At 30.0% G+C, this 72,089-nt stretch overlaps 6 protein-coding genes across 8 annotated transcripts; 2 read left to right on the top strand and 4 right to left on the bottom strand.

Annotated features, from left to right (window-relative positions):
* Window positions 1-10,618: 10,618 nt before the first annotated feature.
* Window positions 10,619-14,433, top strand: LOC113872045 (multiple organellar RNA editing factor 2, chloroplastic-like). 2 transcript variants are annotated; one of them, XM_027509245.1, is made up of 4 exons: window positions 10,622-11,072; window positions 11,167-11,264; window positions 11,357-11,422; window positions 13,571-14,433. In XM_027509245.1, exons 1-4 carry the CDS (start codon window positions 10,693-10,695, stop codon window positions 13,711-13,713), a joined length of 687 nt encoding a protein of 228 aa, XP_027365046.1. In that variant the 5' UTR covers window positions 10,622-10,692; the 3' UTR covers window positions 13,714-14,433. The 2 variants fall into 2 exon arrangements, with proteins under 2 accessions (XP_027365045.1, XP_027365046.1); XM_027509244.1 differs by lacking the exon at window positions 13,571-14,433 and having other exon boundaries at window positions 10,619-11,072; window positions 11,357-13,169.
* Window positions 14,434-32,529: 18,096 nt separating this feature from the next.
* On the bottom strand, window positions 32,530-36,428 carry LOC113871698 (protein NPGR2-like; the record flags this gene model as incomplete). Its single annotated transcript, XM_027508798.1, has 5 exons — window positions 32,530-32,846; window positions 33,128-33,275; window positions 33,433-34,649; window positions 34,779-35,031; window positions 36,129-36,428. Coding segments are annotated over 5 exons (2,235 nt in total), but the record flags the coding sequence as incomplete, so codon positions are not given.
* A 2,350-nt stretch (window positions 36,429-38,778) lies between these two features.
* Window positions 38,779-40,004, bottom strand: LOC113873615 (glycine-rich cell wall structural protein). The gene has a single exon (XM_027511817.1). The coding sequence runs from the start codon at window positions 39,976-39,978 to the stop codon at window positions 38,779-38,781; it is 1,200 nt and encodes a 399-aa protein (XP_027367618.1). The 5' UTR covers window positions 39,979-40,004.
* Window positions 40,005-57,106: 17,102 nt separating this feature from the next.
* LOC113871697 lies at window positions 57,107-57,481 on the top strand. The gene has a single exon (XM_027508797.1). The coding sequence runs from the start codon at window positions 57,107-57,109 to the stop codon at window positions 57,479-57,481; it is 375 nt and encodes a 124-aa protein (XP_027364598.1).
* A 2,366-nt stretch (window positions 57,482-59,847) lies between these two features.
* On the bottom strand, window positions 59,848-65,749 carry LOC113873117 (peroxisomal membrane protein PMP22). Of its 2 annotated transcripts, none has more exons than XM_027511101.1 (8): window positions 64,375-64,633; window positions 64,199-64,304; window positions 63,923-64,021; window positions 63,494-63,595; window positions 63,267-63,342; window positions 61,832-61,902; window positions 61,658-61,743; window positions 59,848-60,142 (listed from the first exon to the last, which is right to left on the bottom strand). In XM_027511101.1, exons 2-8 carry the CDS (start codon window positions 64,268-64,270, stop codon window positions 60,088-60,090), a joined length of 561 nt encoding a protein of 186 aa, XP_027366902.1. In that variant the 5' UTR covers window positions 64,271-64,304; window positions 64,375-64,633; the 3' UTR covers window positions 59,848-60,087. The 2 variants fall into 2 exon arrangements, with proteins under 2 accessions (XP_027366902.1, XP_027366903.1); XM_027511102.1 differs by lacking the exon at window positions 64,375-64,633 and adding an exon at window positions 65,731-65,749 and having other exon boundaries at window positions 59,923-60,142; window positions 63,923-64,008; window positions 64,199-64,228.
* Window positions 65,750-68,753: 3,004 nt separating this feature from the next.
* On the bottom strand, window positions 68,754-70,574 carry LOC113871696 (serine/threonine-protein phosphatase 7 long form homolog). The gene is made up of 7 exons (XM_027508795.1): window positions 70,381-70,574; window positions 70,181-70,296; window positions 69,963-70,135; window positions 69,736-69,875; window positions 69,558-69,639; window positions 69,368-69,472; window positions 68,754-68,915 (listed from the first exon to the last, which is right to left on the bottom strand). Exons 1-7 carry the CDS (start codon window positions 70,572-70,574, stop codon window positions 68,754-68,756), a joined length of 972 nt encoding a protein of 323 aa, XP_027364596.1.
* Window positions 70,575-72,089: the final 1,515 nt, after the last annotated feature.

Raw genomic sequence — 72,089 nt, 5'->3', positions numbered from 1 at the left:
GACACTATCCAATTCAATATAATCTAGGAATACCTTGATAATAACATAAGTTTAACTTTAAAATTTTGTATTCCAACTTGATCTGTTCAGTTTTTTGTTTTTTTTTTACAATTTTCATTTTTTAAAAATTTATTTTAAATTTTAAAGGTTAGAGTTTAATTTTAGTGTGCAAATTTTTTTTAAAAAAATTACACTGTGAACTAATTAAAATATTCATGAATATAATATTTATATTATTTATTATAAAAATAAATTATTATTGTTAAATATGATAATCTCTGATTAGGTGATTGTATAAAAAAAAAGCATGTTACAAATTTGTTTAAAATAAAAATTTTCGTTGAACAATTTTAATTAAAAAATTGACGGGTAGAACTTTCAAAAAGTTGCAAGCAATGTAGAAAGTGCAAACCAAACCAATCTGATCGAAAATCAATTGAAACCATAAAAAGAAAAGGCAGTGTTTCTCTTACACGTTGTCTGGGTACAAATAAGATGCAAAATATGTGGTCCTTGGTCAGCAGATAAAAAAAATTCTTCATTATCTTTCAATCACAATACAAATACAAGCTAGCTTATAATATAAGTCTTATTCACACTGAATTTATTATTGTTCAAATCAGCATGTTCAATAAGCAGATTTTTAATTTAAAAAATTTAAAATCTTAATTTAAAATTCTATTTTTCGTATGAATCTTTTAAAAAATATTTGCAAAAACTGACAATTTTTAAGAAAAAAATTTGTTTCACTGTAAAAAATATTTGACAGATCGTAATTAAAATAAAATAAAATATATTGTATCCTTTATAATTAAAAGGTTTTTTTACATATAAAATAATTGTTACTATTAATTTTATATTAATATATAATAGAGTTAGTAGTTTAGTTAAAAATTATGTTAATATTAATTTATAATTATTAATCTAAAAAATATATAAAATACTCTCTCAAAATTATAGATACAGTAAAAAATAATTATCAAGATGGAAAAGTTCTTTTAAAGATATTTTTGAAAACCTTTTAAACACCATTTTCATTGATAACTTTTACCCAAATTATTTCACTCAGCAACCTGTTATAAATGTTAAAATTCATCAATACCTTGAATAATATGATATTAACTTATTAATTATGCACATTTAGTTTTAAACAAAATCAAATATTTGTAAACATATAAATTTAGATATATTGTATATTAAAATAATTTTTTTAATGAAGTATTAAAAATTTTAATTATATAATTTTAAAAAAATTAATCTATTTATATTAAATTTTTGTTTTAATAGTTAGATTGATGAAATTTTTTATTTATAAAAGAATTATTAAAAAAATAATTTTAATAATACTTACAGAAGAATTTGACTCTTCTCATCAACATACATAGAAACAAAATCAACATTCTCTACAAAAAAATAATAATAATTTATTCTAGTTAATACATTTTTATGAAAATTAAATATAACTAATTTATTTATTAATCTAAGAGTTTTAAATAAATACATCTAAGTCGGAAAGATTTTTTAGAATATTTATTACTTCCTCAAATAATTTTATTTTAAAAAATAATATTTTTTAAAATATAAATATATATTTGTTATAATATTATATATGATAAATGATAACCATAAATATCATTAGAAATATTGGATTGAAAAAGAGAAAAGTTTAAATTCAAATTTTAATTTTAAATTACATTTTGTGTTAAATGGTATATAAAAAAATAATTGGATGGTAGCATGTGATAGGTGTTAAGTTTTAGTTAACTGTTGCATAAATTTGAGTACTTATTTACTTTAATTTATTGAATCTATATTTTTTTAATTTAAAATAATTTAATTTAAATACTTTATTTGACTTAAAAATTAAAATAAAAGTTTATCTTAATCTTATTTTGCTAAAATTCTTGATTTTTAAGAATGCAGTAAAGGTGAAAAGTAAAGACATGAAGAGTGACTTAAAAATATATATTTTTTTTTTGAAGTGAGAATCTTTCATTTAAAATTTATTTATTTCAATTAAAAAAAACATCAAAAGAAAGAATGATTGAAGAGTGAGAAAACAAAATAAAAAATAAAGAATTAGGGTAGAAAACATTGAGCATCAATCTATTTCATTTCTTTTATTTATTTTTTTATTGTAATAACTATCATGGGTAGTTAGAACCCTTTTAAAATTAAATGTAATCTTCTATTATAAAATATTTTAATAATTTATATATAGTTATCATTTTTTATAACTGTTTGAATTTTTATTTTATTTTTAATGCTTGATTTTATTTTACATAATATTTTATTTAACTACATTTAATATTCAAACAACATCAATAATAAGTAAGTAAATAGACTCTTTGTAAAATAATAATCAAGCGTCTAAATCATTTCATTTTATTACAATCAATGAATGCACTCATGTATAAGTTAAAAACTTTTTTAAAGTATTAAAAATCGCTACAATATTTAATTTGTTTAAATATATATATATATATATATATATATATATAATTTAATCCAATTAATCAATGAAAAATCACAATTTCATTCCTACAAATTTTAATAAATAATGGTATTTGTTTTTTTTTTTGAATTTTTGGTAAATAATATTATTTTAGTTTTACATTCAAAAATTTTATAAAAATATTCAGAATAGATGTTAGTATAAATTTTACATAGTATAAAAATAATAAATATTTTTTAAATTAAAAATTTAATTAAGGGTACTTTTTTTTTGGATAAAATTTTAAATAAAATAAATATTATAATTTTAGTTAAAACACAGTATATAATATTTATTTTAAATTAATTAATAATTATAATTATTCTAATATTTTAACTATAATTTTCATACTCTTACAATTTATCTTAATATATGAGAGATAACTTATTTTCTCATTATAAATATGTTTTATCTTATATTTTAATGAATTTTTACAGTAATGTATTTTCTATTATATTTTAAAATAAACTTAACATTCTTTATTTATATTAATTTAATTTAATTTTACTAAAGAAAGCAATAAGGTTGATTTAATATTTGAATGTTTTAAATAAATCTCATAGACAAAATTTATAATTCTATTAGAGTTTAAAAAAAATGCTATTCTATTAGAGTTATTTTTAACTCGTGTATGATGTAATTTTAGCACATACATGTAACTAATGTTTATTAATTCAAATAAAAAAAAAAACAATATCTCCTAAATATTAGAGGTGCCGAGCATTCACCTAAAATAAACTATTGCTACTAATAATAAAGACATACATCATTATTTTTTCAAGATACATAATTTCATTATTATTGAATAATAATACTATTTTTTGGGGGATAAAGAATAATAATACTATTTTTATTATATAATTTTATTTTAAAAAATTATTTAAAATTAAAAATATTCCTAAATTGTACTAGAAACTTCTTAACTTGTAAACTAATCTGTACAGGATTCTGTTAATAATACGATGACTATCAAGCTTGTAGTTTTATCTCGAGGACCCGAAAACTCTATTGTGGATTCTTAAACGGATTATGATGTTAGGCAAACAATTTGAGCAATTTATTCCATAATAAAAATTGGATTCTATTGTTCCCAGGAGGGAAACATGGAAGGTTGTATGGCCATTGATTAATTAAAAAAAAAAGGAACACCTTGAAGGGTAGACAATAAAAAGTTAATAAATAACTAAAATTTTATTAGATTAATATTATATTTTTTATTGATAATTTTAAAATTATTAATATATTACAGCTTTTCATATTTTATATTTTAAATAAAAATTTATTATGCATCTGTTTGATTTAATTTAAAGTTTCTAAATGTGATTGATATACGTATATAAACAAATTTTAGCCATACGATTTTATTAAAACACGTGTTTTATACTAAAATAGGTGCAATTCATTTTATAACTTAAAAAATAAATAAACCTATATACAGTATTATTAAACTCAGATCAATTAATGACTTAAGACTAGATTATTAGGTCACAGGTTGAACCAGTAACTTGCTCAACCGATTAAATTAAATTAAAACAAAACACATAAACATATGTGTATAAACAAATAGGCAATATATATTATATTGATAATTTAAAGTGGTTCATCATTTTACTGACCCAGTTTTGTATGTATTTCAGAATTTGTGATAAAATATGTTGAATGTTCTACGAATACTATTTATATTAAAGTTAACAATATGTTATTAAGAAGGCAATGAGGAGAGATGGTGAAGACGGCATGCAGAATGTCAGGGACAATAATTTATTAAAAAATATACTTATTATACTAAAATTATAAAAATATAATAAATTATTTTAATGTCTTTACATTTATTTTAATATATATATATATATATATATATAATTGTTACTAGTAGTGTCACAGTTAACTTTGACATTATTATTACCTTCGACAACTCAATTGTTTTTACTATCACATCTATTATATTTGTTAATTAATAACTATTATAGCTGATACTATTACTTTTATTACAAAAATTATTATTATAATTGTATCGATTATTATCAGGGTTATTATTATCATACTATTATTATAACTTTAATTATCATAATTTGTGTTGTCAATTTTATTACTTTACCATTATTCTTTTCAGATTTTACTTATACACTATTAACCTGGCAATGTAAATAAAAGATTCATTTTTCACACATATGAGAGAGAGAGAGTAGATGATGGATGAAATTGGAAATGGCATCCAAGTCTGATAAAAGCGCAAGCTAAATGGAAAATAAGAATTATGAATAAGGCTGCTTCTGAGTGATGGCAGAATAATCTGGTAAAGAATTTGAATTAATATTGGCGCCGCAAAATCGTCGCCATCCTTTCCTAGTTGATTGACATTAACATCTGAAACTGGATCTATACCTAAAAGAACACTCGAATCCGGTCCTTTCGGATAAACCTTTCCACTTTCGAAAGGTTTAACATTTCGTGTTGCACCTTATTTATGAGCCTCCTTTGCTTTTAGACTTTTAGAAGAACAATTAATTCCACACGCTCACTAATCCAACTTGTGACACTTTTAAAGGCATATACATAGTATAGAGTTGCTATCAAATAGAGTAATATTTTGGGAATATTTCCACGAGACACTTAAAAGAGAAACTCCCTGTTTTCTTTACATTTTTTAGTGTGAATGTGATCTAAAACCAATGATAAATAAATATATAAACTATTCAAGTAAGCACGCGTGTTAAAAAATATTATTAAAATTAATAGTAGAACTTTTCAACAGGAAGAGGTCTCTAACCATGTTGAATGATTTCAATTGGTTAAACCATACTTCAACTGTAACTAAATCATGCTTAAACTACAAATTTTACAAGTTTACTACGTAAGCGATTTAATTAGCTAATCTGATATAATATTTCAAAAATATTAATTTTGAAAAGGAAAAGTTGTGTATATGTTGGATAGGTGAAAAAAGGGTAAAGAAGATAACCCCCAATCTAACCAAATAGCATTCTGGCATCTCTTGTTAGGTACTAAGGAATCGTTAAAGCAATAGATTTTAGGAGAAAAATTCTCTTTTCGCCCTCTCAAATAGAAAATTATTTAATCAAATGATAGATGATTCGGATCCCTCCCGTAGATATTTTTGGCTCCCATTCGCTTTTCCATATATAAAATACATACAAAAGATTCAAAAGTTGACTAGTTGGATAATATTCAATACAAGTACTATTGGAACGTGGTACAAATATTTGAGATGATATGTAACTTATGTAGTATTTTGTTTTCTAAAGTCACTGGCTGAGATTTGTTGCATACCTTAATTTTAGTATGAGTTAGATAACTTTCCTTTTAAATATGAACACTAGAAAAATATAAAAGAAAAATCTACAAATTAATCTCAATAGACTTGAATGTAAATGTGTTGTATTTATTATTTTTTCACTCATTTGGAAAGAAAAGTGTAGATTCCCCCCACCACCTTTCTGAGAAAAGTGAAGGCTTGGTTCTAAGTTAATATAAATCAATGAAGTAGCAGATATGATCATATAAGTGTACCGTATTAATAACATCCATCTTATGAGGGAGGGGATCCACTCATGCGTTCAATATATTCTCTTTCACCTCATAAAAAATAAAATTCTCTTTGAGTAAAGCCATTGACTAATTTATTGGACGCAATTGATGACGGATTTAGACACACATGTTTTATTTTATCCATCAACTTTTGCTGGAAGTGTGTAAAGAACCACCACAACACATTTTTAAATTTATAAAAATATTTGTTTATATCTCTTTAAAGATATATATTCTTCTTGTATTTACAAGGGAAGAACATGGATCGATTGATCCTTTTCCTATAAGTTACATGTATGATTAAGATACCATTTATTTTAGTTATATATATATATATATATATATATAATATTTTTTTAATCTTTTTAAAACCTTTTAATGTATTTGTTTAAGTCTTAAAAATTGAGAATCTAAAATGATGTTTCTTTTTATTGTTGTAAAAGTTATTTTGGATAGCTTTTATGAAAAAATAGTCATAGTAATTAAGTACTCTTTTAAAAAAATCATAATTATAAATAAAAATATTTTACAAAATATTCCTTATATATATATATTTATTTAAAAATCAATTTTTAAAAATTTAAATATACGGTCCTTATTCTTCATTGAGGAATACATTTGAAAATTAATATCATGCATAATTATTTTAACAAAGACAAAAATGTATTTCTCAACAAAAGAATACAAAATTCTATTTAAATAAAATGAAATTATATGCGTTTTGTATATAGTTTATTGGTGGTGATAATATAAACGGTGTTACATAAAATTTAAAAATAATTGTGGCGAATAGAATCGATTATGCCAAATTTCCAAACAGGCCATAACATAAGTGAGATTTATCAAATTTACCCAAAAGCTTAGTTTGAAATTGAGAGACATGAATCTTTTTTATTTTATTTTAAAGCGAAATATAGTTAGGAGCGGCTTGGCCAATTCCAATGCTTAATGGCTAGGTTAAACCGGAATGACTAGCCTATACCTAGGGAGACAGCGAGAAAGGCCTTATAGATATTATTATATTTGCTCCCACTTTACAGGTAGCTGATAACAAATATTATTAAATTTAAACAAGATTTAAAATAATTAATTAAAAATAAATATTATAATTATTAATTAAATATTTTATTATATTAAAAAATTAAATAAAGAGATATTTTCATATTAAAAAAATTACAAAAAGCATTATTTTAATTGATATAAAATTAAAAGTAATTGCTTAATATAAAAAATAATTTGACATAATAAAAAAGATAATTAATTCTTAAAAAATGCTTCATACGAAGAATATCATAAAAATATATTTTAAAATAATTAATACTCACAAATTATATATATGAAAGTTGCTAAATAGAGATTTTTAGAATGTTTTTCTTATATTATATAGTGTTTTTAAATTAAAATTAAATAATATTATAATATTCTTAAAATTGAGTTTCTTAAAAGTATTTTGACAAGTATATCAAAATTTAAATTGAATTTTAAATTAGAATAAAAATATTTTAAATAGATAAATAATAAAAAAACCACATAATATAATGAAAGATAATAATTATTTCAAAAAAAATTTGTTTTCCTATGCAACGGAGGATTAATGGCCAAAAACTAACAAATCATCCTAGTCCTTGGAGATGTTTCATTTAAAAAATAAATACTCCAATTTTTAACCAAAAAAAAAAGTATACTCAAATTCAATATATACGTGTAAATAATAAATAATGATTTAATTGATTCAACTGATTAAATTTGCAATTAAATTAAAAATGCTCGAACTAATGAAAATTATAACTGATTCTACGATTCGATTGGATCAACGGCTATTTCCGAACTGATTTTTAAAAACTCTACTAATGAAATGGGCTCTTAATTAATTACATTAGACAAATACAGTTCGGCCTTGGAAGATTTAGGCTGGCCCATATGTGATGGACCCGTGATGTGTATGTGGGAAAAGAAATATAATAATTTACTTTTAAGAATATGTATTTTTCATAGAGAAAAAAAAATAAAATAACAACATCGTAAGTTACATTAATTTTACAGTCTCTCCCGTCTTTTTTTATAAGAAATAAATAAAAAGTTAAATCATCCAACCAAAAAATTTAACAATTAATGCATCTTGAATCTATTATTTATTTTTTATAATAAAAATTAAAAAAAAACTCTATTTTACGACCGGAAGAAGTACCGTTTAATAAAATTTTGTATTGAAGTTGATTTTTATCAACCATATAGATAAGCCTGGATGTTTTGGCAAGAAACAAGTTTGTCCTCTCAAATGTGGATGACAATTCTGTGAGCTTGTGACAGAGTTGCCAATAGAAAGAGAAAATCATGTCATTTAGTTCATTTACACACCACCCTTTTGGTTCATCTCTGCCAACCATCTCTGGGTAACGTCAAATAGGACCAATTCAAACACCTTTTGTATTACTCCTAAATTTATAGTCACACCATCTAACACAAATGCAAGTTTAACAAGAGTTTCACAATATCCTCTTACATATCCCCTCATGCTTTATAAAGTAAGCAATAAGTGAAAAAGTACATTAATTTATAATCTTGAAAACATAAAATCCATTTAATATATAGTTCTGTTTAACAATTAAGCAAATGTAGACATAACAGGTAGGAAGATCTAAAATTATTCGTTTAACAATCAATTTAAGTCAGAAGTAGTATAGCATATTTAGTTCAATGGAAGCTTGAAAATCATTGTACTGTCAAGTGTCTTTGAAGTTCTGATATGAGTAGAGTGCTAAATTCTGCCCTGCTATATTCTTGCTTTGTATCAAAATATTTGTATCTATTGGCACAAACATAAACAATTATCCAAATAGTCATTGCTATCAATAGAAATGGGAAATACAAACTTTGGAAAGTAATTAGAGGCTTTCTAAGCACATCGAAAGTGGTGTGGCAACTGGTAAGTAATCGAATATTGTTTGATTGAACAATTCAATCTGTCCTTCCCTGTTGGTAGTCTCCTTCTGCACAACACAATAATTGCACTAGTCATGTGCTGTGCTGGTAATAACTATATAGGCGTTTTGAAAACTACTAGAACTTATGGTAATCATGCCAGTTCCACATGAGAGGTTTTCCCACCACGGTTGTATTCCATTCTTATAACTTTGTTGAATAACGCCTAATTGAATTTCTCGACATTTTTTCTCCCTTTAAGATTAATGATGTCCTTGCTTAGCTAGGATGAATGTATCACTAGTATGATATGAAACATATACTGCAAATGTAAATCATTAAATCAAAATATTTTCTTTTATTTTTTAGGATAAAACACGTTCGCTGATACTGTTGTAGGAAAATTGCCAGCAAATGCAGATGCATAATCAAATTCCCCTGTAACATATTCATCTATCTTCACAGCACAATAAGGAATACAGAGTGTTAAGTTGAGACTTGCAAGGAATTCATCAGAGTCAATACCATGAGTAGCATAAAGATGTACAGAACCGGTCTTCAAATACATATAAAAAAACTTGTTCTTGTTTTTCCATGCTTTCTGGGTTCCCCTAGTGCTGAGATGGAGCTAGGGGGTTTCATCATGATGAATCATGCTTTGAACTACCAAAAATGGGAATTAGTTTCCTCTAACGAGTTTGAGAATCTTTAAATTAGTAACAGGACAATCCATCTTTAGTAATTTAGAATTTGTGTATAACTTAGACATTGTAAATGGAGCAGCGCATTTGCTGAAAATCGACCGTTAAGACAGTCATACATGGAAACAAACTACCAACTAAAACGCTAGATAAACAGACTTGAAAACTTATACAAATTGAATAATCATTAGGAAATATATGTATGATTCAGTGCAGTCAAATTATACTCCTTTTTAGGCTAAATCATTGGTATTTTTCACAACACATATATAACATGGCAGAATTAGCTATCTCACCGGAGATTTTTTTAATATACAAAATTCAACAAAAATATTTTTAGAAGATAACTAAAAATGGTCTCTTTTTATTTTAGTATATTTAGTTATATATAATATTATTTTTTAAAATAACAAAAAATTGAGTAATTAGAATAATGCAAACAACATCTTTTCTAATCTAAACAATATATTTAATTGAATAACTAAGAATATATAAAGTTCATATTTAAAAAAATATATATTTATGAACTTAAAGGGAATATTTTAGTTTGACTAAGATATTAAATGAATTTTTAGATTATTTTTTTGTAAAGTGAAAAAAATCGTGTAGCATAATAAAAATACATTTATTATTAATTTAAAATGAGACAAGTCACTTAATATCTAAAGCCACTACAAATTACAATTGATACATTAAAAAAATTCACTTATATTTTTAAAAACCTTTTAAGAATTTGTTTTAAAAGATTTTATTTGAAAAATTTGATATTTATTGACCATGCACTAATTACCCTATCTAAATTGAATAACTTAACTTTGGTCATCTCTATGGTTTATGCAGGAGGAACACATTTTGGGAATGGATCATGGGTGACACGTGATGGTCTAATTTATTCTTATTTATTGTTTATTTTAATTTCCTGATATTCGTCAATAAATAGCACGGAACCGGATGAGGTTGGCAATAGCTAAAGGCCAAAACCCTAATCTCCCAAAACCCTAATATCAATCTGCACTCTGATCCACAATGGCAAGAGCCATTTCCACTTCGTGCGCACGCTTCACGATGCGCCTTCTCTCCACTCCCACCACGTTACCCAAACTCCCTTCGCTCTCATCGCGTCGATTTCTCTTTCCATTGTCCCATGCCGTCATCCCTCCGCTCCCTTCATCCGTTCGATTCGCCGGAATCCGGTGCCGAGTTAATCGCGCCGGCGACTCGGCCTACTCGCCGCTGAACTCGGGGTCGTCGTTCAGCGACCGGCCTCCGACGGAGATGGCCCCTCTCTTCCCCGGCTGCGACTACAATCACTGGCTCATCGTCATGGACAAGCCCGGGGGCGAAGGCGCCTCCAAGCAGCAAATGATCGATTGTTACATTCAAACCCTCGCCAAAGTTGTTGGAAGGTTAGCCTTTATTCCCTTCTGGGTTCGCATCAATATTCCTTTTTTTTTAAATTTAACACAAACTTCGGGCTTTTGTTTTTTTGTATTTTTTCAGTGAAGAGGAAGCTAAGAAGAAGATTTACAATGTTTCCTGCGAGAGGTACTTTGGATTTGGGTGTGAGATTGATGAGGAGACGTCTAATAAGCTCGAAGGTTTCTGTTCTGAACTGTAATATGGAACCCTTTGATTGAATGTTTTGTTGCCTTTGTATTCTTACATTTTGTCTTCATTGTTCTTTATGTAGGGTTACCTGATGTTCTTTTTGTTCTCCCTGATTCGTATGTTGATCCTGAGAACAAGGACTATGGCGGTGAGGATTTAACGTTTTTGTTTGTTTTATTCTTCAGTTTTTGTTTCACAATTTTTATTGTTGTTTTAATTGCTAGTGGAGGCTATATTTTGGAACTAATTTGGGTTTATGGCTTGAGGCTACCTTCTCTGTTCAGTCTGTTGTAGTGATTGGTGATTTTTACCTGTATGTTTCCAATATAAGATTTGCGCTAATTGATCTGGTCACATGTTTCTACTTACTGTTTTGTATGCTGCATAGAAATGCTTTTTGGTGAAAAATATGGTATTTTTTAATCTTGTCAATGATGTGTAATGTGTACTTCTAAATCTGATTATCTGATTATTTGATGCTTCGTATCTATTGTATTTTGATCATTTTCATCTTATGTGCTAAATGCAGACTATGTGATTGTCTGTTTGACAGACACATTATCAGTCCAAGCTGAAAAAAGCTAAATTAACTTGCTTACTAGGTCTAGCTTACAATATATGGACTTACATTAAATGTCTCTCTTGACTGTTCTGTGCTTTTTATACTTAGTGAAGATGCAGATCAGTAGAGATGAAACATGCCTGTTATCAGTTTTTTATGGAGTTTTCATTATTCCTCTTTTTAACTTGCGGAGATGAATTGTTTCCGATATGAATAAAAATCAGTAGTCTGCATCTACTACCTTCTTTTTAGGTTGCCCACGTCTATGTGTGTGCTTGGTGGAATTTTATTCCATTCCCCATGAAATGTTTGCATCCTGTTTAAAACTTTATTGAAATAATTTAGAGCTTTCTGAGCTGCAGACTTAGGAGATTAATGTTTATTATAGTTTGTGAGGGTTTCCTTCTTGTCCTGTTCTCCCTTTATCAGCAGTCCATCTTGGCAAAGCTAAAAACTCTTGATGGGCAATGACTAGCTTTGAATGCTAATGGACTCACATAAAAACTCTTTCCAATCCTGTTCTGTTGCTTCACAAATTTATGGAGTTTTAGAATCATTGGAGTTGATACATAAAATCACCTGATATGCCTTCTCTCTTGAGGCTAATTATGCTAGTTTTCTTTGTCTTTTTACTAAATTAAGTTTAGCTTTTATTTCTTGATTGTCTTGATCTGTAGAATGAGAAGATCATCATTTGTATTTGGAATTTCTTGTCCAAATAAAATGATTATCATATTATTCCGGTTCTAGTGACAAACTCATGCAAGTTAACACTAATGATGTAGAATGTGTTTAATAGAAGTCCATCTTGGCAAAGCTACTAACTCCTTGAGTAATGTCTAGCTTTGAATGCTAATGGACTGACATAGAATTTCCCTCCTCCTGTTCTGTTATTTCACTAATCATGGAGTTGCAGAATCATTGGAGCTGATACATAAATTACTCAACATTATCTCTTCTCCAGGCCCATAATGCCTTCCCCCCCCCTACAAATTAGGGTTTGAGTTGTGGTAATCAAATTTAGTTGTATCTTGTTACTGCAAATGCTATGTAGCAGCAGTTTTTAGGCCTTTGTGTTTTATATTCATGCAATTATTGAGCATTTCTTAGTTCTCTTATCTTTGTATTACACTTTTACTTTTATTTGCTAATTGTTGGTGCGGCCTACTTGCATTGGTATGTACACAGCAAAGACTCCTGCCTTTTATCTTGGCTGTTGGATGATCTAGTGAGAGAAATCAATTTTCAGGTTCTTATAGGGTCCAGTCATCTGAGCACATATCCATTGCATATCAGCAGTTCCTTTTGGCAATCTAGCTTTGAATACTGATGCAATTTAGCAAATTTTTTTTTTGTTAATCATAGTTCATACTTTTAATAGACTTCCAATGCTATTTAGAAACATTTCTTGGATGCTGTGTTTTTATCCTTTTTTATTCGGTATGTTAGTGTGAAAGGTAAATGGTTGTCATATGATTCTTGTTCTTGCTCACTTGTTAACTCATGATGATGACATTTGAAGTTGATTAAGTAGGTCAATGGGCAGAGGTTAGGGCTGATGCTATTCATACAATAAAATGGTTCCCTGTCCCCAGCTTTCTCTTGGTCTCCAAACTTGTCTATTTTTTAAATTTCTTTTTAAAGCTAGTTCTCTTATTCTTGGCTACCATTGATCCCCATTTTATCCAAATATGGACTTGGTTTGATTATTGTTTCCAAATTACATTGGTGCAGCTGAATTGTTTGTGAATGGAGAAATTGTCCAGAGGCCACCTGAAAGGCAGAAAAGGGTGGAGCCCCAGCCACAAAGACATCAGGACAGACCAAGATACAATGATAGAACCCGGTATGTCAGGCGCAGAGAGAATGCACAATAAAGGCCCAGTTTGTCATAGGAGGAGAGGATCTAATGTGCATACTATGGAGTAGTGCATTACATGCACTATAATCTAGAACCTTTGAGACATTCGTTATAAGTGCTGGTAGGGGTGTGATAATTTATTATGTTTTTAGTTGAACCTGTATCAGCTGGAATCCTTTTATCATTTTATAATATGGACTTAATCTTGAACATACTATGGTTCTTGTACTTGCCTCCAGAGTTTGCGCCATCTCTCCAACCCGACGTATAAATAATTAGTTGCCATATGTGATTTGTTTTGATGTTTCATATCTGATTTCTTAACTCGACAAGGAGATACAAATTCCAAAGTTATGTCCCATGTTTGCGAACAAAATATATTATTTATATACTGTATAGATGTGCTAAGAAATACCTTTTAAGTTAATTGTGAACACCTAGGAAGCCAAAAAAAACAGGTTGCTTATGGCATTCGTCTGGGTGTATTGAGAAAACGGTGAATCGTTAATATGTTGTAGTTGGATTCAGATTCTGTGCGGTAAATTAATGTACTCTTGACCTTCTTGACCATTAAAAGGTTTATCTTGCCTTAAGAAGGTTTATCGTATCTTCTAGACCTTCTGTGACTAGATTATTTTGTAACAAATTTTGCTAGCAATAGGGTGCCCATACAAAGTGTATATATAGACGTTTTCTCTTTCCACTATTAGACAAAATATATACAAAATTTCCTTTCACTTAATATTTTGTATTATTTCTCTCTCGTTTCCTATTTTCTGTTATGGTATCAGAGCTTGTTGCTGCTTTCAGAATGACGCTTGAAGTATTGATCCATCATAGGGTCCTCTTCTCCAAAGTCTGTCACTTGCCCTTGTCTCTACTGTCTTAATGGATTAAATTATCATTAATGGTCTTGATCAATTCGTATGTGTCTCATTTTTAAGAACAAGTTCGAATTCATTAACGAAACAATTGAAGCTCCAAGTCTTACAAAATTGCAATATATCCTACATGGGAGAAAGTCTCATAAGGAAATTATGTATCACATTGCATATCTTCAAGAATTGATCTCTTCTTTTAGCTAAAGAGAGTTAAGTGTTATTGACTATTTTACTGAACTAAAAGATCCTTTATAATGAGTTTGATGTTTTTCGTCCACAATGAACTTGTGCCATAGAATGCTCATGAAATGCACTTGTCAATCATTTAGTATAAAACCCAAGATTAAATCATTAAGTTCCTTCAAAGATTAAATGATACTTACTCCAGTGTGAAGATTCAAAATATATTAATGAATCCTCTTTCATCCCTTAATTATTTTTACTTTAGTGGTTCAACATAAGAGGTAGATACTTTGTGACTCAAAATCAATTTAATGTGATGATAGTTACTTGGAGAGAAAATTTTAATAATAATAATAGTTATAGTTCTACTTTCTTTGGTAATGAAAGAAAGTATGTTTCTCAATTTAAGGGTAATTAGAGACATAAGAGTAACTCGAAAGTATGCAATCACGATGGTAGATCAAGCCATATTGTGGAATCACGTTATAGGAAGCATGATTTTGCACCACACTTCAAATTTAAGAAATAGAACCATGATCAAATTCATGCTAATGCAACATTTCAAGTTATTGATCCTGAAACTACTCGATAAGAAAATAAAAGTTTTAAGGGAGATATGTAACCTTTGCAGTTTGGTTTTACTCCTGAGCAATACTAAGGTCATTTAACACTTCTTCAATAGTCTCAATCTAGCAACAATAATGTTTCAAATCAAGTCTCTGTCATTCCATCTTCTGCTACCACTTCAAGTTATGTTGGTAATTTTTTTCTCTTTTAGTTCATGGATATTTGATAGTGGTGCCAAATACCACATATCTTCTTGTTTTTTCCATTTTGCCTCATTTTGTCATATTAATCCTATAGATATTAAATTACCAAATGGAAATAAGGTAGTCACTAATTTTTTTGGAAGTGTGTTCCTTAGAATCATGTTCTACATAATGTTCTTTATATTCCCTGTTTTTCTTTCAATTTGTGTTTTGTAGCCAATTTAACTACAAATTTATCTTACATTCTTATCTTTGATATTCTATTCATTGTCATATCTAAAAACAAGAGTTCATTAAGAATTTGTTCAACTAATCTGCATTATCAACTTTACATATTTAGGGTGTTTGCCTATCAAACACTTTAATGCATCAAGAATCCAAAATTTTCACCATCTCTTATTAATGTTGTTAATTTTATCTTTGCTCATGATAAAACACTTTGGCATTTTTGTCTAGGACATGTTTCAAATAAATGTGTTGATATTATAAAAAGAAGATTTGCTTGTCAAACAAATATGACAAGTCTGTTTGTGATATTTGTTATTATGTCAAGTAAAAAAAACTTTCACTTCCTATTAGTACATCTAAGACAACACAATGTTTTGACCTTATACACATTGACTTGTAGAGACCTTACTCCTAACCATCCATTCATGGGCACAAATATATTTTTCCAATTGTTGATAATCATTCACATTTTACTTAGTTTTTTCTTTTAAACAAAATTTGAAACACCAAAAATATTGCAAAACTTGTGGCCTTAGTGCAAAACACAACTTGAATCAAGCATAAAGGTTAATAGGAGTGATAATGAAAAAAGTTTTTTATATCAAATTTATATGCTTCTAAGGAAATAATTCATCAAACTACTTGTGTTAACACACCCAACAGAATAGTATTATTGAAACTAAACATGAAGATTTGCTTATTGTAATGCAAGCTCTAATGTTGCAATCAAATTTACTAAGAACATATTGGTCATATGTGGTGTTACATGTTGCATACATCATTAATATGCTACTTACACTTGTTTTGAAGTATTATTCTCCATATAAAGTTCTTTATAAAATTCATCCCGATTTCTCTTAATTAAAAGATTTTCCTTATTTATATTTTGCCAGCATTGCATCTTTACATCAAATAGAGTTTGATCCCTATACTTGTATATGTGTTTTCTTGGTTTTAAAGTGGGACAAAAAGATATGTTCTATTAAATTTTCACACTAGAAAATTACATCTAGAGACTTTGTCCTTTTTGAATATATATTCCCATGCTCTCATATCAATAACAATAAAATTAACACTCTCATCTCACCTATATTTAACACTCCACCATTTACTTATGAAGTGATCACCAACCTCTCACAAACTATAACTTGAAATTTTCACCATTTCTTGTAGATCACACACCTAATGTGCTTATTTCAGATGCATCATAAGAACCTAATCTCATTATCAATAATACTCATAGGGATCAACCAACAAAAAAAAAACAAAAACAAAACAAAACAAGCCTCCCTTAGTTATTTAAAGGTTTATCATTGCAACTTTAATATTGTTGATCATTTTTCACATATTTTATATCCATTGTCTTTTGTTTTGTGTTCGAACACTATCTTCTTCTTACTTTTCTTTTATTATGTCTTTGTCTTCTTGTGTTAAGCTAAGATCACATGCAAAAGTAATATATAACATGAATGTTGGATAATGACCATTCAATCTGAATTATCTGATCTAGAAATAGACTAAACTTTTGTTTTACAAATTTTGTAAAAGACAAGTTTCCTATTAGGTGCAAGTGGGTATTAAAAATAAAATATACAACTAACAAGAACATTAATAGATATAAAGTTAGATTAATAGTCAAAGAGTATAATAAGATTAACAACTATTAACATTGATACAACATGACATCAATTATCTTGATATATTTTCTTAAATAGCTAAGATGACAACTATAAGATTACTCTTGCATGGAGATTTAAAGGAAGATGTTTACATGGTAGCACTCATAGACCATATCCACTGCTATTACAACAAAGTGACATGGTGCCACTATGAAGACCTCATTGTGTCGCTTTTCAAAATAGTAGCCATCACGTTACGAATCACAGTCAAAAGCAGGAAAAATCGTAGTCATCACACCCATTATTCCATCTGCGCTCAAATCTTAACTTTACCCTTTGTTTCTGAAAGTTGAGTGACTTTTAAGGGGGTCAATCTTAGGATTTTTTCTCTCCTTACTTTTCAATATCATCTTCTCCCTTCCTCGTGAGCCCTAAGCCTTTTTATTCTAATCTCTTAGTTCTTTATTCTATTTTACATCTCTAGTGTTCTTCATCTTCGTTGAGACTTTTGACGTGACATAGACCATCTCTGGTCATCTTTTTTATGTTTGATGAAACCTCTAACGTGACTTAAATGGTTTCTAATTGTCTTTTTCATCTCTAATTGTCTTCTTCGACTTTAGTGAAGCTTCCGACGTGATCGAAATATTTTTAGTCATCCTTTTTATCTTTGACAAAATTTTTGACAAAACTTTCGATGAACTTACACATTTTTTGGTGGTTGAACATTCTCTGTTTTCTAGTTTTCTTTGTTTTTTAATTTTCATCTTTGTGTGCATTAGTGAAGCCAACTAGAAATAATTTAGATATAGGTTGGCAATGGAACGATATGAAAGACATCAATAATTAAATATTTGTTATGATTTTGGTAAAAAAAAATTATTACTAGTGATATTACCCAAGTAAAGAGACATTAGATAAGACTGAAGGGAGATGTTGATAGTGGCCTAATAATTCTTAGAGAAATAAAAAAACACTAATAGCACCTCATGAAAAAAAATATATATAAGAAAGAGACATATTTACTTAAACATAATGAAGATGATGATGAGGAAGCAGAGCTACAAGAAATTCAAAATATTTACAATGGAAAAAGACCTGCAACCTTAAGTGTTGCATCAACTTATATTAATGGTTGTATTGCCACAAAAAAAGGAATAAATGTATAGGGCCCCTTGGATTTATTGTGATTCAAAAGTCTAGAAACAAATTATCAAATTAGTAAAGGCAAAAAGACAAGCAATTATAAATAATGCTTGTGTCAATGAGGAAAGAGCAAGAACAATTTAATATATTGAGTGATTCCTTTATAGGAATAAAATTGCTTTCAATGTTGTGCGCTCAAAAAGTTTTAAATTATGGTTGAAGCTATTGAAAATTATGGCCTACACCTAAAGCCTCATAACTATCATCAGTGTATATTTTTTCTTCTTAAAAAAGAGTTAAGATATACAAAAAAATGTTGAAAAATCATGAAGAAGAAAGAAAAAAGTGTGGATGTTTAATTATGTCAGATGCATGAGTAGATAAAAAAAATAGAACACCAATCAGTTTCTTAATAAATTGTCCAACTAGTTGTATGTCTATGAAGAGCATTGATGCATCTACTTATATAAAAATTGGAGAAAAGTTGTTTAAGCTCTTTGATAGTTTTATTGAGGAGATTGGAGAGAAAAAGGTTGTGTAAGTAGTCATTAACAATCAAAGTAATTATGTGTTAGTTAGTGAGATTTGTTCTTAACTCGTAAGTAATATCATTTTAACATTTTATATTCCTATTTTATTAGTTTCTAATTTTAAACTATGTAATTTAATTTTAGGTAAGTTGTTGTAGGCTAAAAGATCACTTTTTTTTTTTGTTGTAGTAAGAACCGAGAGAGAAAAGAGAGAAATTTTGGAAGAAAAAAACTAAATTCTTTTATTGAACTATCAAAGAGAAAAATCAGTTACACATGTAGCATAGACCCCAAGAGCGATGTGCTCTCCAAAGAGATAGAAGCTCATTTTTCTAGCAAATCAAGGAAGAAGAATAAATGTCTCTAACAACTTATTTTACAATTATTTATATCTTCTAATCATTATAGTTGTCATACTAACTAACTGACTAACTAAGTAATTGTCCTTTTGGTGTTAATAGTTAGTCCTCTTCTTCTAGAGTAAACTTGCCATATCCTAGGCCTATGTACAACATCTAATAGTTGTTCTTGTACTTTGATTCTAACAATACTACCACCTCAAGTTGCAACCTTGTTCCCAAGGCTGAATGAAGAAAATTAATTTTTTAGAGTGAACTCATCCTTCCAAGTGATTCTTGTAAGAGGAAAACCTTTGCATTAAATCAAAAACTATTGAATTTTTTTCTCACACAAAAGCCATACAACTGCCCAGAATAACTTCAGGAGCAACCGCATCTTCAAATTCCAAGCCTTAAGATAGATTCACAATGGCTAAATATTGGTCCGCCGCCTTCTTCAACTATAAAACATGAAATATAAGATAGATTTTTTATGTAGAAGGAAAATTTAATTTGTAGACCATGAGGGGACTAAGAAACTTAAGAGCAAGTTTTGGGTGTATTCTAATAGTGACTGAATGTTGCTTATAAGGCCTCAACTTCAAGAAAATCCAATTGCCAACCACAAACTCTAAGTATCTTTATTGCTTATTCACATACCACTTTGTGTGCTCCTGAGCTCTAAGTAAATGATCTTTAAGCTCTCTAGCCACTGCTTTCACCCTTATTTCCCCTTCCACTAACTTAAGAATCATAGGGAGCTTTCTTTATACACAACCTCAAAAGGTCTAGTATCAATAGAAGAATGATATGTAGTATTGTATCATAATTTTTCTGAAAAGACCCACAAAGACTAATTTCTAGGTTGTTCTAAGGCAAAACAACACAAGTAAGTCTCCAAACATTGATTATTAACTTTAATTTGTCCATCAGTTTAAGGATAATAAGTAGTACTAATCAAGCCAAAAGACATGACAAGATACTCGTAATGACCCTCATATGTGCAAAATGTTGTCTTGAGCATATCTTCATCCCTTATATGTATTTGATGATAATAGGATTTAAGATATAACTTGAAAAAAATAATTAAATCTACACAAATCATCTAATAACTCTTTTACAACACGTATTGAAAATTTATGTAAGATTGTAATTGTATTTAAGGCGTGATAATCCACATACATCCTCCAATAATTATCCTTTTTTACCAATATCACTAGGCTAGAAAATAAATTAGAACTGGATTAGATAACCCATTTGTTTCAACAATTCTTGCACTTTTTTGCTCTCGCATTTTTGTGATGATGGAGATATTTATAAGGCCTAACGTTGACAGGAGTTGCACCAACTGTAAGGTATTCAAATAATAATAATAACGTTGACAGGAATTTCACCATATGTAAGGTATTCAAATAATAATAATAATAATAATAATAATAATAATGATAATGATAATAATAACAACAACAACAATAATTAGCTATATGATAAATTAATATATATTTTGTATACTCTAAAAGTTTAATATAAGTATATATAACCTTTAAGCAGAAGAAAAACATGAGTACCATATTAGTCAATGTGAAATTTGGATCATGGAATAATCTAATTAATACATTTAAACAATCATAATTAAAATAGTAACTAAACAAGAAATAAATCAAGGAGGATAAGGAAACGTTTGAATGAAAAAGTCACGGTAATAGTTGTCCAAAATAATCAAATTTACTCTAGAATTTCTTAATTAATGTGTCAAAGTCATTATTATCATTAAGTGGCATGATACTAGTAAATCAGATAGCACGTACCATTTTAAAAATTACTCTAGCACTCATTTAACACATGTAGAATAACAAATCAGTAAAAAATAATAAAATCACTCGTGTAACATTTGTTAAAATGTCATCAACCTTTCTCAGTTATATATAATAAACTCTTTGAATTCACCACACTAACACACAACTTACTAAAACTACATTTCTATTACAAATCTTTCTCTTTCCATCTGCTAAGGTAGGAAAACTAAAAATGACTTAGTTCCTTAGTTGTTTTTTTTTTAATTTTTAAAATTAAGGTATCTTTTTACTAAAAGAAATGTTAGATTTGTTTGTTTTTTAAGAGGTTACTAGATATACTTAAGTTTTTCATTTTCAGAATAAATTTTTTACTGTAGGAAATTGATGAAAAAAAATGTCTTTGCTTTTGGAAAGAATTATTGTGCACTACCTATGCCCATAAAATATTATAAAAGGAAGATGCCTCAATTAGAGCTCAAAAAATTTCAAGTTATGAATGCACAAAGTAACATAACAAAATACAAAAAAGAGAACAGAAGATTAACTTAAGAATAATCAGAATTAGTTTTGTAAAGGAAATACATGTTTAGAATACGAAAAATGTTAAGAAAATATAAGAAATTTTTGTTTTTCTACTGGGATATTTATCTTACTCTATTGTTATATTTCAAATGCCACAACTAGTTTTTACCTTGATGTGTTTTAAGATTACCATGGTGGAAGTCTTTGATGTTTATAAAGAATATGAATAATTCCCTTATGCTGAAGCAGAAGCTAATGATTATTTTGTTATATAGTAGCAGTATTTAAAATAGTGCTAGCACTTTTGAGAGCATGATTTAGGAGCTAAGGATGCAAAGTTCACTTTTGGAACCAGAAATGCTCACTAATGATACTTACTAAGTAGAAGGAAGAAGAAAAGAATATATGTAAAAGTTTAGTAATTTTGTCTAGTGTAACTTCTGTACTATCTAATTTCTATGAAGCACAATACTATATGTTACAACGTATATGTCTTGAAGTATTATTATAAATTTATGTTCTAAAGAATGGAGTAGTTAGGCAACTTAATTTCATATTAAAATTTGATCAATGAAATGAAATATTATGATATTCTGGAAAAGAAGAAATTTAATTCAATTGCTAAAATCATGAGTTCAGATTATATAAAGAATGTAATAAAATGGATTGGTAACTTAAAATAATTATGTAGTTATTGAAGATTTAGAACACATGAGGCCTCGACCAAATTTATAGGTTTCCATGTGAGAGGAAAAAAATTATTAAAAGGGTAATTCTATCCATTATAATGCTCACATTAACTAGCCTTTCAATTTTTTTTAATAAAAAAAAATAAAAATGTATAGATCATTTTTTTATATCATCAATCTATATCCTTACTATTTTTACTAAGAGAGGATTCATTTTGAATTAAATTTTGACAACTAGGTCTTTCAACTAGTGGTTTTTTTTTTAACATTACACCATCTTTCAAATTAATCGCATGAACTAATGTTCTTCTAGGAGGCAACCTTTCTATATCTTTGAAGATATGATCATACTTCGTCAATAGTCCCTAAAATTCTTATTTTTGGACAATGAACAAGTTTGAAACCTCATTACCATTTTGTTCAAACCTCTGCCATACTAATCCAGCCAGCAACAACTCTCCATTACTGACCACATGATAAAAAGGAACCAACTCAGTAATGGATTATCTTGCGAAATGAATTTCATAGTCATCCCTCTAGTCAGCCTTCACCTTGCCCATAATTTTCAATCACATCACATCAAGAATGAGTCTATTCCACCCAGGTTCAACACGTGAGTAATTAAAGACGTATATGTGTCCCCAATTTGTAAAAAGATTTTAGAACATAATCCCTTTGTTATCACTACGTGGCCATCACCTAGTCTCACGTTCAATTTGAGCTCATTTTCTATTCTTAAACCCAAAGATTGAACCACCCTTGGAGCTACCAAATTGCCACTTGCTCCATTGTTTATTAACACCACCAATGGTATTCCACACAAAATTCCATTAAACTTCATAGTTTTAGCCTCATTTAGATTTGTTTCAGTTAGGCCCAAAAAATCCATCATTTTACACTCAAGTTCTCTTTCTTCCTTCACTAGTTCAACCTCAACAATGATGGCCCCCTCATGGTCCTCCACCAATAATATCAAATGCAAAGAACGATCGCAATAAATATGCTTAGGACCGAACCTTTCCCCACACTGAAAGCACAACTTTGATCATCGTCGCTAAAGCATCTCTGCATGCAAAAGATGTTTCACGCCCTTTTTACGAGCTCCATTACTTCTAGTATCACTGTCACTTTCAGTTACATCAAACAATGTCACAGGAGATGAATTAACACTAACACCTTGGGCCTTAGCTTGTCTAGTGTTGGATGACAGAACTTGACCAAAACGCAATAGACGCATCTCTTTTGAACGCAGATCCCACATAACCAACATTGAAAGGACTTTGACTACGTGAGAAGTTCAATGTTGTTCCCTTCATCAAATCTACCTTTATGTCTCTTACAAGCCTTATCATGTGATTTCTCGTTGAGGGATCTGCGGTTTGTACTCGCTATCGAATCTCTTCTTTCAACTCTCCCACAAAGTATATGAGATATTGAATTTTATGCATTTTGGGAACTTGTAATACAGAATCCTCTCCATATCAAGCCCAAATCCAATCATATCAAAGTTATAATCAAGGATTATTCTAATTGATGATTGAGCAGATTTGTTAGGACAAATATGCAGCTAATTTCCCTTTCTTATTTTAGGTAGATGCTGTAAATATGTTTTTTCCTCCTTTCTGTATTTAGATAGTTGTTGTATTTAGAATCATTCAGCTATGTATATATATGGATTCAGCAATCAATAAAATAGACACAGATAATTGAAAGTATATACGAAATCTTGCATGGTATTAGAGAGGGTTAACTCTCGGCTCTGAGAAACAGCGTACACAAGAAAACATCAACTGCAGCAATGATAGATGGATATGAGACACCTCAGACAGAGGAAAGAAAAAGGGATGGGACCAAGAAGGACCCATCACCTTATGATCTGAATGCAAGTGACAATCTCAAAAATGTTATCACGCAAGTGCAACTCCGTGGAGAAAATTATGAGGAATGGGCACGAGCTGTGAAGGTCTCACTGTGTGCCAGAAGAAAATAGGGGTTCCTCGATGGAACCAATAAAAAGCCAGATGAAAGCACAAGCGAAATTAAAGATCGGTGGACTGTGCAATCCATGATCATTTCATGGATTTTGAACACTGTTGAACCAACCCTGCGATTCACAATTTCATATGTAATAAATGCGAAGGATCTATGAGAAGACATCAAAGAACGTTTTTTCATAGTAAATGGGCTTCGGATTCAGCAGCTGAAGGCTGAACTGGCGGAATGCAAGCAATAGAGAATAGCCATGATCACGTACTATGAAAAATTGAAAACCCTTTGGGACGAATTGACGAACTATGAATAAATCCCAATCAATATGCACATGCAAATGATGCAAGTGCGGCATTGGATTAAAGTTAGAAAAGAGGAGAGAAGAGGAATAAGTTCATTAATTCGTGATGGGTCTGGATGAAGCTGGATATGGGACTGTCCAATCAAGCATCCTGGCCATTAATCCATTGCCTTCCCTCAACAAAGTCTACGCCACTTTGATGCAGGAAGAAAGGATGAAGCTAATTACAAAAGCAAAGGAAGAAAAGGGAGTGGTGATGGGGTTGTCAATACAGACAACGTACAAAAATAAGGGACGGACTAAAACCAAACAGTTGGTTTGTTCTCATTGTGGTAGGTCTGGGCATGATATAGATGGATGTTTCCAGCTGGTGGGATATCCAGAGTGGTGGGGTGATCATCCACGAGGTGAAAGAACCAATGAGAAAGACGTTCAGAAACAGAACAACCGTGGAAAGGCCAGGACAGCACGCGCGAACACAGCACGCATCACGACTGAAGTGTGCAATAATGAAGGAGGAAAATGTCGTAATGCCGTGACAGGACTCAGTGATGAGCAATGACAGACTCTGATCAAACTAATTAATGGTAACAAAGGAAAGGAATCAGAAAGAATGACTGGTAAGGGATAATGTGGATTGTGGATTATCGTAATCATATGACATGAAACTCAAAAAATTTGCGAGATGTGCACAGTGTGACAGCAAATGCAGTGGGATTGCCAAATGGAGAACATGTTCTTGCCAATAAAAAAGGAATTGTGATACTTGAAGAAGGTCTACAATTGCAGAATGTGTTATATGTCCCAAAATTGCAATGCAATTTAATTTCAATATCACAATTAATTGATGAAGTGGATTGTGTGGTGTTATTTACTAATAGGTTTTGTGCAATGCAGGACCTCACTTCGAGGACGCTGATTGGAGCGGTGAGCAGAAGGATGAGCTTTATTTATTTCAAGGAACTCATATAGCATGTCAAATCAGTGTGGAAAATCAATTTGATCTTTGGCATAAGCGGCTGGGGCATCCATCTCACAAAGTTGTTCGAATGCTACCTAGTATATCTAATGATTGTAAAGTTGAAAACCGGGATAAATTATGTGAAGTGTGTGAGAGGTCAAAACAAACAAGAGAAAAATTTCCTTTAAGCAATTATTGTGTTGCATCTATTTTTGATTTAATACATTGTGATTTATGAGGACCTTACAAAACTCCCTCGTCTTGTGGAGCTTCATATTTCTTAACAATAGTGGATGATTATTCTCGATCAGTATGAATATATCTGTTATGTGAAAAGAAAGAAGTTTCAAAAAGTCTCATGAATTTCTTTGCTCTCATTGAGTGCCAATTCAACAAATTCGTCAAAAGGGTACGAAGTAATAATGGAACAGAGTTTATGTGTTTAGAGTCTTATTTTATCCAACATGGGATCATTCATCAAACATTATGTGTTGGAACACCTCAACAAAATGGAAGGGTGAAACGAAAACAGAGACATATTCTAAATGTGGCCAGAGCTCTTAGATTTCAAGGAGGTTTGCTAATCAATTTTTGGGGAGAATGCATCCTGACCGCCAAACACCTAATTAATTTAACACCCTCATCTATTCTTCAAGGGAAAACTCCATATGAAATGGTGTATAGAAAGCCCCATAACTATGACCATCTAAAGGTGTTTGACTCTCTTTGTTACGTACACAATCAACTCACAAAGGGAGACAAATTTGAAAGCAGATCTAGAAAGTGTGTCTTTGTGGGGTATCCTTTTGGAAAGACAGGATGGAGATTATATGATTTAGAAAATAATATTTTTTTTATTTCTCGAGATGTTAGGTTCATGGAACATGAATTTCCTTTTCTTTCTCAACCTATCTCGCCGGATTCGGGTCCAGTTATCACTCAAGTGATGACAATCCACTTGCTGCAACCGAAGCCATTGTGACCTCTTCACCTTATGTTGATGATGCTTCCACTTCCCACATCGCCGAAGAACCGCCTGAAACTCTACTTGGCAGAGGGCACCGAGTGAAGCACCCATTCATACGTCTTAGAGAGTATGTAACTAATGTTATCAGATCAACAAGCCCTTCCATCCACTCCCTTTCTCCGTAGCTACCTTCAGGTAAGTTCTATGCATTAGATAATTACATTGTTTATGATAAATTCTCTAGAAACCACCGTGCTTTCCTTGCAGCAATAGAAGCTGAACAAGAACCCATACATTTTAAACAAGCCGTTCTGGACTCTCAATGGCAAGCAGCTATGGCAGACAAAATTCAGGCTTTGCAAGACAATAGGACATGAGATGTCTCCATCTTGCCTCCCGAAAAGAAAGCATTGGGATGCAAGTGGGTTTATCAGATTAAGTACAACTCGAATGGGAGCATTGAACGATTCAAAGCTCGCTTGGTTATGCTTGGAAATCATCAAGTAGAGGGAATGAATTTCAATGAAACATTTGCATCAGTGGCGAAAATGGTTACCATTCGCACGGTGTTAGCAGTGGCTGCTGCCAAAGACTGGGATCTCCACCAAATGAACGTTCATAATGCATTCTTACACTGTGATCTTGCCGAGGAAGTATACATGAAATTACCCCCTGGTTTCGCTGTTCAACACCACGGAATGGTGTGCAAACTAAGAAAATCACTTTATGGATTGTGCCAAGCTCCCCGTTGTTGGTTTGCCAAACTCTCAACTGCCCTTCTTCAATATGGCTTTCGGCAATCTACCTCAGATCATTCCATGTTCGTGCTCAGTCACCAACACAAACAGCTTGTTGTTCTTGTTTACATTGACGATCTCATTATTTCCAGTAATAATGCTTCCGCTACTCAACAATTCAAAGACTATCTTCACACATGCTTTTATATGAAAGATTTGAGAAAACTCAAGTACTTCTTAGGAGTGGAGGTGGCTTGATCTCCCACTGGACTATTTCTTAACCAACGTAAATATGCTTTGGACATTATCATGGAAAATGGGCTTCTAGGATCAAGGCCAGTCTCAACACCTTTAGAGGAGAATCATCGACTAGCTTTGGCAGACGGTCCACTGCTCTCCGATCCTAGTCAGTACCGTTGGCTTGTGGGGAAGTTGATATACTTGTGTTTTACTCGGCTAGAGCTATCATACAATGTACACGTTCTGTCACAATTTATGCAGCAACCAAGAGAAGAATACTTGCAGGCAGCTATGCAAGTTGTTCGCTACTTGAAAGGGAAACTTGACCAAGGTATTCTGTTAAGAAGGGATAATTGTCTCACACTCCATAGTTGGTAGGACTCGGATTGGGCAAGCTACCCCCTTACTCGCAGATCCATCACGGGTTGGTTTATCCATCTTGGCAACTCACTGATATTGTGGAAGACAAAGAAACAACATACGGTGTCTCACTCCTCAGCTGAGGCGGAATATCGTTCTATGGCTAATACCACTTGTGAAATTCAATGGTTAAAAACACTTCTCTTTGACCTCGTCATTCCTCTTAAACAGCCTGTGTGCCTCTCATGTGACAGGTAGACAGCGCTCCACATTGCCAAAAACCCGATATTTCATGAACGAACTAAGCACATCGAAGTTGACTGCCACCTGGTACAAGATGCTCTCCTTCAGAATCTTATTCTTCCCACTTATGTTCCCACTCATACTCAGTTGGCAGATATCTTCCCACTTATGTTCCCTTGAAAGGCTAATACTTCAAATGCCTCAATAAATTCCTCCATGGAATCTTTTTGCTTGATTAATTTCAATTCTTCAAAAGGATTATGAAGATGATCTACTCCGTACCTAACAATCATTGCTTGCTTGAGGTTCTCCTAAATTGGATTGTCCTCTGTATACCACAATTTGAACCAGTGAATAGTTTTCCCTTCTATATAGATCTTAGCAAGCTTCATCCTCACAACTTTAGATGTTCCATGAACCTTGAAGTAGGTCTCGCCTCTGCAAATCCACCCTGCTGGATCTATTTTGTTGAAAGAAAGAAGTTCCATTTTCTTCACAAATGAACAAAATTCTGCATCTCCATTCACAGTATAAGAATTTTCACTTTGCGACCTCTCTTCCTCTAGAATCGCACCCAGTCTATTGCCGTTCAACTTTTGAATTTCTCTCAACAAAGCTTGTTACATAATTTGCACCTCCTTCATTTGTTCTCTAAAAGAATTATGACGATCATGGTTGTGTTGATATTGTGAACTTTAGACACCAATGCTTTAACTTGCTTATTCATTCTTGTGGACATGGGACTTGGCAACAAAACCAATTGATAAGACCTGAGAGAGAAAAGAGGAATTTTGGAAGAAAAAGATTGAATTCTTTTATTGAACGATCAAAGAGAAGAATAATTTATACTTACATTGTAGACCCTAAAAGCAATGTGCTATCTATAGAGATAGAATCTCCTTTTTCTAGCAAATCAAGGAAGAAGAATGAATGCTTCTATCAACTTGTTTTGCAATTATTTATATTCACTAATCATTACAACTGTCATACTAACTAATTAACTAACCGTCCCTTTAGTGTTAACAATCGGTACCCTTCTTCTAAAGTAAACTTGTCATATCCTAGGCCTATGTACAACATCTAACACTTATTCTTGTACTTTAGTTCTAACAGTTTTGAACTCCATGCACTACAAACTGTATTGATTTGATATTGGAATACATTGAGAAAAGAGTGATTTCAAGAGAACAATACAAAAAGGAGTTTAACTTGTGGGTTTTTTTTATAATCATTCATTGACTTTAAACATTATGAGGAGGTTTACAAATAAAAATGAATTGGTTAGATATGGAGTGACAAGATTTACTGTAACATTCCACATATTACAAGGTTGCATAATAAAAAAAAAAACTACCTTAAAAAAATATTGACTTTCAATGAGTGGTTGAAGCAGGGTCGGCCTAAGGCCCAGGAAGGTAAGGCAAGGGCATTACGCCCCCAATTTTTTTTTTTTAGTTTTAATATACCTTTAAAAATTAAAAAAATTAAATTTAAAAATAGTTTATAATTCAAATATTTAATTTAATTATTAAATTTTTATTGATATTACAAATAATATTTAATTAACTATAATTCTCAACTAATATAATAAATTATTTTATTATTAAAAAAGCCTCATTTTTAAATTTACTTTAGGTCCTAAAAACTCTTGAGCCATTGCTGGGTTGAAGTTCACAATAACCAAAGAAACTAAAGGAAAAAGAGCAACACATACTATGTTTATGCCTTTTTTTTTTTTTGAAATGATGTTATTTTCACTCTTAAGGCTATAGGGCCACTTGTGCAAGTTTTGTGGCTTATTGATAATGAAAGAAAATCTATTATAGGTTACATATATGAAATAATTGATAGAGCTAAAGAATGCATTCAAAGGAAATGAAGACAAGTAAAAGGAGATTTTTGCTATAATTAATAAAAGATGAGAGTGTTAGCTTCATCACCCATTGCATGTTGCAAGTCATTATCCGAATCCTCAATTTTTTTATGGCAATAAACAAATTAAAAATGATCTTAAATTGTGGAGGGCTTGTATAAATGTATTGAAAAGTTATGTATAAGTGAAGAGGATATGAACAATGCTATATTTCAGATGTTCGCATATAGAAGAGTTGAAGATCTCTTTAGTTTAAGTGAACCAAAAAGACAAATGGCTACAATAGCTCCCGGTAAGAGATTTGTTTAATTTTTTATTATGATACAATTATGTAGATATAAGATAGCAATGCTAATAAGTTATTAGATATCTTGCAACTGAATGGTGGAAGAACTAAGGAGTATGTACGCCACATTTACAAAATATTGTCATTAGAGAATTAAGTTTGACTTGTAGTTTATCTTGATATAAACGAAATTGGAACACTTTTGAGCACATAAGTAAATATCATTTGAAGTGTTTGGTCTAATAATATTGAAAGTGTAAAAATTATATATTTTTTTATGATAAAATAGATTCATTCTAAGATGAGAAGCAAACTTTGAGCATCAAAGATTGCAAGCTTAGTTTTCATTAAATATAATTAAGCTCTTAATGAAAGTTTTGACTGTTCTTATGTGGTGGATCCTATTCTCATAAAGGATGTTGATAATAGTAATGATTGGTTGTTAGAAGAAACTAGTGGGGATGATGAAAAAACAATCTACACTTGGCTATCATCTTTTCTCATCTCTGCAGGTTATTCCCAATCAATACATGATTATTCCTTATTTATAAAGTCATTTATTGGATCTTTCACAACATTGTTAATACACGTAGATGATATATTGGCTAGAAATGATGGATAGGAAATTAGAACTATCAAACAAGCTTCGGGTACTTCTTTTTGAATTAAAGATTTAAGCACCTTAAGGCACTTTGTTGGATTAGAAGTAGCATGAAGCAAACGTGGAATCTTGGTGAATCAATGAAAATATGCTTTAGAGTTGTTATTTGAGGAAGGTCTCTTGGGTTACAAATCATCAAACACGCTTATTGACATTGCAAAAAAATTCTCATATGATTCAAATGAAACATTCTAAGATGTTCTTGCTTATAGACGCTTAATAGGACAACTTACGTATCTCACCAACACTCGATCAAATATAGTCTTTTCAATGCAACAACTTTCGCAATTCTCTCGAAGCCATCACTTACACTGTAATGTTGCCATGTGTGTTCTAATATACATCAAAGGAACTCCAAGCCTCGATTTATTCTTTCTATGTGATTCAATCCTTCAACTGAAGGCTTATAGTGATAGTGATTAAGCTACATGCCCAAACACGAGGCGCTTTGTTACTGGATTTAACATTTATCTTGGGTCCTCTTTTGTATCATAAAAGTCAAAGAAACAAAGTAGTCTCTAGAGAAGTTTCATTCTAGCAACCAACCTTACTTTACTATGATAACGAGTCAACGTTACACATTGCAGCAAATCCAGTGTTCCGCAAACTCATCAAACACATAAAAATAGACTGTCATATTGTTAGAGAAAAGACACATCAAGGACTTCTTTGTTTGCTTCCCATCACATCTTCCGAGCAGTTGGCTGATATATATACTAAAGTCTTGAGCTCTCAATTATCTTGATCCATCACTTCCAAGTTAGGTCTTCTAAACATATATTCCCTAGCTTGTGGAGAGTATCCAAGGATATGGACACACCTCTTATTGAAGGAGCTAACCATTAAGCAATTAGTTATTTACTATTTAACTCTTTTTTTTTTTGTACAATGGTACGAAAGTAGTGAATTTAGTGTATATATAGAGCTTTCTTCTCTGCACTATTAGACAAAATATATACAAAACTTATTTTCACTAAATATTTTGCATTCATTTTCTCTCTCGTTTCCCACTCCCTGTTAAAGCGTAGGCATGTCACAAATTTCAACGAGGGATTGTATTTATGTTTACGCATTGCCAGCCAGAGGAAATTTTGCAGTGAGATTTAAACTTGAAATGCTTTAATCTTGAATTGTTGATCCTCATTGTGGAAATATTAACGAGGAATTTTATAGCTATGTAAAGCAGAGTGCGAGAAATTGGAATTTTTAATTTCAATTCCTCGTTGCAATTTTGAGGAATAATTCTAGCTACCGCGTATTTTTTTTATGTAAATAATTGAAGATCTTGTTCATGAGGAAACTGACTAGCTTGAAAATGATGCACAAAGAACTAATCGTCTTTCAATTAACATAAAGCGAAGATTAATGATTAATTACATCATGGCACATCCAAGAAACATTTACCTATGTTCTTTCTCCTCCTTTTTCACCTATCAAAAGCAAAATCAAAAGGCTGAACTTTACAAGAAGACTCGTAACTTGCTATTATATGTAAGTAAAATTGGAAGTGTGTTATCTAAAGGGTTCAATGGGAGAAGATTCTTCAAGAAGAGCCGCTGCTTCAAAGCATTCAACAGCTTCCACTGTTGATGTGCCCAAATCAGCTTTGTAGAGTAATCCAAGATTGTACCAAGCAGATGAGTTTGTTCTGTCAAGCCGCAGTGCATCAGTGAGAAGGCTTCTAACAATTGAAGATGATTGACCACCAAGTTGTCTGAGTACACATGCTGTGGATATCAAACTGGGCACATGGTTGGGCTCAATATCTAGTGCTTTCCTAAATGATTTCAGAGCTTCTTGATGAAGACCTCTGGCTTCAAAAAGTAAACCTACAAAAATATAATTTATGAACTTTGGTACATGAAAAATGCAAAGATCTACCTCAAACAAAATGTTACTGAAGGACTTAAGGGAGTTTGAAATGTAAAACATTTTAAGCTTCAATAAAATTAAGATTCCATTTTTCTGTGGCCAATTATATTCTTTCTAAGGAAGTAATGTAGATTCTGTTAAGATATTTGCTTTTGGCAATTCAAATAATGACAAGAAAGAGACTGAAGAAAGATGAAGAACCTATAAAGGTCAGGGAGCGAAAATAGAAGTGATATACCTGTTGAGTGCCATCTAGAAGGAGAATAGGGATTAATAGCCCGAGATTTTGCAAGACAAACTTCAGCATCCTGCCACTGTGATAAGGCTGTGTACACGTTGGCTAAATCATGCCATATTTCCATTTCCAGTCTTCTGTCACGGTTTCCCTTACTCCGTACAAAAGAGAAGTAAGAAAAGAAATATATTAGTCTAGATATATTAATAAGCTAGAGTTTTATTGAGCCTTCTAATTTTCCTTTCCAAATGATAATGAGTTGTTAAAGCATCCAAGTAATATATTGTACATGTTTCCATGAAGCATACCTTCACAACCTTACCAGCAGTGCCTACACTTTTATTTTGGACTTGAAGAACAGCAAGAAGAAAAGTATATGTCTCCACTGCATTCTTTAATTTTCCCTGGGCAATCCGTAGTTTAGCTTTGGTCCTCAACAGTTCTCCTTGATCCCATTTTCCACTTTGATCTAGAGCTGCATCAATAACAATCTCTGCATCTACAAACTTTTTTTGAGCTGATAAAATTCTTGCTAGTAGTTTATATCCATTAATACTAGATCCACCCTCAAGCTTAATCAGTTTATTTGCATGATAAAAAGCAATTCCTAACTCCCTCTGCTCAGCATATTCTAGACAAAGATGAAGGACAATATAAGGATCACTTTCCCTCATCATTCTTTCAGCAGCTTTTAGAGCACCAAGTGCTTGAGACTGCATCGAAACCTTCTCTGATTCAGAAGCAGCTGACCTGGATTTTGATGACAGTAGAACACCAAGTAAGCAATTTGCAATAGCTTCCATCTGCATGCATTTTCCATACAACTGAGAAATGGCTTTGGAAGAATATTTGATTCCATCTTCCTCACAAACCTTGTTATCTGCACAAATTTTTGAAGCCAGGAGTAATTCCCATATGCAGTCTGAGTTCTCTCTATAATTCAAAGAGTTCCTCAAAAGATCTAAAGCAATCATATCTTTGCCTCCCCCACAGTAACAAAGAGCTAGAGTATAATATCTTTCTTTTCTCTCCATGTTCTCAGGAAGCAATTCCTCAACATTTTGAGCCAAAGTCATGAATTCCCCAGAAACACTTAGAGCAAAAGAAAGATGATCAATTATTGAGGGATCCCATACAATGTTTCCAAGAATAGACTTTCTCAGCAGAATCAGAAGCAGAAGAACAGCCTCTTCAATGTTGTTTCTTGGCACAAAGGAACCATCCAACTGAGAGCGGAGAGCCGGAGGACTTGCTTCACAACCACTGTACAAAAGAAACAAAGCAAATTCCTTTTGTATTCTTGCAGTGGCTTCAATGTCAATTTTCCAATGATAAAGCAAGGCCCTCCTAAATGATGAGATAACGTCTTGAGGAGAGCCTGCAAGCTTCCACAACTCTGGAAGCAGTTCTACAGCATTTGCTAGTGTCTCTTGTAATTTACAATCTGAGACAAAGTTTTCATGCCAGCCCTCTGGTAATGCAGATTCGACAGTGTCTAAAATAGTTTTGCATGACTGAGCAGCATCTGCAAATTAATAAACTTCAGTCACAAACAAAACCATAGGCTGAAGAAACTAGAGACTTTGAAGCTAAAGTGCAAGATATATAAGATGATATAGTTAAACAAGAATTAAGAACAAGATGAAAGAAGCACCTTGGAACCTTCCAAGAGCCTGCAATGATTTAGCCTTTAGAAAAACAGCTTCAAGAAGTAAACTAACTGCATGCATTGACATAGGAGGCACTGCATCACTCTGTGAATGGCGTCTATTGGTTTCACATCTTCTTGATAAAGAAATTTTTATCTTGGGAATGATTGCAGCAATATCTATTCCTTCAAATACGTGAAGTGCAGCTTCGATATTTCCTTTCTGATACTCCAGTCTTCCTAACAAAGCTCTAGCTTCCTATGAAGGAAAGCTCATTTAGTTTCATCTTATAATGAATAGGGTTCTCAAGTATTAATAAAATCAAATATTGGGATAAGGCCCTAAATTCTAAATAAAAAAGATACATAGGAGATGTATTCAGTAAGAAAATTTTTAAATGCGAGAGATGATAAGTATACAATCATATATAAATAGTTACGATTACATGATTATTTTAAATTGTCACTTAATTTAACATTTTAATCATAGTTATCTATGAATAAATCTAATAATTAAGATTTATTTTTCTTATTCTCGTTAAAAAGTCTTTTCATTTGATACATTTTCTGCACACAAGTATATGCAGAAAGATGAGAGCGTTAAAAAAAGTAAATCTCAACCGTTTAATTAAAATGGCGGTTAAGATTATAATTAACCAAAATAATCCTACATGGTTAGTAAACTAAAATTAACTCCTCTAACTTCTTATGCTCCCATTAAATATGCCCAATATGTATAATATATATGCGAGCATGAAATCCCATCATGGACAGAGTCTGTATTAAACTTTGCCAACGATTTAATTTCTACATCACTAACAAACGAGGAGGAATGGAGGGAAAAAGACTTTTTGTTTATTGAAGAAACTCATCATAGTAAGAGACTTAACAGAATCTCTGCAGAACACTGTCAAATTACAATGGCTTGAATGTATGCAAGACATTAACCCTATGATGTTTTTTCTCCACACCGTAACGTGATACCAAAATAATCTTTTGAAGATAAAATAAATTATTGTCATCTTTCCACACACACGAGAAAAGAAAAACAATGTTAAATTTTAAGTGGGCTATTTCATCCTAGAATTTATATGATAAATATGAATTTATTGGCAACAAAATAAATTTCTGGGGTTTCTGCTGTCTACATCTTACAAAATATTGTTGAGCTTTTGTTTAATAAACGCAGAGAACATAGTTGTAGGATCAAGGGATTGTCACTAGACCAAAAGCTTAAGCTGCAGGAGAGGGTGCAATTCTATCTAAAGCTTCCCACTTGGGGTGCTTCAAGTTCAATTAAATTAAGGTGCATGCAAATGCAACCAAATAAAAGGAAAAAGAAGAATTTGATCTAACCTCATAGTTTAAATAACCACTTTCACGAAGAGATGACTCTGCTTCTTCAATGTTACTATTGTCCACCTTTGTTTCGGTCTCACCAGGACGAGAAGAATAACCACTTGCTGAATAGTCCCTCGTTGCCAGAGACTCTGATGAATAACTTGTTTCATCGACCCTTAACTGCTCCCCGGAACATATACACTTTATCATCTTTCTCAACCTCTCTCTTATCTTAAACTTCCTCTTACTTATCAAACTCTTAGCTCTCATACTCGAAAATTCCACTTCATACGTTCCTGAGACATCATCAACATTAATTTAAGCATAGAACATAAGAAAAAGCACTTCAAGTTACCTCTTGAGATGCTTTACATCACCTATACTCATGCACCTGACATCAATATATAGCATAGGAAAACGACCTTAAAAGTATCATGGTTCATGGGCATCTCTAAGTTCTACTACATCAACTTTTAACATCAATTTTTGTGCATTTGCTAGCTTTGAAGTACATAACGCAATTCCAAGTTTAGAAGTATGACTTTTCAGAACTGAGAAAGCCTTACACCTGACACAATTTCACCAAAATTCACCATTTACTTACCCAAATTGCTGATCAACAAAACCAACTATATTTTAGACATAAAAAGTAAAAATCTGAAACGAGGATGATTTGCTTACCGAGAGATTAATATATTGTAAGGAAACCCTTTATGAGTATCATAGGCAGAAGAACAAATGATAAGGGAAGAACATAAAAGAAGGAAAAAGGAAACAAAGTAGCTTTTCAATAACACAAAAAGGTATAGGGTGAGCCCACTAGACAAAAGAAAATGAGTGTGCAACTCCTATTACTATTAAATTCACCCATTAAGAAAGTGCCCTGTGAAATGATTTTCTCTTGTCAAGCAAGAATCCAAAGCTGCAGATGCTTTCAGCGACCATTTGTCTGTTTTGGTAATTTTCTACGTTCTAATGTAAGTTGACTCGTTGTTCAGTTCCAAGTTCAAACTTCAAACACTCATCACAGTGCATTTAATTATGCATAGCTAACTCTGCAGTCTCAAGTTTGAATTTTGTACCGATAGAGAAAGCGTGACTTCTTCGGTACATTTTATTTAATATTCTTTCTGCGAATGTCACCGTTGATGATGAGACGATGACTAATGACCCCTTCAAACTGACATTAACTGCTCTCTGTTGCCTTCGCTGAATCTTCTCACATATTTCTATACACGTTCCGTGATGAATAAAATGCCTGTAACAATGTCTTATGTGAAAAATTCTCAGAATAAACAATACAGTTAATTTAATTCAATTAACAGGCAAATAAGCTAAAAATATTACTATTCAGTAAAATAAAACAATATTGATATTTTCAAATGATCTTTCAAACCAAAATTTGCGAATTTTCTTCCAAATCATTAAGTGCCCGTCAAACTTAATGAATTCTAATATACATCTTTTTCCCAAATCATTGTCAATTTTTTTATTAGTGTACTTAAACACATTCATCCTCTTACTATTTATTATTATTGAAAAAATTCAAATAAAAAACACGTTCATACTAATTGCATCGATTAATCTACGAATTGACAAACTTTTGGTCGTCTTGCTTGCAGGTCTATCCTTATTGATGTCTACACCGAAGCGTTGATATAATATTAGATGTCATGAAATTGACCCATCTGAAATGATAATCCACCCAAAGGGTCCCACTTATTTATTTCCACTGTAATCACAAGGGGAAGGGGCCACACTACCTTTTCTCTTCTTTATGCGTAGATATCGAATTGGAATGCGAATATGACTTTCCATTCGTAAGTATATAGTTGCCGACATAAGCCCCAATAATAAATATTTCCCTGTTTTTTTTATATTGCAAAGATTTACATAACATTCCAATTAATTCTCTTAATAAACTTTTTTAATACATAAGATTCAGATTTATAAATTCATTTTAAAAATTAAGATGAATCACTTGAATTAATCTTTATTAATAAATAATATTGTGTAAAGTTTAATTTTAATATAATGCTGATATAAGTTTTTTATATTATTAATTAATTAAAATAAATAATAAATAATCAACATTAATTTTATATAATCGATTTATTAATCTTATCAATGTATTATAAAAAAATAAATGTAGTATTAATTAAGAAGTTAAAATATATAATTTTAAATTTGACAACAAAATTATTATTAAAATGATGTAAGAAGATTTAAAATTACTTTTTTATATATAAAAAGCAACTTATTCTACCATAATTACTTCTTATTAATTAATTTAAGAAAAAAAAAAGTATCCAAAATTATCTTAATCAATATCATCAGCATTGAGTCAATTTATGGTGGACGCCCCACACAGCATAACTAAAAAGCGTAGTTAGACAAACATAAAATGCAGAAGGTTGAAAGTGATTTTCTCGTCATTTGTTCTTCTCATCATTGAAGACAAAAAGAGTAGATATTCGAGTCTCTAATTCTTTCATTCAAAGTTAATTATTACAGAAAACAGAGTACATTAATATTATGACCAACATTATTAAAAATAGTAATTCCTTCTTACTGGTACAATATTATAAATAAACCAATTATCATGGCTAATGCAAGGACTTCAACTAAAAATATAAGTTTTTCAAGCATGCAACGTTGGCAACGCTCAATGGTGTCCAATTCCACCGCCAAAACCTCCTCCGCCACCGCCACCGCCACCCCCACCAAAACCACCTCCTGCCCCTCCACCAAACCCGCCTCCTGCTCCTCCCCCAAACCCGCCACCGGAACCTCCTCCAAAGCCACCACCAGAGCCTCCTCCTCCTCCAACACCACCCCCAAAGCCACCACCTTTGCCAAATCCACCCCCAATGCCACCACCGGTACCTCCTCCAACACCACCACCAATGCCACCACCGGTACCTCCTCCAACACCACCACCAATGCCACCACCTTTTCCTATCCCTCCTCCAACGCCACCACCTTTTCCAAAACCACCACCACCACCTAAACCTCCACCTTTACCTATTCCTCCCCCAATGCCACCACCTTTTCCGAACCCACCACCACCACCTAAACCTCCCCCTTTACCTATTCCTCCCCCAATGCCACCACCGCCACCTAAGCCTCCACCTTTTCCAATTCCACCTCCAATGCCACCACCTTTTCCAAAGCCACCACCGCCACCTAAGCCTCCACCTTTTCCAATTCCACCTCCAATGCCACCACCTTTTCCAAAGCCGCCACCTCCACCTAAACCTCCACCTTTGCCAATCCCACCACCAATGCCACCACCCTTTCCAAAGCCGCCTCCACCACCTAAACCTCCACCTTTCCCAATCCCACCACCAATGCCACCACCCTTTCCAAAGCCGCCACCACCACCTAAACCTCCACCTTTGCCAATTCCACCACCAATCCCACCACCTTTTCCAAAGCCGCCACCACCACCTAAACCTCCACCTTTACCAATTCCACCACCAATGCCACCTCCTTTCCCAAAGCCGCCGCCACCTCCAAGTCCTCCTCCTTTTCCAAACCCCCCACCAGCTCCACCTCCAATCCCATGGCCTCCACCTCCGCCAGCACCACCACCAAACCCTCCTCCAGCTCCACCTCCGTGGCCTCCTCCAGCACCACCACCAAATCCTCCTCCTCCACCTGCACCACCTCCACCCCCAAACCCGCCTCCGAACCCACCACCGGCTCCTCCTCCCCCACCAAACCCACCACCTAACCCACCTCCCTTTCCAAACCCTACATTCTTCTCTTCTTCATTTGCCACATTCCTTGCAACCACATTGGCCACAAAAACATGAGCACAAAGCAATAACAACAAAGCCACTCCCTTATCCTCTACTAACATTTTTACTTTCAACTCACTCACACTCTCCAAATCCTCGTTGATGGAATTTGCATAAGTTTGAAGAGGTTTTTATAATGCAGAGGATCCACATGACAATCACAATGTGACCCCTCCAACACTTTAATTGGTTCCAACTGCTAACTGCTCGCCGCATTTAATGTACACTGTTTTCCCACAATTATTCATCGTGTGTTTGGTGCACCCGCTTTTCACACGAAAGAAGTAAACTTCAACCTGCAAAACTTTGTACTACTTAACCTGACACACTGACACTTGCGCTAATTTGCAGTTCACATTGCTATAGCTAAATTGTTAGTACTTCTCATGCGGACGACTCTTCTTTCTCCCATTGGCCAAGCCTGCATCTCCTAGATGCTATCTGTTGTCTGTTGAGCAACTTCTATTTCTGCAACTTGTCTCTATGTCGGTGAAATTAATTTGTTTTCCCATTCGTCGTGAGTGCCTTTATTATTTTACAAGTATGATGGATCAGTCATGATATAAATGGCAGTGTCTAAATAAAAAGGCATCGCGAGGAAACATCCTTAATTTCTATTACAAAATTAGGTTATGTAAAAGACGTTTTTTAGTCTATTAATTATGACCATAACGATAATGTTTTTTCGGTGCAGCTAACATTTGTCCCTTTTAATTACTTTTTAGATTATATATATACAAAGATAAAAGAAAAACTTAGACCTAAAAATAACAATATACAATATTATATGTAATCTCAATGAGTGCCTTTATTATTTTACAAGTATGATGGGTCAGTCATGATATACATGGCAGTGTCTAAATAAAAAGGCATCGCGAGGAAACATCCTTAATTTCTATTACAAAATTAGGTTATGTAAAAGACGTTTTTAAGTCTATTAATTATGACCATAACGATAATGTTTTTTCGGTGCAGCTAACATTTGTCCCTTTTAATTACTTTTTAGATTATATATATACAAAGATAAAAGAAAAATTTAGACCTAAAAATAACAATATACAATATTATATGTAATCTCAATTATAACAAAACTGATAAACAGTCAGATCATTCGCTAATTCGTGATATCAAATAGCTTGTGAAATGAGTGTCCGAATTTAAGTTTAAACAGAAGTATCATTATTGATTAGATTTACTATTCAAGCTGGTTGGTTGGATTTTACTTTTTTGAATGTAATTTTTAATTTGATAATTGTATATCATCTGCGGCCGTGAATTGTAGTGCAGATTGAAGAAAAATGTGTTAGAAAATATTTTACCCTAACTGAACATTGCATTATAAAACCAATAATCTAAATCTGGCTTAGCCGGTTAGGCAACGGTACATATAGTAAAGATCATGGGCCCAAGCCAAGTCAGAAAGAAAAATTAAGTGCTGTAGAAGGATTCATCAGAGTTTTGAAAGAAAGCTGGTGCTTTAGTGAACCATTGCATGTGCTTGGTAGATGAAAAATTTAATGCCGGATGGAATTTTGTTTTGTTCTCCAAATCTGTGGATGGCATCCATATCCAGGCATATTAAATAATAGAAAACTGGAAAGAAAGATCCACAAAATTAGCCCCTCGCATTCAATTTATAGTACTTAATTTTTTGGCTTAAATTTAGCTTTACTTTTTGGTTTAAATTACTTCAATTACATCTACTACTTGCGGTAAAATTTCTAATCATTATATGTATCTATATCAATAATGGTGGCTAATAATACATAATAGCATTGTTCCGTTGGTTATTTTTTATTTTTTCTGGTTAAATAATTAGGAAAATGTTTTTTGTACTATTAGAATGAATTTAAGTATATCTTTTATATTTAGAGTGTATTTTAGAATGTGTGTATTAAAAAATAAATAATATAAATAATAGTATTCTTTATCGCACTTGATATCAATTTTTAGTAGTTTAAATAATAAACTATATACAAAAGTATGTTTATATGTATTTTCATGCCCTTTTTTTTTCTTTTTGCGAATAGATCTTACGTCATTTAATTTCTACACTAGGATCACAGGAGACCATATTATGTGTCCTGTATAAAATAAACTATGCTAATAAGAAATAAGAAAAAAAATTGTGAGAATACATAATTATCCTGTACGTACAGCGACATAATTTGTTATACAAGTGAGACTATACATTCATAGAATTTCTTCTAATTCCGAAGTATTCATGAACTATTTAAACTTGTCAAAGTACAGCATTCGTAATTGATTTGTCCAGATTCTATTTCATTATAGCTGTAATTAATTTTTTTAATCGATTAACTAATTAATTATATAACCTGGCTTGTTTTCTCAAGTAGCATATTTCTAGTACTAGAGCCAACAATCCGAGCTTCAATTCTTGAATTGTTTATTAATGTTAGGTACTTATGTTAATGGTTTCAAGATAAACCACTCCTATACAGTTCGCAGTTGTAACTTGTAAGTAAGCAAATCTAAAATTGTCCAGTATATGGCAAATCTTTAATAGCTCAGTACTTTTTCTAATCCTAATGTTAAACCAGGAAATAAATTTAGAGATTATTTAAGAGTTTGCAACTTTTGATAATAAGTTAGTAAAATTATTTAATAAACACAAAAATTATAAATTATTTAAGAGTCTATAATTTATAGTTATGACAGCATGATTGTTTTCCTTGTAATAGAGTATTTATATATTATTAATTCTGAAATTTTATTTCACTAGCTCTATTTGAGGAATGAGTAACACAATGAAAGAAATCCACCATAACAATGTACAATAGATCATTGTAATCAAGTTTAAGTGTGTTTTTTTCTCTAATAACAAGATTAATTAATGCCTCTTAACTGTTCATCACGTCATTTAATGTTTCAATATTTAATTAACCTAACATTATTCCTCCGACACTAATGTATATAAAAGTTTAGTTGTTTCTTAAATATATATCATTCAAGATTTTGTGCATCCCTTAATTTTTATGTTGTGTTTGGATATGGCTTTTCAAAATTTCTATAATTTAGGTACTTAGATACTTAAAAAAAGTAATTTTAATATATTTCAGAATTTTAATTAGATGATTTTTATGTCAAATAATTTTTTTTAAATGACTTATTTTTAGAGAGAATTTAAATATTTCACTATTATGTTTGTTTTTTTATTATTTATCATTCATAACTTATCTCATATTTAACTACCACTCTAATCATTTTTCATTGTTGCTTTCATATTTTCTAGAATTTTAAAGTTTTCAATCACAATATTTAATTAACACCTAAGATTTTGTCACCTCTACTTGAAACCATATTAATGTTTTACAGTATGCAATTGGCATTCGGCTTTTGATCCTATCCTCAATATGTCTTTTTCTTCCATGTGGGCTGTACATAAAAGGCATAAATTAAATGCAGATCTCAACCAACGTCAAATGGGAAACTGCAGACGGGTTATGCAGTTTAAAATTTGTTTTATAGCCTCCAAAAGTGAACAAGCTGTCGGAGGGCTGAATCAGACATGAATTGGCTATACAGAGTAAACGTTTCTTTGATACATACATACCACCGTAAAAGCAAACAAAGACCCATTTGTAAACTAAACAAAATTCATGTATACATTAGTTATTAGAATTTAAAAAATAATAATAATAAGAATCATGAAAATGTCATTATTTTTTGTTTAAATTCTATAAAAATATATATTTTTTTATTAACAACAATTATATTTTATTAAAATAAAGTACCAGAACTACGGAGGAGTTACAAGAAAAAGAAGCAAGAATATCTGTTGTAATGTCACAGTCACAATACAAGAATGCTATATAATTATAAACACTCAAGGTAAAAACCTAAAAAAACAAACCTCACTACACATTATGCAGAAGCACGAATTTTGCAGAACTCAAAATTCACAATTCCATACCAGACGCACCTGCAGCATTAACCACATTATTGGTTCAAACTCTCACCCTCTAATATATGCACATCAGACACACAGTAAATCTATTCATAATAAACACCTACCAGAGTCCTCATTCCAATCACCAAAGCTACTCAATTTTAACTTGCTTTTTGTAACTAGCCATTCCCACGAAAACTATTTAACTCGAAACAGTAAATCAGCCACCAATTCACTTTTTTGTTTGAAGAGACGCGAGATTCGTTTATTCTAGTGTCCATAACTTAATGTTATTCTCCACCATGATAGACACTCCTTCCACAACATACAGGATATATTACAATTTAGGAATAAATGAGCAGGTACCTCTTCAGAAACTTTGCAAAAATTACAACGTACTTATGAATTAACAATACCACGCTGCTACAAATTCATGTCTGTAGGAAGACGATCTTGAAGTCAACGCCACATAAAAATAGACACATTCGTTGACATTAGTAGCTTCCACATCGATGCTAATAAATGATTTTTTTAATTGTTCCGGAGTTGTGCATAACATAGAATAAGCTTTAGTAACCGTATAATCGTCATTAGAATGACCTTGCCATCTCCAAGTATCGGTATGATCCTGTAAAAAAGAAATATTAGTAAAACCTTCCACCATCTCCATCCTCATCCTTTCATCCCTATCATTCAAAACCCTCTGCCAACTCCACTTCCAACGCCATATACCCGTTTCATCACACTCCCCTATATCACCAATGAGATCATTTTGTTATTCAGATACGCGAAATAACCTTGGGTAGACTATCTTCAAAGGCTACTCGCCCACCCAAGTATCATGTCCCATTCCCAACATGCATCCAAAAAAAATAATCCAACCATTCCAGTATATGACCCTCCACCCTCCAATCACCAACTCGATTACAACAATACTTCATAAATAAGACATCATGCCACAATTCCCCTTCTTCATGTAATAATCGCCACCTCCATTTCCCTAACAATGCCTTATTCATTAATCCCAAAATTCCTAACACCCAAACCTCCCACCTCTTTGTGTTGACACACTTTCTCTTATGCAACTCATGCCACTTTCTATTTAGAAGGATACGATCTCCAAAGAAAATCCTTTGGATCCTCTCTACCATGTGAAGGACTTTCTTTGGTGCTTTGTATACTGACATCAAATAAGTGGGGATATTCTCCAATATCGCATTTATTAACACCAAATGACCACCAAACGATAGGCTTCTATACTCCCATTTACTTAGTTTACGTTGTAAGTCTTGGATCATAGGCAACCAAGTAGCAGCCCGGTGTGCTTGTGCTCCAACGGGAACCCCTAAGCACTTGAATGACACCTTCCCAATCTTACAATTTAGACACTCCGCAATTTCCCCCAACCATTCTTGTGATACATTAATAGCCATCAACTGACTCTTCTCAAAATTGATTTGTAATCCCGAGACTAACTCAAACATCCTAAGAATACACTTGAGGGTTGTAATGTTCATGTCGGAATCTTTGAAGCATAGTATCATCCATGAATTGCAACATCGGAACCCGAATGCTACCATCACCTACCAGATATCCTTCAAACAATCCCTCTTGAATAGCCTTATCAACCAAAATGTTAAGCCCTTCCGCAGCGACCAGAAACAAAAATGGCAACATTGGATCACCTTGTCTTATACCCTTTTTCATTTAGAATTGTTGGGTCAGACTCCTATTGACCAATATCGAAACTGAGGTCGACTTTAGACAAGCTGCAATCCACCTATGCCATTTTTGACAGAAACCCATGCATTCCAAAGTGTCAATAAGGTACCCCCAATTCACAAAATCGTACGCCTTCTGAAAATCTACCTTGAACAGAATACATCTCCTCTTTCTCTTTGTCGCATCATCAATGATTTCATTTGCCACCACCACCCCATCCATGATCTTTCTATCGCCCATAAATGCAGTTTATCTTGATCCAATTACCTTAGACATTACTCCTCCTAAGCGTGTAGCCAATATCTTTGACAAAATTTTATACACCACACCAATCAAATATATTGGCTGAAATTCATATAAATTAAGAGGATTAGGTACCTTATTAATTAGTACCAAGAAAGACACATTAGAACCTTTGACCAGGAACTCTCTATCACCGAATTCCACAAGCGCCTGCATAAAATCTTCTTTCAGAAAACCCCAACCCTACTTGATAAAATTCAGATTCAATCCATCTAGTCCTACTACGCTTTTGGATCCACCACAACTTGCTACCGCCCCCTAAACCTCTTCTTCTAAAAAAGGCTTAACAAGGTCCACATTATCAGTTTAAGACAACTTCTGAAAATTCACCCCACTAACTTAGGTTGCTGTCTTTGAGGATCTGAAAATGGATTTTGGAAATGTGACATAACCACCCCCTTTACAACCTCTAGTTCCTCCACCCATGACTCATCCACCGTTAAATCACTAAGGTAGTTGTTCCCTCTTTGCGCCTTTAATGAATTATGAAAAAACGCTGAATTTTTGTCACCTTCCCTCAACCATCGATGCTGAGATTTTTGTCAGAGTAAACTATCACGTGCTTTTAGTGCGCACCGTAGCTTTTCCTTAGCTTTCATCCGAGTTTCTACTTGCTTAGCTGATAGATCACAGTACCTTCTGCCACAACATCTAGATCTGGAACGATGTTAGTTTGGTTCCGTTCAGCCACATCTATATCCTCAAATTGCTCCAAATTCCATGCTTTCAGATCCCTTCTCAACAACTTCAATTTCTCCTTCAAAATGTAGTTATTTGCTGATTTAAACACAATTTAATTACACTCAAACCAATAAATTAAGGATCAATATCTTCAACGATTTAATTGTAGTCCAATTTTTAGAATACTATTCACAACATAATCTTTGTACAAATTAATAAGAAAGAAATATATACATAAATAAGTCACTTACAACGTTGGCTAAACGCGGCCAATTTTAATAGTTCAGTATATACATTATTATAAAATTCTTTAAAGTATAATTTTGACTATAGTATTTTATAAGTGAAATAATTAAGTATTCTTTTTTCCATGAAGATGTTAATAACTTTTTTTAAAAAAAAAAGAACAGGTGATCATACAAAAAAATCCATGATCATTAAAAAAATTACAACTTATTTGACAAAGATTATAATGTTTAACAAACCATGTATGCACAGTAAAATTCTTGTGCAAGCTTTTTTTTTTTTTTTGGAAGGTGTAAACCATATTCATACATGCATTCCCTTTTTTTGTTTTTTATGCTGAAGATGCCATGTTCCATGATCTACTTACTCCATTCAACACAAGTCAAAACTTGGAGTGATTTTATTATTTTCATAGTTATGAACTTCAGACCCATCTAGCAGCTAACAGAAGTCTATTGACACCACACGAATGGCCCACGACATGAGAGCTGACCCAAACCCACTAAGAGAGCAAGATGTGAGATGATCGAGTCAAACTCATAATTAATGATTTAAAAAGTTAATAATAAAAAATAAAATTTGTTTTAACACTACAAAAAAATTGACATTGCATGTATATTGTATACAGTTATTTTAATTTTCATATTTGTTAAAAATAAAAAATAATTTTATATTATTTCTTTTTAATATTAAAAAAAATCCTGGATAAAATGTCAAACTAGATGATAATTGATGCTTGCGGATGAACTGGCAGTTGGCAAGGCACGAAAGATTCTTCATCATGTCTCCACTCAGATTATAACACGTGGAACAGAATAATATATTCGAACCATTAGATAAAATAAGTATATTGATTTACATCAGACTTATTATAAAACTGGAAAAGGTGCAATCCTACGAATATACTAAAAATTTTTTACAAGACATTCATAGTGCATTTGATTTATATTTGGATGCAATTATGCTTTTAAAAATTTAATATTGAAAAATGTGTGAGAAAACAAAAAATTTAATTGAATTTAAAGAATAAAATAAAATTATTTTTAAAATATATTCATAAATAGAGTTTCATATTTCAAGAATCCCAAACATCAATAATTTAAAAATACACACAAACACATGCGTCGGGTATACTTTATATATCCAAACAATTTAGTGTTAGAATTTAAAAGGATGTCTGCATAAAACTATTTTACAATAACGTTTTATTGTAATTAAACTTATAGAAATATATATATATATATATATATATATATATATATATAAAATAAATCTCACACTTAACATTATTAATTTTACTCATGAAAGAGTAAGAGGTTTTTGGAATGGTTATAATTAAGGAAGTGTATTGAATTAAGATTTTTAAAAAAAAAATTAGTTAAAAAAAGTTACGTAGATTTTAAGAGAATTTGTAAAATTTTCATAACTTTTAAGACTTTACAGATTCTACAAGACTTTTAAGTCAAAATTTTAATAGATTCTGCGGGACTTTGTAAACTTTGCAAAATTTTATGAATTTTTGACATAAAAAGTTTAAATTTTTTTTCATATATTCAAATTTAAAGAGTCAAAGATAAAAATAATAAAACATAACAATGTCTAGATAAATAATAATAATAATTCTCTGTAATATCCATAGCTATATTAGTTCTTTAAGCATTAGCGTCTTCTCGCTCTTGCTCATGGGTTTGAATAATAGACTCAAAATTATAATCTTCATTAACCAGTATTGAAGATAAGAGTCGTCCATCAGTTCAATTGAAAATTAATCAGAATAATATTCTTTGAGAAAAAAGTTATGTAATGTTGCATATGTTATTACAAATTCTACTTGTATCTTAAATAAAAATAGAAGTGTTGACTTAAAAATTATAAAATTTGATTTAAAAATACTAAATATTTTCTCAATCACATTCCTTAAGTAAACATGATGAAGATTGAAAAATTCTTTCTCATTTTCAAGGTTATTACCTTGACTTACAAAATCTTTTAAGTGATATCTTACACCTTGAAATGAAACTAAAAATTAGTGTCAGTTAAAAAATTCATAATCCACTAAAAAATATTTACCTAATTACATATGCAATATATATAATATTAGTATAATAATAATAATAATAATTATTATTATTATTATTTAAAAAATAAACATTTACTTTGAGTCACTTTAAGTTCATTTCTCCTTGTTATAACATCATTTAGTAGCTTAAAATCATGAGCCAAACTTTTTAAAAGTTTGTCTCATGATTTTTGTGACTTAGGTGAGACTAGCAAACAAAAATCCATTATTAATATATTAAAAATAGGGGAAGGATCTTCTTACACCAGTGTAAGAAAATCTTGCCCCTTGAAAATAATATAATATATTAAACTTGTAAATTATTAATATATTTAAAAGATTACAAAGTAATCTCACCTTTAAGTACGTTTTCCATACTTTATCACTAGCGATGGATATCTTTGTAATTGAGTCTCATCTAAAGCCAGAGTTGTTGCATATAAGTGTTGACATATTATTATATTATTTTTAAACCACTTCATTTGACTCAAGTAATGATTATATGTTTTAAAGAATTTAATTTTAGCATTAAGACGAGGAATGATGACTCTCCACATTTAGTTTGCTAATTGACCCATTAGCATCATGCAATCCACTTTTTATAGCATCCATTATCCGTTGCAACAATTCATCATAATCCTCCTTGGTCCAAGCTTCATACTTTTCTTTCTCCTTTCTTTTTCCTTTATTATTTCCTTGTGAATCTTCCATTTAAATTACTAAAACAACATATGTTGAAAACTAATTATATAAATAATTATAAATAAAAATACTTATTAAATTTATATCTCACCTAATAGGTATCTATATAATTAAAAATAATACTATAATCCTATAAAAGGCTTAACTGCTATGTGTGTGTGTGTGAATACCAATTTTTGCCTCCCAGATATTACCTCCAATATATTTTTTTTAAAAATAAAATAAATTCGTTTTACGAAAAAATAGAAAATTTTGGAAAAAGAGAGAGAGATCGATTCCAAAAATGAAAGCTTTACACTATGCAGGCTCATACCCAATATGAAAAACCAGTTTTAAGTATGAAAATGGAAAAACTCAGAATTTTTGGCATTTTGTATAAATCCTAAATGACCCATATAAATACATAAGTAAAATCCAAAGGGTGGAGGCGGGAGCTTTTTGGAGAAAAAAAAAAGAAATTTAGGAAAGATAGCATGTTGCTTTGGTAGATCTGAGTTAAGGAAAAAGGGGAACAAAGCACTTAATCGAGAAAAAAAGAGGGAAGAAAATGCACCTGCCATTCATCATTCTCTATTCTTACTCAAAATATTTTCCAACGAGTATATTACACAATGTATTATTTCTGTTCCTTAACTCATGACCAAATGTTTATGTTTCGAGTTTTTGCAAAGTAAAATGTGAATAGAAGATGAATGATGAGAACGAACACTTACGGGTCCTTCATTATTAATATATAATTATTATAAAAAGTTTTAGAAATGTTTGATGTATTTCAATAGCAAAAGCATTTATGAAGGTCATTAGCTTTACATAACCAATTTCAATAAAGTTATGATTTTAGATTATTATTTTATTAGTTTAAATAGTTGATAGAAAATGCTGATGTGAAATGTATTCAGTGTCATGGTTTCTAGTGATATTTGCTCAGAGTTATAGATTATATAATCAAATCATTCCTTTTTTTTTTTTTGTGCCTTTATTTTTATTTCATTATTATTACATGTTTGTTTTGTGGTACAACAAATCAACATTAGATTATGAAAAAAATATTTACATTAAGATAATTGTTAGATTAGATCCGAACATTTTATTTTTATTTTTATTTTTTATTTTTGATTTTTTTATTTTTATGTTTTATTTCTTTATTATTACTATTATAGTTATTTCTTTTATTTTATTACTTTAAAGATATTGAATTCAGCCAATTAAATCAAACAATAGGTAAATAAATTATTTATGTAAAATAAATAAGTAAAGTAGTGTGAGAATAAAAATTCTCATAATGATTTTTGCATTATTACTCAGATTCATATATTCATGTATTTGTGAATTTTTTTTTTAGTATTATTGTATTAATATTAGAAGATAGATGTAATTCAATTTTGTATCAATATTTTAACCTCTTATTTCATAGAAATAAATTACATTTTAAATTTATTTTACAATAAATGAATAAATAATATATGTTTGCATTAATTTATAACATTAGCATGTAGCTTCTCTACTGTCATATGTTATAAATTGATAAAGTTTATGTATACCTACATTACCGAGACTTTAGACAATATTAATTTATCATATGTTGTTAAAATTTAATTATCTTAATAATCAATCAAAATATATTCTTTATAATTACTATTTTACTAATCAATCAATTTAAATATATATTATTTTATTAACACAATAATTTATAATGCTAATGTGTAGCGACTCTACCTTTATGCATTATAAATTGTTAAAATCTATGTGTACTAACGTTAGCTTGGATTTTATACAACATAAATTTATCAAACTAAGTTTAAATCTTATTATTAAATAATTTTATTTTTTAATAATTTCAATATATTTACTCCATTCATTAAATAAAAATTAATTTCATATTTTAAATTTTTTAAAGTCATATTTCTAATTCTAAAAAAATTAATAACTAAACATTTTCTTACTTATTTATACAAATTTTTATAAAATCGATGTGTAATTTACATTGTCTCCGATTATCCAACAAATTATATGAGATTTATGTATAGCTTACGCTATCTTAAATTTTCTTTCAATATTAATCGTAATTAAAATTTAAATACGTCATTTACAAATAAAATATTTTAACAATTTGCAATATAGTCGTGTGATTTTCTTTCATCATCTGTATTGTTTCTCGTAGGGTATATGTATAACCGCGTTATTTTGTATCCTAAACATTATAATTTTGTGAAAATAATTTTAATTCTAAAATAAATTTTCTTTTACTAAATTTAATTTTAATTAACTAACTTCGTAATTTTTAGATAGAAATACGTGACTTTGAGTTCCATTGCACTTGGGGATACGTAGGAGCAGCAACTAGACCCGTCAAGTCAAAATAATTTTTAAATTTTTTTTAAGGTATCTATTAACATTTTAATAAATAATTTGTCTTCTTTTAAAATAATAATAATAATAATAATAGTTTAGGGGGTTAAACAAATATTTTTCAAAATTAAGATAAATTTACACAATTAATTTAAGGTAACTGTTTTTAAACGGATGTTGTAGGTGCTAATACCTTCCCTACACGTAAATGACTCCCGAACTCATTTTTAGTTTCAAAGATCATATTATTTTTAAGTTTTTCCAAGGTTTTCTTAAAATAAACTTTGGTGGCCACTCCTCTGATATTTTTGTAAATGTTTTTCGCCGTACCGTTGTGACCACTGGGTTGCAACAATATATATATATATATATATATATATATATATATATATATTGGGTATATATTATTATTTTTATATTTTAGATATTTAAACATCAATTTATTCAATTAAAAAAATACATATAGACAAATATCTCAAACTCAATAGTTAAATGTGCTAGTTAACTATTTCAAGATCTACAATTGATTGTAGAGATCATGATATCAATTTCAGCTTTTATCTTTTTTTTTCTTGACACATGTTATAAAAAATTACTACTTAAAAGTTAAAATTTTAAATGTTTTCTGTGTTATATATCTGAGGAATAAAGTCAATGGCATTGTTATTACGTTTTTATCAAATAGGAGAATGAAATGGAAATAGTAATACAGTATTATATATGATCAGTAGTGCAGTATTATTAGTAAAAAACAAAATAGAAAAAACAGGAGCATAGAAAAAAAAAGATGAAAAACTCACCTGAAATTTTTTTAAGAACTTGAAAAGTTACTTTAAAGAATCCTCTAAAATTTGATGAATGGATGAGATTGTTTTATGAATTTAGTATTTATAGATACCACTAAAAAATCTTTCAAAATCCCTCTAGTATAACAATCTTTTAAATTTTTTATATTTTTTAATACCAATAGATTACTTTTAAGTTGTAAAAAGTCTCAAATGAATATCAATGAAGTTTAATTGACTCTTTAAAAAATTTTAAAAATTCAGATTGAATACTACCGAATTATTTTTAAGTGACATGAAATTCTGATTAAATACCAACAGACATTTTTACTTATAAAAGTCTTTTAAAATCCTATAAAATTCTAAATCAATATATCTCCTTAGAATCTCATGCAGAGTGTATTTGATAAAGTATTTTAGTTGATTAAAAACTTATTTTATTAACTAAAAATTTCATTTAATTAAATATTTTATATAATAAATTAACCAAAAATTAAACTACGGGACACAATTTATATCGATCTATATCAAGTTAAAAGTTTAAAATTTAAAAACCAAATCCAAATTAAGATTACTTAAATTATAATTTGTCTGAGAAGTATACGTAATTTAATAAAGTATAGCAACATTTAAAACTTCAATTAAAAAATAATATTTGAGAAAAACAAAAGTAAAAATAAATAAATAATAATCAAGTACTCAACTCAAGAGAAAATTCATGATTTGATAAATGAATAACTTCTATAAATAGTTCCATTAAAAAAACAACCTCAAATTCATTACATAAGACTAAATTAATATCATTATATTTTCGCAAAATAATGATAATTTAATTCAAATAAAAATTAGGCTACAGAAATTTTTTATTATTTGTATCATAAAACATTAAATTATTATGTACAATAAATGCAAAACAATCCTAATTACCATATTTAAAAATTGACAAGGAAAATATTACCCTGAAAATAAAACAATAAATTGAATCTTAAAAATAATATTATTTATCATAATTTTAATATATTACTGAAATAATATAACTTTTTCATACCATAGAATGACATGTTATTTTCAAATAAAAATTTAATTTATAAATGACATCTCAATAAAAAAAAAGTATTGTAAATAAAACAAAAGTCATTTAAGTGTTTTTCATACAAATTAAAGCATGAATAATTTAAAATTGATAGGATAGATTTAACTTTTATTTTCAACCACTAAACAGTTTTTAGTTTAACTTATGATATTAAATTTGAATTAAAAATTAACTTTTTTTTATATGCAAATGAATGATTTATAATAAAAAATATTATAAATTAAAAAAAACAGTATATCATTGATAATTATATATATCTAGTCAACGGTACGTTTGAAGTCATTAATGTTAAAACTCATCAAATAAATATTAACATAATTGTTATATTGATCTTATTAATGTATACTTTAAACAAAATTGATTTAAAAACATTTAATCCTTTTAATTATTTAAAAAAATTAAATATATTATATTATATATATAATAACTATAATTTAATAAATACACGACAATATTGGTTATTACGCCAATTAGCATTTATTTTTCTACATATAAAATATTGTGCTTCTTTGGAAAAATAAATTTTAAAAAATGATTATTTATCTTTTAAAAATACCTTCTAATAAAGTGTAAGAAAAGTGAATATTTATTTTGAAATAAGCTATAACAAACACATACTTGTATTGTAATTAGACAAAAATTTCTTATATTATACAAACTAGTTAATAGTATATACAATGAAAAAGTATTTTTAATATATATATATATATATATATATATATATAATTTAATAATTTAAAAATTATATGTTTATAAATAATTATATGTATAATATTTTAAATAATAATTAAAAAATATTTTAACTTAATTTTATAACTACAAATAGTATGTATTAAAATAATAAAATTAAAAAAAATTTAGTATTTTCGTCTTCCAATTTAAAGATTAAATTTGATTTTATTTTTTTATTTATTTTTTAATTTTAAAAAATAATTTAAATAAGTCTTTTTTCGTAAAAAAATATTACCTCTATTAATATATATTTGTCTTTTTGTTTTTTTTTTATCAAATGTATTATTTGTTCATCAATCAATGTCTTTTTTCTTGAATTTTTTGTTTCAACTTTTTCCACAATCTTTTCTTCTCTCTTCATATTCTTCTTCAATTTATCTTTTTCTTTTCTTTTCTTTTTCAAAACTCATATAGAAGGAGGTGATGGAGACCATGTTTGTCACCTTAAGATGTCCTCATGACCCTAAAAGAAAGAATGTTATCATTTTTGTCGAAGTAAGATGCTTTACTATTAGTGCACAAGAGAATGTAACAATCTAGGTAACCAACTCCATCACAATAAAATTGGTGATGTCAATATAATTTGTTAGGAAAATGAAGAAAGATAATAAATAAAAAAGAAGCAGGAATAAGGAAAAAAGTTGAAACTCAAGATATAAAGAAAAAAATATGAACAATTCATAAAGATTTAAAAAAAAAAGATGAGAGTTAGTATACAAATTAGTTTGTAATAAGAGAGACAAAAAAAATATAAACGAAGATAACATTTTTAATGAATAATGACCTATCTAAAATATGTTTGAAAGTAAAATAACTAAAATAAATCAAGATAAAGTTAGAAAATAAAATTGAATTTAACTTATAAGTTAAGGGACAAAAACATTAATTTTACTTAAAATTAAAACAAGTTTAAGATATAATTTATTTTTAAATAGTATTTCTATCTATAGTTATAAAAAATTTAAATATTTACAATTAATATATATTAAAAACCATAGATTTAAGAGATAGTACTCTTAAAAATAAATTCTAAATTATAAAAAGTAATATATATATATATATATATATATATATATATATATATTCAACTTGTTTAAAAAAATCTTGGAAAACAATGTGAATTTTGAAAAAAAATGGTGTTAAAGTAATAAATTTGCAATCTCTAACAAATAAAAAGATATTTTCTACATAAAATTAAAATAAATAGTTGTTAATAATTTTGATTAAGAGTACTATCAGTAATAAATTAAGTATTATAAAATTTATAAATATAAATATAAATGTTGACATAAAACTTAGAAGTTGAACTAAAATAATTAGAAAAATTTTATATATGTAAATATATATATACATAATTTTAAAGTTAGTATAAAGTAGTTAGATAAATTTTATAAATATAAGTATATCTATTTTCAAAATTTTAAAAGTTTATAAAAGGTAATAAGAAAAAATTAAGTAACAATTTTAATTTCTAAAACTTAAAATAAAATTAATAAAAAATGCAGCATAAAAATAAAAATATTGCGGTAAAAAAATAATATCTCATATATTAATTTTAAACTAATTTAATATTAAAAAATATATGTAACTAATTATAAAAGAGAGTAAGTTTTTTAAATGTTTCACTTTCTAGATAATGTAATCTTATTTATAATATAGAAGTTGACAATTAATATTTTTAAATTATAAAAAAATATACAAATACAAATTTAAATATAATTATTTGTATTTTATTATTATTATTAATTATTTTATTTTATGAGAATAAATCATAGAGATAAGACTTATGAAATTAAGAAAAAATTATGTAAATTAATTATTTAATCTAAGATGATATATTAAATTAAAATTGAAAATAAACTTAAATTAAGTCATAATATTTTTTAAAAAGATAATAAATTAAAATAAAATTGCATACTCAAAATTAGAAAAATTAAAAATTTTAATAAAAAATAGTTTTAAAAATAAAAAAAATACATTTATAGTACAAAGACTAATATAAACAATTTCAGTCATATATCCTAATGTTGAGGCTGTTTATAGCCTATAACAAATAAATAATAACTGAGATTTATTATTTAATTAGTGCATAACAGTTATATAATGAAAACACAGGGACACATGTGTAAAAAAACTCATATAAATATATAATGACCCCAATTCCCCTCACACAGTGTTATTCCCTCTTCCTCTCCCTCTCTCCGTCTTCTATTCGAGTTTCTCACTCAAATTCCAAATCACAAACCCTCTTATCTCTGTCACTCACTCTCAGCCATATCCAATCCTCTTCCTCTCTCCGCTGATTCTCATACAGATTAGCCACTCCTTCGTCCACCCAACGCCGCTTCCTCATCCTCCCCTTCCTCAACCCTAGCCACCTCTTTTCTCTCCTTTTTATTATTATTGCTAATTATTTTATTTTTTATTTTTTATTTTTTATTTTGCCCTTGTCGCTTTCATTATCTTCTAGGGATTTTTAAAACTATTTTTAAGTGCGTTGTTCGAGCCCGTTTGCTGTGGACCCGGTTCATCATTCCTTGGTTAACAACAAACGAATATTGAAGAATCCTCCATTTCGCCATTTTGCCCCTCCACGTTTGCTTCTTGCATGGCATCATCTCAGCCCTTGCCGATGAGTCACCGTCCCCGTCGGATGTTGCCAGGTGGCAACCCCAAAAAACGCGACCGACCTGAAGCTGGCGAGCCGATGCGCTCCAATCGTCTTCTAGCCGGCTATCTCGCCCACGAGTTCTTGACCAAAGGGACTCTGTTGGGTAAGAAGTTTGAGCCTGACTCAGCCCGAGCCAGCCCTATCCCCTTCGTTGACTCCACCTCAACCGAGCCAAAGATTAACTCGCAAGCCGAAGCTTCAGCCGTGGAGCACGAGAGTTACCGTAAGGTAGCAAGCATAATGAAGACAAATGGGACCCACATAAAGGGGATTGTGAACCCCGCGCAGGTGTCCAAGTGGGTTCGCATGTAAAAGTTTGTACGAGTGATGATGACGTGGCGAGTTTTGCTTGGGCATCAGCACAGAATGTTCGTGTCTGCAAGCGCATGCATGAATCGTATTGTGCACAGGTTAGTTTGAAGTTGGTGGTTTGTGCTTGAGAAACAATCAAGGTGTAGATCATCGTCACCCATTATTTTTTTCTTCTGATTTTTCCTTTTCTTTTTCAAGTATCATAGGTTGATTTTGATGATTAGTTGTTTCTTATGTAGACCAAGTTGATCTGAAGTGGATGGTACAATTGGTATTAATCAGCATTGATTAAAAATTATTTAGATTTTGATCACTTTTAAAACATAAATATTAACGAAAAACAAGTTAATGATTATAATTATTTTTGTTGATATAATTTTCATTGAACTCTATTAATCTAAATATTATAAATTTACACCAACAGAGCGATGTATTAATAATATTCATTAATTTATTATATTAATATATTTGTATTTGTTAGTTGATATAGAAAATTGACGTATAATTTTCAATTGTATACATTACTGGTACGTTACATTGTTGGCATAGATCTATATTACTTGTATCAAGAGGCTAATTTTTATTATAAAAATTATATTAACGAAAACAAATTTAACTATTATTAATTTTTTTGTTGTTACATGAATTTATAGTATATAAAAAATAAATGCTGATATATATGGATTTGTTACCGCGCGCTTATTGATCATTACGTGTGACCTACTTATTAAAGTAATATTGTTTCATTTATCATATATGGCATCTCAACTTAAGGTTTGGATCAATGATGATATGCATCTAGATATATAACGTTACATTTCACTTTAAAATAATCGTTTACGGTGTATGGTTATGTATATGTTATGTTACGACTAAATGATGAAATAAATTATCTTTAAAATTTATAAAATTTATGTCAGCGAAAATGTATAATTATATTTTAAAAAAATAAATTCAAAGATAACACGAGTTGAGTGATAGTTCTCCACCAATGTGACTTAAAAAGAGAATCTTAGGTGTAAATGAAATAAGAAAAAATAATTTTTATAATTTAAGTTTATCCGGTAAAAACAAAATATTTGAATTTGATTAATTTATTTAAACGAGTCAAATTTAAAACTTAATTTGATTAATGATTTTAAAGTTAGACTTGATCGTAATTTAAAAAAAAAATTAAATTTTTAATAATTTAATAATTAAAATTTTTTATGCTAAAAAATTAAAATAATAATAAAACATAATTTTATCTACTGAAAACAAGGTAGCAAAATGAGACGGGGGAAATGATATTACGAAATTTTAAAAACCAGCTGTTCCTCGTACCACGTTTTTAAAATTAACTTTTATGGTTGTTGAAATATTTATAAAAAAAATAATAATAATACGAAAGGTAATATTTGTTTGGCAGAAATCAAGAACAGATTCTGCATGCATGATTCAAATCAAAAAGCTTTATCCATCAGGAAACTACTATCTCGAATCTTGCTTTGAGAATCGATCCTTGTGAACTTAGATGAATCCTCCAAAATTGCATAGAGTGGATATTTGGAAATTTAATAAAATTACATTTAAACGTGAAAAGTTATACTTTGTAACATTAATTAAATAAAATTTATTTTAAAAAAATTTAATGTGAATTCAAACTCACTAATAATAAAGATGCCCTCAGCTACTTAATATAGTTGGAACACAAATGGCATAATAAGTAAACCGATTGAAAGTAAAATGAAACTAAGCTCGATAAGTGTGATGCTTATGTGGATTGTTATTCATAAAGGATAAATGAGTTGAGTTGTACCTGTATAAGCATTTTATCACCCTTTTATTTTAATTTTTCTTTAATATTATATTTTTATTTTTTTCTCTTCATTTATCACTAGATGCATACACCTTGTGAATGTATAATACTCATTTTCAAAAGGTGCTTACCTTATTAAAAGTGCATGGAAAATGTAAAACGGAGATACCTACTACACTATGTACATGCTTAGATTTACCATGAAATCATACAAAATTGTGTTTGTAGTTACATTTGAATAATCGTAGATTACAATTTACTTTAATGGAGTTATATCTTTTGTGTTGAATTTATATTTACGTATATTTAAACAAATATTACATATATATCCAGCGTTGTTATACAGTATGAAAGTTTTCAATAGAAATTTATTTAAAAATTTAAATATAATTACATTAATTAACACTCAGTTTTAAATAAAATAAAATTTATAAACATTCATTAGATGCTTACGACTCCTCCGCAGCACACAAGCACTGCCGTGTACGCATGCAGAGAGTCACAGAGATGTGACTTAAGACGGAAGCAACTATCTTCCGCGGGCTCGCGTGCAAAGTCGGTCCATTGAGATCATATTTTTTCATTTCATTTCAACTTAAAAGAAGTAAACCAAAAACTCATTTATCCATATTGTCAAGGGCAAGTTCAACTAAGCCATATCAACTAATGGAAATGGGAAAAAAAAAAGGTCCAATTTGGCAAACAAATTATCATGAATGATCCCCTAGTAATAACTAAGATGGTAGATTTTCCATTCCAGTTTACATAGGAAGGAAACATAAGAATACCCAAAAGAGAGAAGTTTGTCTTAGGCAGCCTTCTTAATCGCAACAGACCTTGCTTTCAGATTCAGAAAGATTGCCCTGAAGCAAAAAAGTAAATCAGAGGCCCTTAATTATCAGGTAATTCATGTTGCATGTTAAAAGAACATAATAACACACACTAGTCTATCCAAAATATTGAAACTAGATACAATTCAAAATGATCAAAAGGCTAAAGCCATTGCCTCACAAAAGGGATTGATGGTGAAATATAATCATAAATCGATTCAACTGTACTACATGACTTGGATTTGTCAAAATACATGTTATTTCGAGCAGGATGGAACAACCAAGTGTCGTTAATGTATTACCAGTTAACCACCTTATGATACAATTCAAATCGAGGGAAACAAGAACAACACAAACAGTTTACACATTGCACGATGAATATAGAAAATTTAGTTGAGTGAGGAATATGTTGAAACTCAAAGCAATCTGTGCATGTCACAATTCACTGAAAAGTGAAAACCAATTATGGCACTTCAACCTCATGCTAAAATAGTAACATATTTGCATCATTTGATCCAACTCTAGGCATTGATCAAAGTGCTGAAACATATAGAGTTTGTTTGTAGACATGATAGGATAGGAAAAAATATGATATGAGAATTGAAGAAGAACAAGATAGGATTAGAGTATCATAAGTTCTTATCTCATTTTACATTTAATGCGTACTGAAATAACAAACCAGATACCTTATACTATTTGATCCTATCCATCTATATAACACATTTAATTTGCACAAGAGAGTAGGATAGAATAAACCTATAAAATAAACTTATAATATGTTGTTGGTCAAAAAATATGATAGGATAAAATAAATTATTCTATCATATTTTCTTATCCTTTTCACTAAATGAACCCTTATAATATTTGATTTAAGGTCTGTCAGGTGGACATTGCAGACCAAGGTTACAAACTTTCCCATTCAAAGGCACAACTTTTAGTTTACTTTCTCCTAGAGAAAATTTTTTTTTTTGGCTTCCATGAAACAGAATTTTACTTCCCCGTACAAACAGGCACTAAGAATGTGTTTCCTAAAAAGTTTTAAATTATGAGTAGATAAATAACTTTCCTTTAAGATACAGAGATCTAGATTCCAGAGTGAATCAAACACCATCAACATTTATGGAATCCAATTCATATCGGTTATGTTTATTTCCTTTTATTATAGACAAATTAGATTTTAGATTTAGCCTACATAACAAACAATCAAACTACAACAATGTATTATACTTGGTGGAATTTACTAGGCATAAGCCTTATAGCAAGGATTTGGTAGCTCTTGCAAGTTAAAAAGTCACAATATCATATTTATCCCACTTTACAAGTTATCCTCTCTTATGACCTTTCCCATAAAGTCAAAACTAAACCTGGTTCTCAGAGAAAATAATATAATTTCAGTCAGTAAGAATCTTTTGTAATTCAAAATGCAATGCATATCTCTTACAGAATTATTACCTGATGATGCTTAGTCATTAATTTCAGAACAGATGAATGATGGAAAGAACAAATCACGGAAGAATAATAAATAGCAATTTGAAAGATGTAACTCACCAGCATGCACCAACAAAGCTGTGAAATATAACACGGAACTGCAAAGGCATATACTGGTAATTCACCCAACCAACGATAGGCCAAAACTGCAAGTTAAAAACAATATAACTCCAACAAATTATATTTTCAAACTTCCCACATAAAAATAGCAGAAGATTATCCTCATTGCCATACCTTCCATGCAGTCAACTGAACAGAAGGGTAGTTCTTCTTAACTTTGTTCATGACTATACTCCAAGGTCTTCCTGCAAACCAGCCTCACACATTAATTATGATGCAATGCAGAAGAATTAGTTAGGATATTTTATTTACAGGTTGTGTTAATCATGTAACACCACTTGTATCATCCATAAGCCAGAAAATGTTCCAAAAGACTTTTTTGTCACAAAATCAAGATTCATTAAGTCACCAAAATGTATTAGAACAATTAATAATGCCTGGAAGCTGCCTACATTTTTGGTGTAGTCCATGAATAAAATCAGACAGAGATACTATTCTACGAAGCTTAAATTTTATATATCATTCCACGTATACTAGTATTGTAAAACTTACAATTTGTTTCTCTGTTATTTCTTGTTCTTTTCTCTCTCTCTTTTCTTTTCCATTTCAATATTCCAGACTGTTCCCTATTTTGGTTTGGCCAAGTCCTTCCTGTGGAAGTTTTATGTGTTTCTCATAGGTGAGAATAAGTACATTTTGTTAGATTCTAACTTAGAGACGTACAAGTAGTGCCTTATATAGCACTCCTCCAAATTTTAAATCGAACGTAAAGTTTCATTTGGACAAGACAGTGGGGGGAAATAAAAACTCAGTTGTTAGAAACCCTTTGTGTGCTTCTGAGTTAGGAATGATAAAAATATTGTTAGACCCTTCTTTTAACAAATGTATATTTCTTGTTGTTGTTCATGATTTCATATTACTTAAGGGTATGTTATATAAAACTGGAAAATTTTGCACTGAATTTTTAGTGATAAAAAGTTAAGCATTGAACTTGTTTTGTTTTTTCCAAAAATATTTTAGTTTTAAGTGCTAAAATGTATCAAAAGAAATTGCCCGAATTCATATCAAAGATAAGGCTAAGAAACTATTATTTAGAAAATGAAATAATAAAATAACTACTGATACATTTAGCATTCTCCATGCATTGAAATTCATTTTCAGAGTTATCCCAAGAAACATAGAAGTAAAACTGAGAAAATGAGTTGATATAGAAGGCACTGAGTGAATTCGTTTTCCAAGCAACAAATTCAAGAGGAACACACCATTTTGACATCCAAAATTTCTAATTTGCACCTAGGATGATGTATCCCAACATCAGCGATACAACAGTAACAGAATCCAAGTGAAGATTAAGTAATAATAAGCGACAACATCTTGCATTGGCATGCTGCATTATAACCATGATATCCATAAAAGGCAGGTATTTAAGGAAAGAGGGAAAGAAAAAAACATGTTTTTATTTTTGTAGTAGGGAAGTGGTGGGTGCAGAGAGGACAAGGCGTTAACAACAAAAGTTGGCACTAATCTTATTCATATAAATGTTTCAAAATCACTGTGTAAATAGAGGTGTACCATACAAAATACAAAAGTATCTTACGAATGAGCATACCTTCTATAACCAAGCCATAGTACATCATGAAGAAAAAGTTGTTCCATGGGGAACTGGTTATCTGTTCAAGGATCACCTAATAGGATATTTCATTCATTAGAGCATTACTTCAAAATTAACAAGAAATAAGGAATTATAGAGCCTAACAACATAACAATCATACAAAAGTACTATCCATATAAGTGAAGGGGCCAGAAGACAGCCAATAATACAAGCTAACTATATACCTTCTTAGCAACAGTTTCGTTGCCTTTCTTCCCCTTAAAGAGTTTGTCCATCAATTTGTGGAGAAAATGTCCAAAGGGTCCTGAGTAGGCGAAACCATAGAGCTGCAAAATATGATTTTAAATTAACTCAGTCCTTAAAAGTTTCACAACAAACTATAATTTATGCTTCAGCTTTTGAGAAAAAGGTGACACAGTTACCACGTGTGCCAACTTTTATTTCTTTTACATATATATGATCACTGATTGAGTCATGAAATGGTTAACGGTAAAGACGATATTCTAGTAAGCTTCATGGAAAATACTGATAATTCTTGTGTGAAAATTCGATCCAGAAACGGATACAGTTCAGCTTGAAATTCAATGAAATTGAAACAGTGATTTCTCACATGGAATAATTTAGAAAAACCAAAGTGAAATGGGCATCCTTACCATGAAAAGAAACAACCTTCTCAACTGAAGCTTCTTGGCCCCAGATATCTTCTGTGCCACTGCATCACTTAAACCAGCCAGAACTGCTGCAGTAATTGCCTACCAACCCACAATTAAAAAAAACAAACAAACCCATTAGTCTCTTAAAAACCAAAGGGAGAAAAAATCTTTCAACCCAATTAATCTCTTAGAAATTAAAAGAAAGCGAAGGGGTGAAAAGAGAGATTTGAAAAGGGAATTGAATATGGGGTTCGAAGCAGGAAGCGAAGGAGAAACCTTGGTTCTGAGAGGATGGAGCTGAAGCTGCTGAAGGTATTTCTTGAAAGCATCGTTGACTTTGTCAGACATGGTGCCTCCGAGATTGTAGTTTCTGGTGTTAATACTGTGATTAATATATAAGATGGAGGAGGGAGAATGAGAGTGACAGAAACATAGAAAATGTAGAAAAGTACCATAAAACGAGGTTGATTAGGTGGCATAATCAAGTGAGGCTGCTTGACAGCATGAGTCACAAGTCACTATTCACACAAAACGCAGAAGAAGGGTACATCCGTTAACCATTAACCATTAACCAAAGACTGAACAATAATGTGATCTCTTCAACGGAAAATTCCTTCTTGTTAATTAATGTCTGCCACAAACGTTTCAACGGAGAAAAAGCACGAATGCTGAGGGAATCTTTCTTTCCAATTGACTTGTATTTTTGTTCATGGGAACACCACTAGCCGAAAAACATTATATTAGTATTTTTTTTTTCTTTTATAACAAAGGCAAATATATGAAAAAAAGAAAAATGTATATGACAATATGATTGATGAAATGAAAATAAAAGGTTATATTTTAAAAATCACTATATAAATAACATATATTGAAATCACTTTTTTCCTTTTAATTGAAAAGAAATACATTTAATTTTTTTTCAAATGTTAATAATTTTCCTTAACTAAATTTGCACAAATACTTCATACTGTTTTTATTTTTTTTACTATTGTGATATTTATCAATAAAAGATCATTAATTATAACATTAATTAAACCTGTATTATTTTAATTATAATTTTTAACCTTCATTAAAAAAGTTGTATATGATAAATTTTTATTAAAATATTATAAGAACATTTATTAAAATTGAGCATTGTACTTTATTCATCATTTTAAGAAATATATTAATATCACTTTTTATTATTTAGTTTAAGGAACTATTACGAATAAAAAATTATAAAAAAAATGTTATACATTTTTTTAACTTTAATACAATATATATTTTTAATAAAAATTTACTATTTTTAATGTTTAAATTTAGAGCGAAAGATTCAACCCAACGAAAAGTATAATTTTAAAAATAAAAAATGCATTAATATTTAATAAAAATTAAAAGATTACTAGCATTTTTTTTACTAATATAATACTATACACCCTAAATAATTAACATCTAGTTACAAATTTTTATTTTTATAAAATTATTTGTTTATTAATTTTAAAGGCGGTTGAAGGCTTTTTTATTTAAATTATATAAATTAAAAAAATATTTCTTAAATTACAGATTTTTTCAAACTAATTCTCTATCTAGGATAAATTTGCCACGCCGGTGTGGTGTTTCGCCAAAGCAGTTGGCGAAATAATTTTTTTTTTTAAATTAGTTTCGCCACAAGAAGAGCAAAAATATAAGATCGTTACACGTGTATGCATCAGGATATTTTTGCATTTTTTATGGCGAAAATAAGAGTGACTTTCGCCATGTGCAGGGCAAAATTTGTTTTTCGTCATTCAAGTGGCGAAACTGGTATTTCTTCATTAAATTGGCAAAACTTTCATTAACTTTTGCCATTTGCAAGGCAAAACTTGAACACTTATCCCTCCCCATCTCCACCAACTTCTCTCACTCATATTCTTTTCAATCAATAGAAAAATGCGTGTTTGGCACACTTGAATTGGGACTTCGATTGGAGACGAACTTAGGGTACTGGTTTTGCCTTGATTTAGTACATTCTTATCTACTTGAGTTGAGCTTTTCATTGAGTAGTTGAGCAACCAGCTCTGTTCAATATTTCCACCATTCTCGAGCTACAAACACACCACTTTCATACCACAAGACTTTTGTCGACTAACACATTTGAAAGAAAACAAGTCAAATTTATATTTTTTTTCTTCATTTCATGTAAATTTATGAATGTAGTTATTGTGTATTTAATTTTAATTAAATAAATTGATTAATAAAGAAGTAATATTATTTTGTTGATATTATTTTTAAAAAAATTAGATATTAAATAAATTTTATTTGTAAAAATGCAGGATGAGTGGACATATTATAATGATATATTGGAATGGTAGAATCTATGAAGGGAATGAAGGTGTGAGTTTTGAAGGAAAAAAGAAAATGATTCAGATAAAGCAAGGAATAAGTTTTGAAGCCTTAAAAAGAAAAATTCATTTTAAACTTAATCTTGATCGTAATGAAGTTATTTCTAAATTAATTTCACGTTTTTTGATTGATAGAAATAATAGACAGTATACAGCTTTGGATATTTGTGATAATGAAGATATTGATTGTATGATAAGTGCATTTTAACAACAATCTAGTAGAAGTGTTATAGAGTTGTATGTGGATATTGCTATTGGTGAGAGTTCATTAGTGCCGTCGCAGATGATGAATTTAAATTTATCACTTTCACAGCAAAATAATAGGATGATTTTGAGTAATGATTACTATGAAGGTAATATGAATTACTTTATAAAATAATTTATTAATATATGTATTTGTTAGATGATAATTTATATATTTGTTGCAATAAATAAAGGAATTAGGATTGAAGTTGATGAAGATAATGAAGACTCAGATTACGATAGTTACAATGATGAAAGTGATGAAGGAGATATTTCACTAAACAATTCTTCTTCTATTGATGTTGAAGGCGAGTTTGATTCCAACTTAAATATACAAGAAAACAATTTAGGTGGAGGTAATATGGACTATTGTTTAATTTGTTTTGTTTTTCATTAAATATGTTGATAATAATCTTACAAATTTTTGCAAATTATGATGCAGGAGATACTATAATTCCTTTTTGGAATAGTACTCTATAATATAAGTATATTAATTGGGAACATCCTGATGAAGAGATGATTGAAGAAAACTCTCAAGATGTAAATTCATGGGTTGAATGGGATCCCTTATCGGTTGGCTTGTTATTTGATGGTAAAGAAGATGTGAAAAATACATTAAAACATTACGCAATGAAGATTCATGAAAATTATTTTGTGGCTGAGTCTAAACCAACATGTTTGTATGTGAAATGTTTGAACCATACCTCTGATTGTCCATAGAGGGTGAGGGCTTCATTGAAGAATTCAAACAAGTGAAAAATTACTAGATGGGGCGGTTCACATACATGTGTCAATCTTAGAATTTCTTAAGATCATCAAAAGTTAGATTCGGACTTGATATGTTCATGCATCGTTGGTAAGACAAATGTTTTCTATATGTTCATAATTTTATGTTTTAATATCTATATATAATTTGAATTGTTTTTAACTAAATCAATTTAATTTGATGTAGGAATGGTGAATAAAGAACCGTCGATACATATTTCATTAATACAAGAGCGAATAAGTGCACAATTTGGATACAAAATTTCATATAAAAAAGCTTGGAAGGCGAAGCAAAAAGTCATTGTTAAAGTTTTAGTGATTGGGATGAATCATACGGTATGTTGCCACATTGATTAGAATACATGCAATTACATGCTCCTGGATCCGTTTATAAAATTGAAACGAAAGAGTATGTGATTGGTCATCAAATGGATAACAGGTTTAGAGTATTTGAAAGGTTGTTTTGGTCTTTCAAACAATGTCATGAAGCTTTTAAATTTTGTAAACCTATTTTACAAGTAGATGGGACGTTCTTATATGGTAAGTATCGTCACACGTTGCTCATTGCAACAACTCAAGATAGAAACAATTGTGTCCTTCCAGTAGCATTTGCAATTGTTGAAGGAGAACCTTTGTCAGCTTGTGAATAGTTTTTGGCATTGATTCGTTTGCATGTTACAGATAGAACAGAAATTTGTTTGATATCAGATAGGCATCAAAGTATAAAAGTGGCAGTGTCAAATCTACACATTGGGTGGCAACTTCTAAATGCATATTATGTATACTGCATTCGTCATATTGCCAGCAACTTTAATCATCTGTTAAAAAATATAGCATTGAAGAAAGAGCTCATCAAATTGGGTATATATTATGAATTGAATGTTGTATATGTAGGTTATACACCATCGAAGGTCATATTTCAGCAAAAGTTAACTACATTTTGTAATCAATTTGAAGATATACAGAGGTGGATTGATTGCATATTAAAAGAGAAATGAGCATTATCTTATGATGAGGAAGGGCGACGTTATGGACACATGACCACAAATCTTTCAGAAGCTGTGAATAAGGTATTGAAAGATACTAGAAATCTACCCATAACTGCACTAGTAAAAGCCACGTATGGATGGTTGGTTGAATATTTTGTTAAGCGTGGAGAAAAGGCTATGTCTGATCTTCATAATGGAAGCATGTTTACTCGTAAAGTTATAATACAGATTAAAAAAAAATCAACAAGAGGCTTCATCACATATAGTTTGTCGATATGACATACAAAGAACTAGTTTTGAAGTGGAAGAAGCGTTTAATCCACTAACACAAAGGGATGGACAGAAATAGACAGTTATATTGGGTAGAAGATTTTGTGAATGTGGACAATTTCAGTCATATCAAATTCCTTGCTCGCATGTGATCATTGCCTGTATAGATATGAGTATTGATTTTTGGCAATATGTTGACCTAGTTTATTCAATGCAATATGTTGTAAATGCATATTCCTCATAGTAGAACCCACTTGAAAATGATTGCAATATCGTTATGAATGGTGGATAGAAGTTGATGCCTGATGTCGAAAGAGCAAGAAGTAAGGGACGACCAAAGTCAACTCGCATTAGGAATGAGATAGACTAGGTTGAGTCACAAAGTAGGCAAAGTTGTACCAAATGTAATGAAGTAGGTCATAATCGACGACATTGTCCTCAACTTAATGATGGCGATTAAATGTCAGGCAGGATTTATTGAACTTAATTTAGATTAGTAAACGTTTGGCATTTGAATATGTGTTAATGTTTATTTACCTTAATTTATTTGTGGATGTTTATTTACCAATTGCCCCCAAAGTGTGAAGGATATAAATAATAAAATAAAGATATCCATATAGTGCCTCATTAGTCATCACCCAAAGTCTTCTATTCTCCCAAATTTCTAATATAGCACTAAATTTGGCTAACCAATTTTCTCAAGTCTTTCCTCTAAGTGTAAGGTCATGTAGCTGGTCAGGTTAGTAAGGAGGCTTAAGTATATGCTGCATCATACCAAACTGACGCATCACTCGATCAGATTGGTGTCATTCACATACCTGAAAACATATCAAGGGCACCACAACCCTCCATAAGTCCATGCTGTCTCTATAGATAGGTGGCAACATGTTGATGAGCTTCATGCTGTATGGCACCCATACAATCTGTAAAAAAAATTCAACGACAATTAATTAAAATATGGTTACACTAATAAGTGTTTAATAACTCAAGCTGAAAATTATTTATTACCTCATCACGTGTTAAACGATCTAATATATATCTGTAGGACTGGACATCCTTCTTCCCTTTCCTTGTACCATGTGATAACCATCTACAAGAGAAGTTTTAATATAAACATATATTATTGACACAACAGAGGACAAAGGGTAAACTCATAATGCAGCATACAAAATGAATTCTAACTTACCTCACACCATATGAAAGATTGACACGTGTATGAGGGGGATTACTAGGTGCTAGATGGGGAAATCTATCCCAAGCCCACATCACAATCAACGCAACAAGTCCTCCAATAGTAACGCGATCAATATTGGTGGTCATGCATAGCTCTCAGTACAAATAACTTAGAACTGCAGATCTCCAACTATATTGACCGGTCAACTCAAAGTCATCAAGTAAAGTTAAGTACCTCACAGATACTCTGCTGCTAGAGTGATCAGGAAGCATGAACCCTCCAATCAGCATCAATATATATGCCTTAGCAAACTGAGTAATCTGTACAACATTCTGATTATGCATCCCAATATGATTAAAGTGCTCATCCAACCAGCTCATCTTCAAAAAACTCCCTACAAAAGCATCTGGCCCTGGTCTGATACCTAGGTGGTCTTCAACAATCTGAGCCTAATCACCTCCAGTAGGTGCTATAACCGGTCTCCCATCTATGCGTAGCCCCAATAGGATAGCAACATCCTGAAGAGTAATAGTATACTCTCCAGGGGGCAAGTGGAAAGTGTGCGTCTTAGGCCTTCACCTCTCAACTAATGCAGTAATCAGTCCCACGTCCAAAGGAAATTGTGATAAGTTAGTCACTCTAATAAAACTGGCTAACTCTAAATGCGGAATAATTTTCTGAGAAACACCTTCTAATCTACCAGGAATATTTTGACTCTTCCTGACCCTCAACATCGGGTGATCACGTCCATCCCAAATATGTTTAGAGACATGAAAACTCTGAAATCGAAAGAGTGATGAATCCTCTGACCCGAGATTAATAACCCTATTTTGTCCCGAAGATGATGTCATCTATACAAAAAACAAAATAAAAACAACATATAAATAAAAATATCAACTTCATTCGTCAATAAAATTATTAGTATTTCATGTTTAATGAAAATATGAATATACCCATAATTATATATAATGCTTATTATTACGCACAAATTATTATCACATTTAACAAAATATCCTAACATAATTAATTAGAACTTTTTTGAATTTATTATAAAATTATAATCACATTGTAATTGGACAAAAATGTCCTACTATTGTAAAAATAAAATTTTCTTTGTACATACAAAAATTTAAATTAAAACAACTTAATTAAAAATATAATATCATAACATATCAAATGTAATTTTATTCAAATTAAAAAATAAACATATGACTAACATAATATCATTATTTATTTTTTTATATTCACATACAAATTACTAACTTCATTATAATATATTTAATTAATCTTATTTAATTATAATAATTTAATCAAACAATTTTTTTTTTACATTTAAAAATTAAATTAAATTTTTTACATAATACAATTAATTTTTTTTTACATACAAATTACTAATAGTTTTTTACATTCTAATTACTAATTACTAATAATACATAACATTGAATTTATCTTATATTATAATAATAATACATAATAATAATAATAATAATTAAAATGAATAATAATATTACAAATTACTAATTACTAATTACTAATAATAGTACATAATAATAATAATTAAATTTAATAGTATGTTACCTACAAATCATATTCACATACATAATACAATATATTCACATACAAATTACTAATACATACAAATATTTAATTAATCTTAATTTTTTACATACAAATTACTAACATATTTATAATAATGAATTTATCTTTATTAATTTTAATAACATAATAAAATAATATCTACTTAATTGTTACATACAAATTTTTAATCCATTTAAAAAAAATACAAACTACTTACATATTTACAATACATAAATTTACAAAATTTATAATCTTCCTATCATAATTAAAATTTATTTACGTATACAAAATATTTTATACAATTAAACCAAATATTTCTTCTTATTATTATTAAATTATTTTATTTAACTAATTTTGTATTATTCTCTAAATAAATATGTAACAAATATATTATACAACATCATATTAATAATATTATACAAACATATAATTAACAAATAGCATTATATTATTCTTTGTCTACAAATTTTTTTAATAATTTAACATAATCAGTCAAATTTTATTTTTTAATCTATTAATCTAAACATAAATTAATGAAATAAAATTAAAAATTAACTAAATCAATTTTACTAACCTCTAATTCTTCTAATTCTCTCTAAACTGTGTTTACTTGCAAAACAAAAAATATTTTTTTCAGCATTTTAAAATAATAAACAGAATATAAATTTGCACATAAATATAAATAATATCATTATCTTAAATAGAAATTTATAAACTGTATAATCTTACCAAAAATTTTTCACTGCAATATTTTAGAAATGGAGGAGAGGAGGTGTCGAACTGAATAT

The sequence above is a fragment of the Abrus precatorius genome, unplaced genomic scaffold (assembly GCF_003935025.1).
Source record: "Abrus precatorius isolate BTA unplaced genomic scaffold, Abrus_2018 Scaffold7, whole genome shotgun sequence".
NCBI lineage: Eukaryota > Viridiplantae > Streptophyta > Magnoliopsida > Fabales > Fabaceae > Abrus > Abrus precatorius.
Note: the sequence above shows the minus strand (reverse complement) of the source record. Positions and strands in the feature narration are given on the sequence as shown.

What these genes read in the sequence shown, in the direction of transcription:
- LOC113872045 (XM_027509244.1), top strand. Translation starts at nt 10,693, where the DNA reads ATGGCAAGAGCCATTTCCACTTCGTGCGCACGCTTCACGATGCGCCTT. An exon ending in CTCGCCAAAGTTGTTGGAAG is followed by an intron (nt 11,073 to 11,166) that starts GTTAGCCTTTAT and finishes GTATTTTTTCAG; the next exon opens with TGAAGAGGAAGCTAAGAAGA. An exon ending in GACGTCTAATAAGCTCGAAG is followed by an intron (nt 11,265 to 11,356) that starts GTTTCTGTTCTG and finishes TTCTTTATGTAG; the next exon opens with GGTTACCTGATGTTCTTTTT.
- LOC113873615 (XM_027511817.1), bottom strand. Translation starts at nt 39,978, where the DNA reads ATGTTAGTAGAGGATAAGGGAGTGGCTTTGTTGTTATTGCTTTGTGCT.
- LOC113871697 (XM_027508797.1), top strand. Translation starts at nt 57,107, where the DNA reads ATGGCATCATCTCAGCCCTTGCCGATGAGTCACCGTCCCCGTCGGATG.
- LOC113873117 (XM_027511101.1), bottom strand. Translation starts at nt 64,270, where the DNA reads ATGTCTGACAAAGTCAACGATGCTTTCAAGAAATACCTTCAGCAGCTT. An exon ending in TCCATCCTCTCAGAACCAAG is followed by an intron (nt 64,022 to 64,198) that starts GTTTCTCCTTCG and finishes GTGGGTTGGTAG; the next exon opens with GCAATTACTGCAGCAGTTCT. An exon ending in AGCTTTGTTGGTGCATGCTG is followed by an intron (nt 60,143 to 61,657) that starts GTGAGTTACATC and finishes TTTTTGCTTCAG; the next exon opens with GGCAATCTTTCTGAATCTGA.
- LOC113871696 (XM_027508795.1), bottom strand. Translation starts at nt 70,574, where the DNA reads ATGACATCATCTTCGGGACAAAATAGGGTTATTAATCTCGGGTCAGAG. An exon ending in AAAATTATTCCGCATTTAGA is followed by an intron (nt 70,297 to 70,380) that starts GTTAGCCAGTTT and finishes TGAGAGGTGAAG; the next exon opens with GCCTAAGACGCACACTTTCC. An exon ending in ATCGTTTAACACGTGATGAG is followed by an intron (nt 69,473 to 69,557) that starts GTAATAAATAAT and finishes TTTTTTTTACAG; the next exon opens with ATTGTATGGGTGCCATACAG.